We start from the raw sequence: 72089 nt of genomic DNA, 5'->3' as shown, positions 1-72089 counted from the left end.
CAATTCCCAAATTTAAAGAATACTTCTCTCGATATACCTAAGTCTTAGAATTAATCCTATTATTATATGTTCAATAAGGTCTATAATGTCCGTCATTTGTTTACCTGAGTAGAACCAACAGTTTAAGTGTGCACTCAAACTTAAGAAGTACCACAACAAAGGAAATTAATCCCTGTACACTACCTCATCAAGGTCAATCACGTGGTACATCGTATTGCTTACGTTTATATTTGGTAATAATAATCAAAACCAATGACTCAATTACATTTGACAATTCTTAAATTATCCTACAAAGTTTAAATATACCAATGTCCTGGACTCCTAATCCCATCATAGGTCAATAACTGAACACGTGATCATACACATATTTGACAATGATTTACCCAATGAAAGAGATACTATTCAATTTTAAGAACAATTACCAATTATTGGTATGACAATAAGAAATGTACCCCTCCCAAAATTTAAGATTGGTACACAAATACACCTGTGTCTTATGAAAAAGTAATAAATCCGGTAGTTATTCAAAAACAAAGCCGGTCAATGACCTTTAAATTTTGAATATTTGACCATAAGAGGAACACCAACATCTACAATGGTCCTAGAAAACGTTTACCGAATTTTATTTGATAATTCCCAAATTTAAAAGGAAACATAAACATATAAAGGTAATAAATCATATAGCGTGCTAAATACTTATAAAAGGGTCAATAACCTCCGAAATTTGATTTTTGGTAGTTCTCTACCCATGAAAGGAAACGATGTGGACCATCCAAATTTATAGTGATACATATTGAAGTCCTGTACTTTGATACCAAATGTTTATATTAAACAATTTCTAAAACCGAGTGGATGAGCCAAGATACCCCTCCCAAATTTTTAAAGGCTGCATCAATGTACCCATGTCTTATGACAGGAAATGAACCCATATATATGACCATGTAACCATATACGGTAATAAGACCGCATCAAAGGGGAGAAGTTGGGCCAAAAACCAAACACGTGGTACAACATACTGCTTATGTTTATATTTTGGCAATTTTTTTACACATGAAAGGGAACGATGTGGACCACCTAAATTTATCATGATACATATTGAGGTCATGTACTATGATAGCGAATGCTAAAATAGGAAAATTTCCAAAATTAAATGAATTTTCCATGGTACCCCTCCCGGGGTTTATCAATGTACCTATGTCTTATGACAGGAAATGGACCCCTATACATGACCATAGTAGAATTGGCCCCACCTGAGGACACTTTTTGGCCCCTGGGCCCCTGCCTCAGGACCCACGGTCCCTGGCGGGGTTCAGTGACCTGGGGTACATGGGACCACCCTCTCTAAAGTTTGGAAGGGGTACCATGGTCCACACCCTGAATTTTGGCAGGGGTACATAGGACCACCCGCTTCAAATTTTCGAAATTGCCAAAATCTAAAAACTTGGTATAATAGCCTAGGACAATAGTATGTATCTCTATTAGTATTGGGTGTCTGTGTTGTTCCCTTTTGTGGGTAAAAATTGCCAAAAATTTAAATTTCGGGGGTTTTTGACCTAATTTATCCCGTTTCATGAGGTATTTTTACCCTATATGGTTATATGGACGTATACAGGGGTCCATTATCTTTCATAAGACATGGGTATATTAATGCATTCCTTGAAATATTTGGGAGGGGTACCTTGGCTCACCCCTTAAATTTTGGAAATTGACCAATTTAGACATTCGGTGTTATAATACAGGACCCTAATATGTATTATGATAAATTTAGGTGGTCCACCTCATTCCCTTTTAGGGGTACAAAATTGTCAAAATATAAACGTATGCAATACGTTGTACCACCTGTTTGTTCTTTTGGCCCAATTTATCCTCTTGGATGAGGTCTTTTTACCTTATATGGTTATATGGTTATGTATACGGGTCTATTCCTTAACATAAGACATAGGTACATTTATGCACCCCTTTAAAAATTTCGGAGGGGTACCTTGGCCCACTCCTTAAATTTTAGAAATTGCTTAATTTAAACATTTTGTATTATAGTACAGGACCCTAACGTGTATTATGATAAATTTGGGTAGTCCACCTCGTTCTTTTTTAGGGGTACAAAATTGCCAAAATAGAAACGTAAGCAATACGTTGTACCACCTGTTTGTTCTTATGGCCCAATTTATTTCTTTGGATGAGGTCCTATTACCTTATATGGTTATATGGTTATGTATAGAGGTCTATTCCTTATCATAAAACATAGGTATATTTGTGCACCCCATTTAAAAATTTGGGAGGAGAACTTTGGCCCACCCTTTTAATTTTGGAAAATGCCCAATTTAAACATTTGGTATATTAGTATGAGACCCTAACATATATTATTATAAATTTGGGTGGTCCACCTCCTTCCCTTTCATGGGTACGAAATTGCCAAATTTTAGTACAACCATGTGTTTCGTTTTTGACCTAATTTATTCCCTTGGAGGAGGTCCTATTACCTTATATGGTTATATGGTCATGTATATATGTCCATTTCCTATCATAAGACATAGGTACGTTTGTGCACCCCGGGAGGGGTACTTTGGCCCACCCCTTAAATTTTGGAAATTACCCATTTCATATATTTGGTATTATAGTATAGAAGCCTAATATAGATTACTATAAATTTGGATGGTTCACCTCGTTCCCTTTCATGGGTACGAAATTGCCAAATTTAAGTACAACCACGTGTTTCGTTTTTGACCTAATTTATTCCCTTGGATGAGGTCCTATTACCTTATATGGTTATATGGTCATGTATATTGGTCCATTTCCTATTATAAAACAGCTACATTGAATTACCCCTTTAAATTTAGGGGAGGCCAATCTTTTAAATTTTTGAAATTTACCAGTTTAAGCATTCGGTATTATAGTAGAGGACATCATGTATCATGACAAATTTGGGTGGTCCACCTCATTCCTATTAGGGGTACAAAATTGCCAAAATATAAACATAAGCAATATGTTGTAACACGTGTTTGGTTTTTGGCCCAATTTCTTCCCTTTAATGATGTTCTATTACCGTATATTGTTATGTATATAGGTTCATTTCCTATCATAAGACATGGGTACATTGATGCTCCATTCAAAATTGCGAGGAGGTATCTTGGCTCATCCACTCGGTTTTAGAAATTGTTTAATATAAGCATTTAGTATCATAGTACACGTCTTCAATATGTACCACTATATTTTTGGATGGTCCACCTCATTCCCTTTCATTGGTAAAGAACTACCAAAAAACTACCAAAAATTTCGGAGGTTATTGACCCCGTTTGATAAAGATTTAACACGTTATATGGGTATGTACAGAGGTTTATTACTTCATATGTTTATGTTCACTTTTAAATTTGGGAATTATCAAATAAAATTCGGTAAACGTTTTCTAGGACCCGTTGTAGATGATGGTGTTCCTCTTATGGCCAAATATTCAAAATTTAAAGGTTATTGACCTACTTTTTGATACGGCTTTATTATCGAATAAGTACAGGATTTATTACTTTTTCATAAGACACAGGTGTATTTGTGTACCAATCTTAAATTTTGGGAGGGGTACATTTCTTATTGTCATATCAATAATTGGTAATTGTTCTTAAAATTGGATAGTATCTCATTCGTTGGGTAAATATTAGTATGATCACGTGTTCAGTTATTGACCTATGATGGGATTAGGAGTCCAGGACATTGGTATATTTACATTTTGTAGGATAATTTGAGAATTGTCAAATGTAATTGCGTCATTGGTTTTGATTATTATAACAAAATATAAACGTAAGCAATACCATGTACCACGTGATTGACCTTGATGAGGTAGTGTACAGGGATTCATTTCCTTTGTTGTGGTACTTCTTAAGTTTGAGTACCCACTTGTAGAAAACAGTTGGTTCTATTCAGTTAAACAATTGACGGACACTATTGACCTTATTGAGCATAATGATATGATTAATTCTAAGACTTAGGTATATCAAGAGAAGTATTCTTTAAATTTTGGAATTGTGATAAGCAGAATTTTAACGTAAGGCGCGAAATTTGAAACAATACTTTGAACTTTAGTCACAGCTCATAGTCTAAGATCATTTGTGGTGATTGATTTGACCTTGAGCTTTAGAATCTGATAGCTAACCTTATTGAATCTTATTACTCATAGTCTTAAGGGAATACATGCTACAACACTGAAATTTAGTCACAAGGTGATGTAATCTGACACTGGTAATGTTATTGTTGATGAAATTTGATTGGTTGATCACTATCTTTCGTGCAATCTGATTGGCTGATCAATGTCTTTCGTCCAGTCTGATTGGATGATGATTTTCAAATTTTTGCTGCATTTAGTTTTTTTTTGTTTAACAGAAATTTTTTGAAATTTTCGTTTGAAACTTCGGTTTGAAATTTTTTCGTTTGAAGTTTTTAGTTTCAAAATTTTTGTTTCGAAATTTGTTTCAAAATTTTTTGTTTGAAAATTTTTGTTTGAATCTTTGATCTGAATTTTTTTAGTTTGAAAATTTTGTTTCGAAATTTTTTTGAAATTTTTTTTTGATATTTTTGTTTCAAAATTTTTTGTTTGGAAAATGTTTAAAATTTTTCCATTCCAACTTCGTTTTTGTTTAAATTTTTTTTCAAAATTTTTTGTTTCAAGATTTTTGTTTGATACATTTTTTTGTTTCAAAATTTTTTTTGAAACATTTTTTTTTTCAAAATTTTGTTTGAATTTTTTTTCGTTTGAAATTTTTTGGTTGAAATTTTTCGTTTCCAAATTTTTTTAAATTTTTTTCTTTCAAATTTTTTTTCAAGATTTTTGAATTTTTTTTAAATTTTGTTTGAAAAATTTTTCGTTTCAAAATTTTGTTTAAATGTTTTTCGTTTGAAATTTTTTGTTTGAAAGTTTTCGTTTCCAATTTTTTTAAACAAAATTTTGGAAAAGAAAATTTGAATCAAACTTTTTGTTCGATTTTTTTTGTTTGTAAAGTTTTTGTTTGACATTTTTTTAAGATTGTGCACTCATTAGTAAAAAACCGGAACTGTTTGGAAGAAAAACCTATGGCAGCATTGCTTATCATGGTGCAATTGTACACGTCAGAACATCATAATGCAACGTCATCAGTTTTGCATCATATATAAGTATCGTTCGCGTTAGTATTCATGATAACATCATCATGGCTACTTGTCTGTAGTTTCTAAACACACATGATGTGTTGAAATCATTTACCAAGATTACTGATTTACAACAGGAAGTACCTTATAGAATTTTAGGTTGCCAAATAATCCCTACAAAATTTGGATTAAGAATCGTAGTGAAGCTTGAAAATGAGAAGAATATAATTTTACCAGCAAGATATTTACCCATGGAAGCATCAAAACAAGAAGAAATGTTACGTTTCTTAAATACTGGATCTGTATCTTTATGTTACAAAGGATTTTTTGGGCAAAGTCATCAATTTGAATTTAGTACACAGCAAGTTTCGTCAGCAATTGTGATGAAATCATGAATTCAAACGTCAGAACATTCCTTTGACATCAGACGTAGTTGTATGCTGAATGCGATTTATGAATTTGGTTTGTCAGCATGAGGTCAGCAACTGTGATGAAATCATGAATTCAAACGTCAGCACATTCCTTTCCAATGACGTCAGCCGTAGTTCTATAAATCAGTAAATACAGTGTCAGCCCATGAAATCATTTGAGCAAGTGCGTTTCAGTAGGAAAGATATGTACTTCTAACGATAAAGAATTACTCTTCGCAAGCTATTATCCAATAAATATATTTCAAACAAAACATGTGATGATTGGTATTAGTGCTAGAACATTTGTACCAGTGATTCGATTGAGCAAAGCAAAACAATTTGGTGTACAACTGAACTTTGAAGAATGGCAAATATTATGTTCACGAATCGACCAAATGAACGATTATTTTCATGATGAGCTAAATGTGACCATAGTCAAATCATTAGGCTCAAATCAAGAAGTGGTGCTACGTACAGTCCTTGAAGAGAAGATGGTGCTGTTACGTAAAAAGAGTACATTTCATGTTCCTCGCAATATGGTGTATCTAACACAAACGGAATGGAACAAATTCATTAACGTATTCCAGTGTGCAAAACATGCAGTGGAAGTGTGCAACAAAACAAGTATATTCCTGAAAAAGTACTATTTTGAAAAATGTGTCACGCATATTGTACAACATGTATCTAGATATAGTGATGGTTGTCAACATCGTTCGTGGGTGCATACCTGTATTGATAAACAGTGTATTTGTGATCAAATGGACATTGAGTTTCCACCAATTGATATTGCAATAGACCTTAAAAGACTTCAGCTTGAATTAAAATTATATGCTAAAGACAAACTAGTGCAAGAAGTTCAAAATACATTGTATCGACAATATCCAGATCCTTTATCTGGTATGGATGTATGTGATTAATCAGTGCAGTGTAATAAAATGATCCATTACAATGAATTGTGTTTTTTCGTTTCAAGTACAACCCCATGTTCTGACGTGTAGTATTGCACCATGATAAGCAATGTTGCCATAGGTTTTTGTTCTAAACAGTTCCGGTTCTTTACTAATGAGTGCACAATCTTAAAAAGATGTCAAACAAAAAGTTTACAAATAAAAAAACTTTCGAAAAACTTTCAAAATTTTTTCCAAAATTTTGTTTAAAAAAATTGAAAACGAAATCATTCAAACAAAAAATTTCAAACGAAAAATATTTAAACAAAATTTTGAAACGAAAAAATTTTTCAAACAAAATTAAAAAAAATTCAAAAATCTTGAACCAAAAAAATTTGGAAGAAAAACTTTTAAATAAAAAATTTGGAAACGAAAAATTTCAACCAAAAAATTTCAAACGAAAGAAAATTCAAACAAAATTTTGAAACGAAAAAATTTTTTTAAACAAAAATCTTGAAACAAATTTTGAAACAAAAAATTTTAAACAAAAAAAGAAAAGGAAACAATTCAAAGAAAAAAATTAAACAAACATTTTTCAAACAAAAAATTTTGAAAAAATTTCAAAAAAAAATTTCAAACAAAAATTTCGAAACAAAAATTTTCAAACTAAAAAAATTTTGAAACAACTTTCGAAACAAAAATTTTTAAACTAAAAATTTCAAACGAAAATTTTTCAAACCAAAGTTTCAAACGAAAATTTCAAAAAATTTTAAATGTTAAACAAAACAAAACAAAATGCAGCAAGGATTTGAAAAGCATCATCCAATCAGATTGCACGAAAGATAGTGATCAGCCAATCAGATTGCACGAAAGATAGTGATCAACCAATCAAATTGCATCAACAATAACATTGCCAGTGTCAGATTACATCACCTTGTGACTAAATTTCAGGGTTGTAGCATGTATTCCCTTAAGACAATGAGTCATATGATTCAATAAGGTTAGCTATCAGATTCTAAAGCTCAAGGTCAAATCAATCACCACAAATGATTTTAGACTATGAGCTGTGACTAAAGTTCAAAGTATTGTTTCAAATTTCGCGCCTTATGTTAAAATTCTGTTTATCATAATTCCAAAATTTAAAGAATACCTCTCTTGATATACCTAAGTCTTAGAATTAATCATATCATTATGCTCAATAAGGTCAATAATGTACGTCAATTGTTTACCTGAGTAGAACCAACTGTTTTCTACAAATGGGTACTCAAACTTAAGAAGTACCACAACAAAGGAAATGAATCCCTGTACACTACCTCATCAAGGTCAATCACGTGGTACATCGTATTGCTTACGTTTATATTTGGTCCATAGACTGGAATAATCAAAACTAATGACGCAATTTCATTTGACAATTCTCACATTATCCTACAAAGTGTAAATGTACCAATGTATTGGACTCCTAATCCCATCATAGGTCAATAACTGATCACGTGATCATACTAATATTTACCCAATGAATGAGATACTATCCAATTTTAAGAACAATTACCAATTATTGATATGACAATAAGAAACGTACCCCTCCCAAAATTTAAGATTGTTACACAAATACACCTGTGTCTTATGAAAAAGTAACAAATCCTGTACTTATTCGATAATAAAGCCGTATCAAAAAGTAGGTCAATAACCTTTAAATTTTCGAGTATTTGGCCATAAGAGGAACACCGTCATCTACAACGGGCCCTAGAAAACGTTTACCGAATTTTGTTATTTGATAATTCCCAAATTTAAAAGGGAACAAACATATGAAGTAATAAGCCTCTGTACGTACCCATATAACGTGTTAAATCCTTATCAAACGGGGTCAATAACCTCCGAAATTTGATTTTTGGTAGCTCTTTACCCATGAAAAAGAACGAGATGGACCATTCAAATTTATAGTGATACATATTGAAGACGTGTGCTATGATACTAAATGCTTATATTAAACAATTTCTAAGACCGAGTGGATGAGCCAAGATACCTCCTCCCAATTTTGAATGGAGCATCAATGTACCCATGTCTTATGATAGGAAATGAACCTATATACATAACAATATACGGTAATAGAACATCGTCAAAGGGGAGAAATTGGGCCAAAAACAAAACACGTGGTACAACATATTGCTTATGTTTATATTTTGGCATTTTTTTACTAATGAAAGGGAACAAGGTGGACCACCCAAATTTATCATGATACATGATGTCCTCTACTATAATACCGAATGCTTAAACTGGAAAATTTCAAAAAATTAAAATATTGGCCTCCCCAAAATTTAAAGAGGTGCATCAATGTAGCCATGTTTTATAATAGGAAATGGACCAATATACATGACCATATAACCATGTAAGGTGATAGGACCTCATCCAAGGGAATAAATTAGGTCAGAAACGAAACACGTAGTTGTACTAAAATTTGGCAAATGGTACCTATGAAAGGGAACGAGGTGAACCATCCAAATTTATAGTAATCTATATTAGGGTCCTATACTATAATACCAAATATATTAAATGGGTAATTTCCAAAATTTAAGGGGTGGGCCAAAGTACCCCTCCCAAATTTTAAAGGGGTGCACAAACGTACCTATGTCTTGTGATAGGAAATGGATACCTATACATGACCATATAATCATATAAGGTAATAGGACCTCATCCAAGAGAATAAATTATGTCAAAAACGAAACACATGGTTGTACTAAAATTTGGCAATTTCGTACCCATGAAAGGGAACGGGGTGAACCATCCAAATTTATAGTAATCTGTATTAGGGTCCTATACTATAATACCAAATATATGAAATGGGTAATTTCCAAAATTTAAGGGGTGGGCCAAAGTACCCCTCCCAAAATTTAAAGGGGTGCACAAAAGTACCTATGTCTTATGATAGGAAATGGACACCTATACATGACCATATAATCATATAAGGTAATAGGACCTCATCCAAGAGAATATATTATGTCAAAAACGATACACATGGTTGTACTAAAATTTGGCAATTTCGTACCCATGAAAGGGAACGAGGTGGACCACCCAAATTTATAGTAATATCTATTAGGGTCCTATACTATTATACCAAATGTGTAAAATTCGCAATTTCTATAATTAAAGGGGTGGGCCAAAGTACCCATCCCAAATTTTTAAATGGGGTGCACAAATGTACCTATGTCTTATGATAAGGAATAGACCCCTATTCATAACCATATAAGGTAATAGGACATCATCCAAGGAAATAAATTGGGCCTAAATACCAAACACGTGGTGCAACGTATTGCCTACTTTTCTATTTTGGCAATTTTGTACCCCTAAAAGGGAACGAGGTGGACCACCGAAATTTATAATACATGTTAGGGTCCAATACTATAATACCAAATGTTTAAATTGGGCAATTTCCTAAATTTAAGGGGTGGGCCAAGGTACCCCTCCCAAATTTTTAAAGGGTGCACAAATGTACCTATGTCATATGATAGGGAATAGACCCCTATACATAACCATATAACCATATAAGGTAATAGGACCTCATCCAAGGGGATAAATTGAGCTAAAAACCAAACACGTGATTGTATTAAAATTTGGCAATTTCTTATCCATGAAAGGGAACGAGGTGAACCACCCAAATTTATAGTAATCTCTATTAGGGTCCTATACTATAATACCAAATATATAAAATGGATTATTTCGAAAACTAAAGGGGTGGGCCAAGGTACCTCTCCCAAATTTTTAAAGGGGTGCAAAATTTACCCATACCTTATGAAAGGGAATGGACTCTTATACATGACCATATAACTATATAGGATAATAACACCTCATCAAAGGGGATAAAATCGACCAAAAACCAAACACGTGGTATAACGTATTTGTTACGTTTATATTTTTGCAATTTGGTACCCCTAAAAGGGAACGAGGTGGACCACCCAAATTTATCATAATACATGTTAGGGTCCAGTACTATAATACCAAATGTTTAAATTGGGCATTTCTAAAATTGAAGGGGTGGGCGAAGGTACCCCTCCCAAAATTTTCAAGGGGTGCACAAATATACCCATGTCTTGTGAAAGGTAATGGACCCCTGTATACGCCCATATAACTAAATAGGGTAATAACACCTCATAAAAGGGGATAAATTAGGTTAAAACCTCCGAAATTTGAATTTTTTGCAATTTTTTACCCATGAAAGGGAACGACATAGACACCCAATACTGATAGAGGTACATAGTGTGGTCTTAGGCTACCATACCAAATTTTTAGATTTTGCAATTACCAAAATTTAAGGGGTGGTGGTCCTATGTATCACTGCCAAAATTTTGGGGGTGGGCCAAGGTAGCCCTGTCAAATCTAAAAGGGGTTGGCCCTATGTACCCCTTGGTCATTGACCCCGGGCCACGTAACCCCAAAGTTCGCGCCGGGCGCCTGGGGCGCAAGAGTTTGGCGGCGGCTGCGTGCGCCACGCTCCAGGGGGTGGAAAATTGGCCTCAAGTCATGCGGTTACTACTAGGTGAATTACAAGGACCGCCTCTTCCAATCCATCTGTCACGAAAGGTTTGATTCAAATACTCTCAAGCACTAGTTGAAAATTGGGCTGGGGCGCCATCATGTTGAAACCACATCCTTTGAAGAACACCGAGAGGGGCATCCTCTAATAACTCTGGAAGTATGTCTTGCAGGAACTTCGTATACACTGGTGCAGTTAATCGTGGTGGTAGTAAATATGGACCTATTATCTGATCACTGACAATACCCATCCACATATTTATTGCGAATCAGTCTTGGTGGCCTCTTTCCACAATTGCATAAGGATTTTCGTCTGCCCATACATGACTATTGTGACTATTAAATATCTCGCCCTTCGTAAAACAATCTTCGTCGGTGAAAAGAACGTAGAAAGCAAATTGCGGATCAATTACAGAGCGTTGGAGAAACCACTCACAAAACCGAACGCGAGGTTGAAAGTCAGTTGGGCGTAAGGCCTGAACCCTCTGCGGAAGATAGGAGTGTAACTGTTCCTCGTGTACTACTTTTCAAACAGTATCTTGTGCTACTCCCCTTTCACGTGCTACTTTCCGGGTACTTACTGTTGGGTCTTAGGCGAAACGATCAAGCACTTATTCTTCAAAGTGCGGAGACCTTGTGGTTCTTCGTCTTCCTTGGTCGTAGTATTGAGGTTGTAAATTCCCCGTGTCTTGTAAGCGTTCCAAACGTCTGGCAAACATAGTATGGGCTGGATTTCTTCTTTGTGGATACTTCAGTCGAAATAACCTATCAGCTTCTCGACTGTTGCCATTTGCTTGACCGTGTACAAATATCATGTCCGCAAGTTCTCATATCGAATACTCCATTTGACCTCACATTCGAACAAGCAAAGCATAAACTGCACGAAGGAACTCGTACGCTACGAACAAAACACATAAAGAATGACCTTCCACCTTCCACAACGCCTTCTAGTAGGATTGTCTTATACTTTCCTTACCTTCGATTGTTTTCTACGACAGAAGGAAGAATCTGCAAACTGTGGCGTTCTTCACGTGATAGCACCGTCTGTGAAAACAAAATATCTTTAAAACGATAACAATATGACGACATGTTAAGCATTCTAGACAAAATATCGGAATCAGTCCTGCAAAACATCGGAAGCAGCGACTAAAACAAAAGTCCTGATAAATTGTTTTTCCTTTCTTTTTCAATGTTCGGGTAACGCACATTACGGCTAATGATAAACTTATATTTTACTGTTGTTCTCTGGCAGTAGTCACATTAACATGGGATGGCGGAAAAATCCCCCTTTCGCAAAAAGTACCCTCGGCTCGTATCATCAAATAAAATAAGATTTCTGACTGGAAGAAAGCACCCATATCCCCCGGTTTTCTCCTTAGTTTCACTTGCTTTCAACGACAAAACTACATGGAAGAAAACAATGTTAGTGTGATGCTTGTACAACATTTTAGTACGTTTCATGATTATTACCTTTTATTAAAAGCGTCTGTTTAATGATAGGACAGCGTAATATCATGTATTTGCCATTTGTACCAATTTATTCACATTTTCCTTTCATATTTTCCCACCTTTATTTAGTACGCGTTATGCAAACACAGAGCGCACATATAAAACTGATTGTCATTTTGTGCTTACGCAAGATATCGACTTAGTGGAGACGCATTATTGCTAGCATTCATCCGTGTTCTTTTCAACCCATCTTTCTTGACAGATTATCCGGGAATCCCTACGCAACTTTGGGGAATTCCTTGTGCACGAATTGCATGATCTCGACCTAAGCATTTTTGAATTCAGCAGCTTCGGTGTCTTTGATGTGACAATGCCGCATTAGCTCTATCATTCATAGTCGAGCTATAGAGTTTTGAATGTCATTTTCCCACGCTTTCGGCGACTTGTAGCTCCGAAATTATGTACGTTGGACAAAATTTTTTTGAACTCTTTTTCTTGTTTTCGTGTCAGGAATCATCCTTTAAATTTTGTAACATAGTCACGCGGTCACCCTATATATATATATATATATATATATATATATATATATATATATATATATATATATATATATGTATGTATGTGTGTGTGTGTGTGTGTATGTTGCGCGAGAAAAGGGGAAATTGGGATTAAATTGGGCATGTTTCCTCCAACAACAATCCAAGAGCAGAGTTGCTCCAGTAGCCCTGATATCGTTTTTTTTATCATAGATATAACTTGATAGAAATGTTTCCCATGTTCATCAATGACTGCTCCGCAATTTTCTAGGAAAATATCTATGTGGGATTGGAATATATGTATTTTTGGTGTTGCATTACACTCTATTGCTTGGTAGAATGTATTAGGTGCACCTCTACTTCTGGTTCTGAGACCGCTCGTTTTCCAAAACATTCGTCACCACTTTTAGGAAAGAATCTCATTCAATTCTCTCCTTATTTTCTAACACTGCATCACATTCAGGATCATTGAGGAGTTAGCGAATTTGAGTGTCAATAAGGATTCTTACTTGATTTTAGTTTTAGCAATTTGTGGAAGTTTACGCAGAATATATTTGAAGAATGTTTTGATGCGTCTAAGAATAGCCGCAATTCATCGAGATTATCGTCTATGTTCAGTTTACTCATAAGACCAGTTAGGCCTACATTGTTACAACGTAATATGTCACTTTCCACTGAAAATACTGTTTAGAGATTCTGACGTGTTCAAAACACGAACAATTTTAGAACTTCAGACTAAGCTCCCCATTTTTTGAGTTTGGATGCCAGCAGTACTGCGCCTCTTTTTGAGAACCCCAGGAAATTTAATTCAGATTGAGTATCATATGGTGAACAGATAATGATATTTTGGTTTTGTGAGGTTAGGATCGGTGGAAGACGATGAATCTGCAGCAGAATTTGACAATGTGGGTCGATATTGTTCGCCTTTTGCTCTTCATCGGGTGAAACATCGAGGTAAGGTACAGGAAGTTGTGTAACCTTTAGTTCTTCAGTGTGGCACAGTGACAAACGTTTCAAGGAAAATAGCAGTTTGAAGTATGGTCTGTCGGTTCTCTCCATATCATTGGAACTACAAATGGCACGCATGGCTTTTTTCCGTGTAGCCAGTCCCGCAAATTTGTAGAACAAGTATTACAACATATATATGTGGTGCTCACTTCTTGTCCACATCTCCCACTTTACAGCCAAAGTACAAGTGATAGGCTTTCTTTATGATAGCGAAATTCCACTTTTCGCTTCACTTCGTTAAAAACAACAATTAGTTCTGCACTGCAAACACATTTACGCGACATGTTTCTGCTTAATATAGTCATAGAAAGATTAATAATAATAATAATAATAATAATATGAACAGCACCCAATATCTCGCCAATACGTCCGAGATGGCAAATTGTAACTACAAAGGAACGTTACACTACATGTTTTTCTGGCAAACTCTTCAATACAAGCTAAACCGTGAAGTGGTTGATATTTCTTTGTTAGTGATGAAGTGCGAGTAATATGGATAGCCAGACACTACGCAGAAATTTATTTCGGGAGGGGCTCTAACCGTTTTGGGGGTCCAAATACATTTTGAAGCTAAATTATATTAAAATTTGTGAAATTTCACCTGAAATTAGATTAAATTTACAAACAAGTCGGGGTGTCAAGACCTTCAGGATCCACCCCTGCGTATGTCCCTGAGGATAGCAATGAAACTAATCGTCAAACAATGGAAGTTGATTGAAATAAGTAGACAGCTCGTGTTGCCACGAACCCTTAATTTGCCCAGCAGAGCACATCGGGTGATAATGCATTTCTTTGAAACTCGAACCAATCTTTAAAACCTAATTTCATATTCGCTATCAGCACCCTAAAATTAGTAAGAATTGGTTAGTTTTATCTCCGAAGCATTTTCACTGTTGACTAGTGTTCTCAGAGCAAGTTTCTCTTTATGTAGTTAATACGTTTAATGTGGATTAAATATGATCCAAGATTAGTTGATATAAAAGGAAAATTAGTATAATTGAGTTCACTTTTCATCTATTAGTAAATTAACATTAGTAACTAGTATTTGTAACTTGTATGCTTAGTGCATAAAATAATTTTGTGATCGTGATAACACTAGATTCCTAAAGTGAAAAATATTAACTGTTAATAATTGAATTGTACCTTTTGTTGCTTGATTTCTCTTAACACTGACATATATTTCCAAGAATGACACGCGTAGTCCTAACAGTCTTCCAATGACGAGACATATATCATTCCATTGACAATATTGAGGTAAACAAAATGTCATACGTGCGTGTAAAAACCCATGTAAACTTTTCTAGAACATATAGTAAAATATCCTATTCGTAGATATGAAAATTGATGCTTTGTTACAGCTACTTACTGATATAAAAGTGAAACTGAAGTATATCATCATTAACGATGCGCGCTGATCTTTGGGATTGGCCTCCCTGGATGTAGGTATCTTTATTCGAATTTGTGACAAGGAACTACACCATTGCATTTTGGGACCCAGTAGTGTTTTCAATTTACAAAATATACAAGTAAGAGTGATAACTCAGAAAAAACGTAAGTATTACCCAACAATACTTTTAACTACTTGAACAATCAGAATTCACACTCAATTCCCACTTAAACCACAGAACACTCAATTCTCATTTGAATATTTAGAAGTTCTATAGACAGGGCTGAACCTTCCCAAATGGTGTTGTACGGAAGTGTGTTGAATTTGTATTCACCATTTATATTTTTAATAATAATTACGTTACACCTGGGTCATTTTGCTTTAAAACGGAACATTTAGGCGTCCCGGTTGAGAATCAGAAAAAAACGGGACAGTGATTGAAGAAAAAGGACTGTCCCGGCTAAAACGGGACGTCTGGTCGCCTTGAACAACACATATTTCAATGCCTCCCCAAAGTTATACAGAAGTTGTCGTCGCTGTCATTAATATCTTTATTACACCAATTCTAAGACTACATTACTCAGTTAATGAGATATAGTCCAGAATGTTGATTGATTTTCTTCCTTTAAAAATAACATTGTCAAACACATTATATATGTATAAATCGATAAATCACATCGAACCAAATAAAATGAGATGCTCGAGCAGAAGTTTACATGTTTAGTTTATAAAAAATATGCCGCACTAACAGCTGAATCTTTCGTTGCCAATAATCAGTGACAGCTTTCATTCATTGTCCCGGCAGTAGCGAACTATCAGCTTGCTTGTCTTTTCGTAAGATGGCACACATACACTTTTTCGAACATGCTAGTTGTAATCGTAGGTAATAACAATCAAGTTAATTAAAAGGTCTTGGTAATAAATATTTTCAAATTGGTTAAAATGAATCCGAACCTGTTTTCGGGACGAGTAATTTGAATAGGGACATCAAAATATAAGCCGTCACTTTAGAATGTTTTTAAAGAAAATTACAAAAGTGTTTACTTAAAATATTATCTTTATTTATTATTTACAAGTCTATCAAAAAATATTTCTTCACATTCTTTCAAATATTACAACTTTCACAATTACAAATTAGAATTTCTCACTCAGTACAAGATCGTACAAAAAATAAATACTAAAATGTATAGTTGTAAAACAATTTCCTCTGTTATAACTTTCCGTTTTAAATTTCACTACTGTACATCAGATCAAGAGGACAAAAGTTACCTGTAATATGGGCAAAGTTCCTACAATCTAAGAACCCAACAAAGTTGACTCTCAGTGAACTATATGAAAAAAAAAAACTAAATATTCTAAACTTTCTAAATAGAGTACTCAAAAAAGATCTTAAGGTTCGTGTTTGTAAACAAGTCATGATTATACTAACTATTGCTTACTTATTAACGATGTTATTATTGCTATAATAATTGCGTTTCTTCTTACTTTCCTTATCAATTTTCTGTTAAACATTATAGCTTCTTATTGAAGACTTTTTATTATTAACTTACTACCAACTGCATTCTTCTACTTATAATAAGGAATACATATATTGGTTTATTTCGAAAATATAAAAAAGAAGCTGACATCCGCTTAATGAATTAGGTCAGTCATAGACAGGGCTGCTCGTAGATTTCATGGTGTTTCACACAAATTCTACGGGAGGTCCAGCCAAACATGTGAAATCTTTATACCCGTAAAGGTCGTCAGCACAGTTGTAAGTTCGTTTTTGTTGATATAGTAAAGTAACAATATTTATATGGTTCAAGTCCTTTCTTTATTATTTCTTCCACTACTTTTAAAGGGCCTGTGACACATAAGGTCTTTGCCACAACCCCCGATTTTGATAAAACTTGGTAGATTAATAGGACACTTTGCAAAACTAATCTAACTAGCAGGAATTTGTCGAAAAAGCTGTAGTTTTTGAGATTCGATTCAGAGCCATTCGATTCATTAAAAATGGCATTTGTCGTGATATCTCGGAAACGGCTCCACCGAGAACAAGCAAACTTTGCAAGCCATAGAGGATGCATGATAGCTTTCAAACGAAATTAAAACGAATTGTCTGCACCTGCGCAGAGCGTAAAGATACACTATCAAGTCTATGATCACGGTCTATTGGAACACATCAGTATGATGCACGCATCTATGCATCAAACAAATATTCGAAAATCATAGCCCATAGGGTTACCTATATACAGTTATTGTTGCCACGCTCGTCACGGCAACGAGCAAACATTTCCAGACGAGATACGCGACAGTGTTTTAAGGAGACGAGATGCAACAGCCCCAATATCTCATTTCGTCTCGTAGCAATACTACCCAGTTGTATAAAGCAAAGGCTAACGTAAGAGATCCACAACGGTAGCATATAGTCGGCTTTTCCTTCATTTTTATCACGAGTTTTCTCTTAATGTTCTACGAGACGACACGATACCAGGAACAGGCTTCGAGAAAAAGACACGAGACGACACTAGCATCTCATGTTTGCGACGAGATTGTTTCACGCGACGAGATGAGACAACACCAAAGGTTTCATCTCATGGCCACACTAACTACAGATGAATAAACCCTATGACCTGTGATTTTGGCACGTTTCTTTGAAGCACAGATGCCTGCATCATACAGATGTGTTCGAATAGACCGCGACTATAAGCCTAATAATGTTTCCTTAACCTCGTTTAATACTATGTTACTGTTGGGTAACATTGATGACTTACAGTACTTGATAGCACTACGCCCCGAATACGGCGGCTATTAACGTCAACTATATGACTTGTACACAGGTGTAATGGAAATGTATGACTGACAAGCCAGACAAAGTGCGTAACTAGAGGCGTGTGTCCGGGAGCAGACCACCCGAACATCATTTCACCTCAATTGTTTGAAAATGCTCACCTTTGAGTCTAGTTTTTTCCAGCATTATGTTATACTTGTAATGTAGTTCAAACTAAGCAAAAGAAAAATATATTACAGTCTTCACGTTTTCGAGATATGTGTATGCGCACAATCACTTGTGCATTATGCGCAGTTCTGGGCAGGGGCAGAAAATTCGTTTTAATTCATTTTAAAGCTATCGTGTATCTACTATGGCTTGCAAAGTTTGCTTGTTTTCCGTGGAGCCGTTCCCGAGATATCTTTAATGAATCGACTGTATCTCAGAAACTAGTTTTTTTCGACAAATTCCTGCTAGTTACATTAGTTTTGCAAAGTGTCCTATTAGTCTACCAAGTTTCATCAAAATCGATTGTTGTGGGCCAGACAACTTATGGATGTGTCACAGGCCCTTTGAAAACTGAAAGAGATTTTGTGTAAAGTGTATCCCTCTCATAGTTGGCTACTTACATGATTGTGCACCACAGGCACTTCGTCGGTAGCTTCAAATTTGAAATACTCATAACTGAATAAACAAAATAAATAAAGAAAGGAAATAAACTGCTTCTCCAAAGACAACAACAATATTCCAACATTATTTGCTACGGTTACTACCTTTGCGGTCATATTAGTAAAGAAACGCAGTTTGTCCTTTACAAGATAATATTACCTCGACATACATTTACATTCTTTTTAAGATTAAATAATATACAATAAGCTAATAAATTACTCACATATTTATCTTCATATTCTCTAGTATTTCTTTCATTATATTATATTCATGGGGTTCAGTTTGGTCTTTTGGTACAAATGTTATAACTTCAATAAAAGTATCACAAATTGCCTACTTATAATACAGCATATATAGAGTATATATATTCTCTTATTATTTGTGTAAGTGTTATTCTCTTACATACAATTTTCACTTTATGGTTTTCAATGAATAGGTTAGGTGTTCTAAAATAACGATGTGTATGGCATGTTCTTTTATCTGTACTTATAAATTTATTTATAAATGTATTTATAACTATAAATTTATTTACACAAAACTTAACATTTCGACTCATATTTCTTTGATTTACATAACTACTGTAGTTATATATTTTTCATTAGTCATTTCGATAACCTGAGAATAAAGTATAAATTTATAGAGTAAGTAGTCGTAACTTAGAAATCAACATGTATTCTTCTTCCATTTCTCATTCAGTCACCTTCTTTTAGATAAAAATGTACTTTTTTATACAATTGCAAACATAATATAGAGTCACAATAACACATTTAATGGCATGTATATTATAATGTCTTACGATTGTTCGTTAAAATGTCATACATTAAAGCTTATACATACCACGTTCTTGATAAAGTTATTAGAACCCATTACATGTCAATAGAGGCATCTTAGGAAGAAGGGCAATGCATTATACGACATTACATTAGTAGAATCGCTTTTGGTATTCTTTTAGGTACCTCATTGCAACCACAACATTGGTCTACACCACGAGATGTAGAAAGAGTAGAAACAACATTTTGATTTTTTTCCAGTGATTATGTAACAAATTTAAGAAAAAAGACGCTAAGGTGAAATGAAGAAAGTGGGAGGAGCCGGAAATAACTAGAAAAAACTACACGATCTTTTTCCACAAGGCGCACTTGGTGGGAGCTTGGATCATAGCAGGGTCGTGACAAGGTACAACACTTTCTAGTAAAAATACTGTATAAGAGGTAACGTTTCAATACTATAATAGTATCTTCATGAAGATCTTTTATAGTATTGAAACTTTACATCTTATTCAGTGTTTTTACTAAAAAGTGTTGTAACTTGTTGCGACTATTGAGTTAAATATAAAATATGTTTACAAGGTCTACAGGTGTTTATTTAACATTAGAAATATTCTTTGAATATATTGTCGTGTATGTTAAGGAGATGCAAAGAATTGTCAGCTATAAAATTAAACATTCACTTTCATTATTGCTTACAGTAACTGTCTACATATACTTAATTTTCAATTTAACCGGTGGTTTTCATTTGATAATCAGACAAAAATGTCTAGGATAAGCGCAAATTTACACATGAGACTGGATTTGAGACAGGTCTAGTGCCCAGGAGATATCTGTTACACAGGAGTCCCGGGATCGATTCCAAGTGGGAGAAGTTTTAAGTTTAAGCGCATTGCGGTGGTTCGGATCCCATCTCAAACTGTAGGGCCAAGTTGCATATAGCCTCGGTGCTGGAAAGAAACGCTGAACACTAATAATTAACTAATTAGATGGGTGCTTCTGGATCAAACATTTACAGAGGATTGTTGATAGGCGTTCAGCACCCATACAATTTTTCGCTGGAATTTATTTTGAAATTTATCCACTCTGATGCCGATTAATGCAGAGGAGAAAATGATTGTCACCTAAATTGAGCTTAATCAATATCACTATTTAATTGCACGATTCACTCTTAAAACGGTAGTTACAATCAATCCAACCCACTTTCACTCTACTGTTGGTATCAGGCGCATATGCAGAAATTTCTTTCTAGAGGGGGGTGTGCAATTTCAATTTGAGGATAAAGAATTTTAAAATTTGTAAATCGCCCCTAAAATTAGACTAAAGTTACAGAAAAGCAGTTTTTGGGGGGAGCTGAGTCCGGACCACCAGAACCAATTGCCTGTGTATGTCCCTGGTTTTTATTTTATTGGTTAAACAAGCTGAAATGCCCGTCTTTCGAACGGGGAGATCAGGTTTATAAAAATATTTGAACTCCCAACTACCCTAACAATATACATTTTAATAATTGATTACACGGTTCATCCCGACTATACATGTCATCACTCCAGTAGCGTAGTGTGCTATGAGACACTGAGACATTGTCTACCCTTTCAAATTAAAAGAACATAGTTTTAGAATTTCATAATTAATAAGAATCAATATACATTTCATGTTGTAGAAAAATATAGAAATAATAGGGTCCGTGATAGCTTGGTTAATAGCAATAGTGGTAGAATCAAATTTGTTAATAATTTTATTTTTCAAAACTGGGGAATTAAACTTCTGTCTCCATCAAACAGGCCACAGAGAGACATGAAGAAATCTGTCTCAACGCGGCGGAACAAGTCAGTGGAGCTTCTACTTGAAAGTTGCGCGCGCATGTGGCTGTGTTGGGTTCTCGCTCGCTGAAAGAACCTGGCAATGAGACATGTTTCAGCTACAGTGATACCATACTCAGCGTAATTGTACTATTGTAAATCCAACACAATTTTTCCTCTTCTTTTTAGATATTCAATCATATTTCAAAGAAAATTTCAAGAAATAGAAGAAAAAGAAACTAAATTAATAACTACCGGAACAATTGCTGAAAGTTTTATGAATACCAGTAATTCATATAAATCTTCCATGATCTACCTTCGGCTTCTTTTTAATCGCAATATCAGAGTGTGTCAACACTGCGAAAGGCAAAAGCGAGCGCAAGACGTTTTATAGTCTGCTGTTCTGTTGTTGCTTTTAAAATCGTTAGTCAACTTTGCGTGAATTTGGATACGTACATTAATTATGTATTATGTGAAAACTAAATGATTAGATATAGATTTATTGCACCAGTTGTTATTAAATGGCATGCTAAGTTGTCGTATGAAAATTAGTATCAGGTTTAAAACATAGCCAATTTCTGAACTTATTTTTTGAATCAGAGATCACACTTTACAAAGACTAAGCAAGTAAGAAGATTATACATAGGAAGTAAATTATTAATTCAATTTAACGTATCCAATGTACTGTATATACTGAGATTGTTCAGAATGAATTAATATCAGTATGCTTGTTTGATTTAATCGTTAAGGGCTTTGTTGATGAAAATTAAGCCTCCATGTTATATACGTAGTGCAACCTCGCAAAAATCAGTTTATAGCGAAATTTGGTCAGGAGTTTCATATTCCTTTCCAGCACCGAGGCTGTATAAGACATGGCCCTACCATTGCCCCCTAACTTTTTGACAAAAAAAAGCCACCTATAGCCTAACTCCACATTTATCTAGAAAGTGTTCCACAGGTCCGAGATTGACTAAAAGGTCTGCCCAGCAGACAATTCCTAACTGGAGGGGTCCAGGATTTGGGGGGATCCAAGCCACTACGTCTATGTAGTATTGAACGGATATTATTCTGTATTCGACAAGTAATTGTAAAGTACTTTCATCTATATTTTCAGAAAAAAATATGGAACTACATTGTTTTTATAAGAGAAATAGTACAGATGATATGTAAGATCAAATTTTTATGCTACATCAATAATTTCTTTACTAAACAAGTACAGTTTTATTAAGAAAGGGAATAAAAGTATATTGACTCAAGAAGTTTTGGGGATGTCGGAACCCGGTTGACTCCTCCCCCGTGGGTGCGCCTGTGCTGTCTACCCATAGCGAAAGTAAACGCTACGCTACTGCATCACTCATGTGACTCCGAAGAATTGATAGGGGTATCTTAGCCACATGTGGAGAGAAACGCCCTTGTTAATGGCATCATTCATCTTCACAACCCCGAAAACCATGGTTTCCAGAAATATCGCTCATTTTCGGTAATTTGCACGTCATTCTTCCTGTGATCCCCTAGGGATGGTAGGGGTATCTGGCCTCCACTGAGATTGAAACGCTATCTGGATTGTCACCATTTATCTCCGTGGCCCCGAATGCTAAGAATTCGACACTAATATCAGTCATTTCCGATTATATGTCATCCCCCTGTGACCCTCTTGGGGATGATAGGCGTATCTCACCCATACCGCATTTTTTCCTGGTTATAAGTAATATGTGTAACAAATTTCGTTAAAACTGCTCCGGCGTTCCAGAGTTATGCTAGACAATATATAGATACATACAGACACACCTACATACATTATTTTTTTTACATATCATCCTCCTGTGACCCTCCTAGGGATGAAAGGGTATATTTCTCGCATGCTGTTTGTTTCCTCGTTGTAAGTAATACTTGTACCAAGTTTGGTTGAAATTGCTCGAGGCATTCGAGAGTTATGGCATACATACTGTGGCGGTGCTGGGTTCAGTGCTAGCTCGTTCCTGTTTGCGAAAGCCATTTTGGAGCGGTATTTCGATTATTACACTTTGATGCATTCCGCTACTTTACTAATAAAATGTAGGAGGTTGTGTGAGTGATAATGCAGTGCTTTTGTTTTGGTAATTATTTTGACTTCAGTGGTTACGAACATAACCGGCATAATAGCCTTGCACTATTGCTTAATTTGCGGGTCCCCCCAGCTATTCCCCGCCGGATCCACCATGCAATAATACCGTCTTTATTGCGTACCGTACCCGTGCACAGATGCATCTAGTGGTACCCACAAAATTAACCTGTCTCAACCATTTAACCTACTTACGCAGAATTCGGAAACTAGAATGTGCTCGTGTAGCCCAGTGTAAGGGCACAATATTAAGCTGTAGTTACAAAGTTAACGCTAGATTTTAATTACACTTGTGAACGAAACATAGAGTTACTAGTTTACTTCAAACGCTTCATTTTTATGCATACAGGAGATCAAAGAAAACGCACGATATCATGCGTATCTAGAAATTTATATATATAATTCAACTAAACATTGTTAACACTTGTGTAATTATTTGTGTTTTATCGTAGTAGGCCCTGTTTTTCTTTTCCGCGATTCATGATTAAGTAATCTTCTTAGAGGGAAAAACCCTTTGTTTTACTTATCCGTCCTATTGTCCGTGTCCAACTTGTTTTCAGTTAAGAGATGTTGCACTGTTAGTAACCTTCATGGTATTCGATGAATTTCACTTTAAATTCATTATTCGTTAGAAATAATATTCTGAAGAACTTCTTTTATCGATACATTTACGAAGTTTTTTACCAACTTATTTCACCGTCGTTCGCCTTAGACTCCATTCACTGTTGCCAGTCCCTTCTTACTCCAATGCTCTCCGCCACCAACGCCACGTGATGGATAACGTAATAGTTAAAAAAAAGCCATGAAGCCCTCTGGTTAGGAATGCAGAGGGAGTAAATTTTATAACCATATTTGTAAAAGCGAAAGGAGTTTCTGCGTAGCAAAGACACACACACATATATACACTTTTGTCTGTTTGCAAACAGAAATTTCTCAGAGCTGCCTTTGTACGAGGTTTACTTAGAAAGTTATATATGTTTTAACTAATGATAAATGAGATATCCTTTAATGTTATAATACATACATACATCCTTTTTGTATATATAATGCCCTAACAAGTTTGATATTTTCAATTTGCGTACAGTACAACCTCGTTTATCCGGCTCTTGTTCACCCGTATCTCCGGATAATCCAAACCGGATTTGTAGAAACTTTTTAAAATTGAATGTTTCCATAGATAATAATTTTTAACTAGTAACAAGAACGTAACCAAAAGTACGACAAACATTTTCTTTTTGTTTTGATTAAATGTTCAGTTCGTGTATAGATTTCACAATAAATTATTGTAATACTGTACATAAAATGCTTCTTATCGAGTTTTAGAAAGCTTTACTCACAAGACGTTGAAGTGAATTAACTCAGGATTTATTTTTCTTATTATCCATATTATCAGGATTATTCGGATTTTCGATTTTCCAGATTGCCATTCGTTCCAGATAGTCTGGATAAATGTGGATATACTGCATATAAAAAAGACGTATATATAAGCGTATGTAGATCGTATGTGAATGGGTGTATATGTTCTAGCGTAACTCTGGAACGCCTTGAGCAATTTCAACCAAACTTGGTACACGTATTACTTACATCGAGGAAACAAACATTATGTACGAAAGATGTCCTTTTCATCCCTAGGAGGGTCACAGGAGAGTTATATGTAAAAAATAATGTATGTAGGTGTGTCTGTATGTATCTAGATATTGCCTAGCATAACTCTGGAACGTGCGGAGCAATTTTAACGAAACTTGGTGCACATATTACTTATAGCCAGGAAAAAAGTTGTAGTGGTGAGATACATCTATCATCCCCAAGAGGGTCACAGGGGGATGACATATGCAAATAATCGAAAATGACTGGTATTAGTGTCGAATTCTTAGATTTCGGGGTCACGGAGATGAATGGTGACTCCCAATGCCATTACCGTAAAATATAGCTCCCACCGGTATGGCAAGTGAAGGTGAGTTAAAAATGAAAAGTCACAGTGAGTATGACACGAACAAAGAATAGATTCAGTGGAGATAAACCGGGTAATCAATCGTTGAATTGAGCATTATATGGGGAGTTGGGGGATTCGAATATTTTTCACAAACTTCGTCATACTGTGCGAAGAATTTAGCATTTTAGCTCATATATATTCACTATACACACACACACACACACACACATATATATATATATATATATATAGATAGATAGATAGATAGATAGATAGATAAATAGATATAGATATATATAGTGAAACTTGTATAAAACGGAAGGCGATGGAAACGAATTTTACTCGAAGGAATAACAGCGATAAGGACTGTGAGGAGTTTCTGTTATAGACAGATTTCGGTTTTATTCAAGTTCCGGTTTCAACAAGTTTCACTGGATATATACATATATAATCATAGTCAACCATTGTCAGTACACTGCTGGATGAAGGTCTTTCCAACTCTTCCACAACAGCCTATCTTCCATTTCCACTTCCTCTTCCGAATGGTTTGTGGTAGGTGCATACACTTGAATCACTTGTAATGTATATCTCTGGGAGAGTTTGACTACAAGCCTTGCAACTCGAATAGATATACTATCTACCTCAAGGACCTTGTTTTTCAATTTTTCGTTGATAAGAAATCCTACTCTGCCGGTCTTACCACATTCTGATCCTCTCTTCTTCAGTTCGATTAATTCTTCCCCTTTCCTTCTTACTTCGCTCAATCCGACGATGTCCCAGTTGATTTTCTGTAGCTCTTCTTCCAGCTCCTGGAATCTTGCTTCTGAAGCCAGGTATTTTCATTGTATGTAGCCATGGTCAGTTTTAAGTGGCAACCTAGTCCGTATTTCCGGGAATTCTTAGCACCATCTGCCTGCATGTGATTTTGAACATTGCCTTGCCCAGACACAATTCGGCTTCCAGAAAATGAGGATCTTGGCTTATTGTGTCCTATCATGATTGTTAACAGGTTGGAGGTATTTGGCAAAAAATATCGTGTCGACCAGGCATATTGGTGATAGCCCTCCCTGTTGGCCATCCTATCGTTAGGGAAACCTGTAAGTTTCACCGTGGACGGGAAGTTACCAGTCTGCACCACTAGAAGGTACCGGTAGGACATAAATGGCTAGCCCGGCCGGTTCCATACGTCATCGACTAATTCCCAGCGTGCGGGTCTCCTTCTGCTTTACTACTAGACACCATTTCGCATATATATATATATATATATATATATATAGGGTGCTTCATTTATGTCCAACCGTGATGACAAAAACTAAAAGAGGGAGGGAAGCGAAACCTTGCATAAGGCAACTGTAAGAACGGTGACACCTAGCCACGTATTGGTTAATATCACCGATGAAAAGTGTTGCCAACTCAACACAAAGTTGTATTTTTTGAAAAGCAAGACCTTAAGTTACTACAAATTTTAACTCTACATACAAACCGAAAACAAACAATACAACTTTTATTGTTCAGTGTTGCAAAATAATTATGCTATAATATCACAAAAATCCAGAAACTTCCTAACACTGAAGGACTCTACAACAGTAATGACGCAAGTGAGTCGGATGATGCATCGCACATCGAAAGCACCTTAGTGTCGAATACTATAATCAGCATATGGTGTATTTCTATCAAACAGAAGAAAAAAGCTACAAGGAATTCAAAATTTGACTTCTTGCAAAGGGCTTTATTTCGAAAAAGAGCTGAGATAAGTATAATCTAATTACGTGGATTATTTTCAAAAATATTTAATGATCATAATGCCGTTTACAGCAATTTGATATTTTACACCGTTTAGGAGATATGATAATGAATGTTAAAGTTTGCAATACTGCTAAAAGTCGTGAAATTAGGAGAATATGTGGTAATCGCAACTATAAAAAACTGTTGGACAAGTGTCAAAAGTACGAAAACAAGCAACGATCGCTTTAAAAATTTCTCGCAACTACGTCATTTTAAGAAGTATTTTGCCAACTGTAACATGTATATATGGTAATGTCCAATAAGTCGGGCGCCCGCAAAATATAACCTCAGAGCAGAAAGGGTGCAATTACTTCAGCAAATAACATGAACATTTATTTTTAACAGTTATAAATTAATCAAAATAAACACATAATTACAAGCAAATTATCTCTCATTGCGTTAGAGCATGTACGATTTATTGAACTTTTATATCATATGTCTCTCCAGTCTTCACAAAATAACCAACTTTTTAACCATATAGGGGAAACCGGGGCTGATTGGCGAACTTTTCATTCTTTATTTTGTATGAGCAGATTGTGCACTGTATTGCAACGTAATGGATGTGTACGGACAGACCAATGTTTCCTCTAATAAATTCAATTTTTGTTTCTGTTTTGTTGCTTACAGTTTTCGAGAAATATTTTTTCTTTCTTTAAAACGGAGTATGCCAACCGATCCCTACTAAGGGGCTGGTTGGCTAATATTGTGAGAATAGTTGGCATACTTTTCAAATATAGCAAAACACACACAAAAATGGATTTATTAGAAATAACCGTTATTTTTCTAAATTCCATTATATATATATTGCAATGAAGTAGGCTCTTTGAAGTTTGAAATGACTTTTATTCACAAGATTTAAAAGAATCAGCATTATGAAATATGAAAACTTCTTTCTTTCATTCTAGCTTGGTTGTCATGACATTGAAAGCTACAAGATTATCAAATCACATTCGTTTTAATATTTGGTGTAGGTTAATTCTTCATATTATTTCAAAATGTAAATAAAATAACCGAACTATCAAAAAATGTAGTTTATTTCCCGCTGTTCACAAAGTAGCTAAGAGAAACTAAGATATGTTTTAGCTGAATTATCGAGAAATGCAGTTTATTTCCTACTTTCCATAAAGAAAGAAAAAGCAATAGCTAGGCTTTTATTTTTGTAACTAAAGAACACATACAAAATATTCTTGATCCTGAGAATTAGGCCTATCCAGAAAATTCAGGGTCCGGCATACAGTCGTATCTCGATTTCTAAATTCTGACAGTAATCCAATACGTGCATGCTATTCTATAACATCGAAGTAAAATATCAGTAGAACTGTAAACTACATAACAATAAAACAAACAATGTAACAATAAAAGTAAAATGAAACAAAATTTCACACGAGGTTGTTTGGCGCACTTGCAAACCAACCCCAAATGCTATACGCCAACTAACCCCAAGCCCATGTTGTGCAATAAAGTCGTAATTACTTAGCTTTGGTTTGGCATTTACGTTTTATTGATTAAATATCCATAAAAACAAAGTTCGGATCTAACTAATGCTATATTACTTATCTCTGTACTCCAAGTAGTGACGATTCTGTGATATGACGAACTGAAAAAATACTTCAGACTGGCAAAAACACTCTTTATCTAATAGACGACATAATCCGCAAGTTAGAAATTCCATATGAAGGTGGCATCTGCATCCATAGATCGCTCTTTTATGACAACAGCAACAACTCATTATGTTAACTAATGAAGAAGTTAAATGCAGTTCGTCAACCAGCCCCAGTCTCTCCCACTAAGTAAACGGTAATGTTATTGTAAATGGTTACCTCGTTCAAACTCTCAAATATGTGGGCGATGATTTGATTACTTTCTATTAATTACTCTTAGTTTCTTGCTTGATATTCGTAAATACTTTCTTTCTGTATGATTTTTACTAGATTATCCAGTTATTTGATGATAATACAAACAGAGTTGGGTTTTTTCCGTTTGGCAGATTTGGTAATTGGCTGATTTGTCCATTCTTATGATTGGCGCGGTAGTTTTCGCGTTTGGCAGATTTGGCAATTGGCAGATTTGGTAATTGGCAGGTTTGGTAATTGGCGGATTTGTCCATTCTCGCGGTTGGCGCATTTAGTCATTTTTGCGTTTGGCAGATTTGGTAATTGGCAGATTTGTCCATTGGCTGATTTGTCCATTTTCACAATTGGCACATTTGGCCATTTTCGCGTTTGGCGCATTTGGTAATTGGCAGGTTTGTCATTTGGTGGATTTGTCCGGGTCCCCCAGAGTATTTATGATTCAGGAACAACATTGAATAAAATACAGGACACAACTGTTAAGAAAGGACACAATCAGGTAAAAGGTCAAAATCAGGAAAAGTTCAAAATCGGAAAGGAAATCCAAACAGTGAATGAGAGCTGAAAGCGAAGTTGAACAGGGCAAAAACTTGAAGAGACGTGAGAAGTGTAAAATGAAAAAGGAAAGATTATAAAAGAGAAGGGGAATGATGTACTGTAAATGTAAAAGAAAGTGTAATTGTAGTGTAGGTGAAAAAGGAAATCCCACTCCTCTCTTCATTAAAGTGCACCACAACACATAAGTTACTCGCCGAAACGGACACTGTCGAACTCACTTGTTTATACTGCGAAACCACGGATACATTAGTTTTGCCAATACTTAACGAGAAAAAGTGATTGAAATCATAGCTAAAAATTGCTAGAAAAAAGCAAGCTTTCGAGCTGAGTCATGCTTAATTAATTTGATTCCTATAACAAAATAACAAAAAAAAAAAAAAAAAAAAAAAAACACAACAGAAATACAATAAATGTCATTACAAAAATCATTTTTAGGTTGAGGCAAAGATTCATTTGTGTCGATTCCTAGTACCCTGTTTCACTTGTTGCAACTAGCTGCGAGACTGGAGTTGAAATTTGGTATAGAAAATAATACTTTCGCACATATCAACCTAAATGTCTTAGTCATAAAACTGAAGAAATGGTTTTTGATTCCAACCTATCCTTGAGTGTTTTGTTTTTTAGTTTTCCTTTTTTACTTTTTACTATTTAAACTAGTTAAATACACGCTTCACTTCCGAGTTTGAGCCTGAGTATAGTAAGTTGTTTTATTTATTTTCTTTGAATATATAATCATGTATTTTAAAATCATAGATGTCTAATTTAAATCCTTGAAGAAAGAAATATTAGCTGAAGAGTAACGTTTCAAAACTCAGTCACATTTATTCGCCAAGTCCATCAAATACATAAGAAGACGTTAATATAAGGAAAGTTAACATTCTTGTAATGAGAACAGGTCTCGATTACCGGTAGAAGCTCATGTGGTTTGAATCTATGTTAATCAGGACGTATAGGTCTCATGTAGACAGGTTTCTCAAAGGGATAAACTGTAAATCAACTAAACTTATTAATAATTTTCGAGTTAAATACCAATTTGAAAGCACACTTAAATGAAAATTTTTCATGTTTTTCATATCTGCTCCAATATACAAGTGTATATATATATATATATATATATATATATATATATATATATATATAGAGAGAGAGAGAGAGAGAGAGAGAATAAACATTTTTTATTCTGGTGACTTAGTGATAGAACGATCGCATCTTGTACTTGGGCCCTTGATTCGATCCCAGATTCTACCAAGTGAGCTTTGTAGTAGACAAACACCATCAGCATAGGCTTTCTGGGAGTTCTCCCCTTTCCTCCCATTTTTTTCATTCATTCTTCATCATCACCGTATCCTTTAGCGCAGCCGACAGAATCGTCGGACGTAAAACTTTGTAACTCATGTTCTGCACTTTTATAAAGAAAATTGAACAATCATATTGAAGATGTGTACTTCCTAAAATTGAACTAAATCTTAATTACAGTAATCAGTAATATCTTAGGTTTCTCATTTATTTACATTGATTGTTTATATGTTTTCTTTGTTTTTGTAAATGTCTATACATTGCATTTAATTAAGAAATTAGTTTTGTTAGAAAAGGTAATAATGAATATGAAATGTATAATAATGGTTATATAGCTGCATTCCCTGCACGCTATGTTGAATTTGAGGTAAGCTGTATTTACGTAATAATCATGACGGAGCCGAAAATTCAAAAACAGTTTTTGGTCCCTTCGATTTAAATTTTTTTATTTAAATCAAGGAGGGATATAAGGTCTATGCAATCTCAGAACACGAGGACTTTGAAGTCTGGTGCATCTATCAACTACTCTAAACAAAGAAGACGACGACAAAGGAAGAACAGTGAACAACATATAAGAAGTCAGTATGTATAAGGATTACATAAAATAATTTAGTTTAAATGCTCTACAAGTTGATGAAATTTATGTTTATATAATAATAAAGGCATGTGTGAGGCTAAAGTGGGCTAGTCGACCACTAATTTTACGGTTAAAATGAGCGTATGCATGGTTTATCCAGGGAGAAATAGGGAAAGGTTCTAGAACACAGATCTTGCAATATAGATTAGTAGGTAGCTTGGTTCTTTTCTGATCCCTGACTTAAAACCATGCGATTTCTAGTTATGGGGAAGATAAACGTGCGTATTTACAATACGAAGTTTCGGGATAATTACCACCTAATGACCTATAATGGATGTGATATCATTTATTCCCCGTAAAATGTGTGCAGGTACTTCACATGAAACCGACGTTTGTATTTGTGTCTTAAAATTAGTGGTGAACAGGTTAAGACGACTTCAGTGCGCTTGCAAGTATTCAGAACTTATTGTAAGTATATTATATCACTGGCATTCTTCCCGGTATAGATGTATGTACAGATTAAATATTCTTTTTCGTCTCATTCAGTGCCATGAATTTGACTAACTTGCATAATTTTAAGATGTTGTTTTGAAATAAGAAATAATGATACTCAGGCCTGAAAACATATCACTTATCAAAATTTAAAACGAAATATTACCAGTATTGTATATACACGTACTAATATTCAATTTCTTATATATGACAAGCTAGAGACACAGAGTCACTTTCACACGACGCGCATTACGGAACATGAAATTGGAAGACATCCCATTTGGCACTCTTTTGCACGTGACGTGTTTCATTGGTGTGTATCAAGCCGTTAGAAAAAGCTGACGTTTTTCATAAGTCCCCTTCCACGTATGTGTCAAAATATGCATTTCCAATTGTGTTTTATTAGCATATTTTCTACCACAAACTTTGCATGTTTGATTTTTTTCAGAGTGTGATAACACGTGCCTTTTCAAAAGAGAGGTTCTAGGAAATCTCTTTTTACACACTTGGCATGTGTGTGACTTTTCATCTGTGTGTGTCAACACGTGCGTTTGTAAGTAAGACCTTTTCGTAAATCTCTTAGCACACAATTGGCAAGTGTGAAGCTTTACACGTGTGTGTGTTAAATTGTGCCTTTCCAAGGAAGACTTGTGCGTAAATCTCTTATCACACAATTGGCAAGTGTGAAGCGTTACACCTGTGTGTGTTAACATGTGCCTCTTCAAGTAATTTTTCTTAGTAAATTCTCTACCACATACTTGGCACGTGAAAGGTCTGTCACCAGTGTGTATTAAGGTGTGTGATGCCAATTCTGATTTCCTTCTAAATCCTTTTGAACATACTGCACACTCATGGGGGTATTCACCTGTATGTTTCAACATGTGTCCGGCCAATTCACAATTAAAAATATAACCTTTACCACAAACTCTGCATGTGTGAGGTTTTTCAGTACTGTGAATAAACACGTGTCTTGCCAAATAAGAACGCAGTCTAAATTTCTGTCCGCAAACATTGCATTTGTAAGGTGTTTCACCTGTATGTATTCGCACGTGTGATGCTAAACGTGATTTCTCTTCAAATCCCTTTGAACAGTGTTTACACTTGTAAGGTTTTTCACCTGTGTGCATTAACGTATGTATTTTCAAATAACGATAGTTGTATTCCTTTCCACAGACCGTGCACTTATGACGATTTTCACCCGTATGTGTTTGCGTGTGTGTTGCCAAATTCGACTTCGTAGTGAATACCTTTCCGCAAAATTGACATTGGTGAGGTAATCCCTTTATAAAGCTCTTCCAAGTATGAGATTTCTCATCTGGAATTGTTTTCTCATCACTGATAGCTTCTTTTCGTTTAATAAGGGCTCTGGCTTTTCTGGAAAGAATATGTTTATGAAACTTGTGAGGAATTGAGTAAACAAGAAAAAGAAATCAATGCAGATAAGGAACAACAAAGAAATGGAAAATGCTTCCATGAAAGATACAGCAATAATGGGAACATACTTGTATTGCATTCGACATTATTTGCATCATAAATATGAGGAACTGCCAGGTAATCATATTAATTCCTCTTAGGATGAAGTATGGTACTAATATGCTGTTTTGTGAATTCTTATAGAAATATGGAACACAGAACTATATTCTATTTTCCAAAATGCCCTTCCTTTTTCTATCTCAAAATGTACATATATGTACATATACGATACCGGACTTAAGTTAGTTCCAAAGTACAGTCGTCAGAAAAAAAAAAAAAAAAGAGTACGTATATTTTGTAAATTTCACATTTTTATTACAAACTCGTTTTTCTTCTTATATTTACTCTTTCTTTGGGATTTATAAATAAAGTAGTGTAGTAAAGAAATGTTATTTTCACTTTTTAAATAAAAGGAAGCAAAATAAGAAAATCATAAGCGAAAAGCTTTTACTGTTATGAAAATGTAGTCTGTTAGATAATTACTTGAAGAATATGCCGGGGGAAGTTTGAGGGAAAATGACTCGCCACAGGTATTAGGAAAGCTCACAAATACGTAAAATTGAAAGTGTAGAAAATGATATATTTTGGGATGAACATTCAATTCGCACTTCAACGACACTTCTAATATCGGAAATCAATCAGCATTTTTTGTTGAAATTACAGAAGACCGAGAACGATTCTATTAGCAACATCACAACGGTTTTCGTACAAGTTGCCTCTGTGGTCAAACGTGTTTAGTAATGCTTTCCAACAACTAGAAAAAAAGTGCGGCAGTTTGAGCCTGAGTATAGTAAGTTGTTTTATTTATTTTCTTTGAATATATATACATGTATTTTAAAATCATAGATGTCTAATTTAAATCCTTGAAGAAAGAAATATTAGCTGAAGAGTAACGTTTCAAAACTCAGTCACATTTATTCACCAAGTCCATCAAATACATAAGAAGACGTTAATATAAGGAAAGTTAACATTCTTGTAATGAGAACAGGTCTCGATTACCGGCAGGAGCCCATGTAGTTTGAATCTATGTTAATCAGTATGTATAGGTCTCATATAGACAGGTTCCTCAAAGAGACAAACTGTAAATCAACTAGTCTTATTAACAATTTTTGAGTTAAATACCAATTTGAAAGCACACTTAAATGAAAATTTTTCATGTTTTTTATATCTGCTTCAATATACAAGTATATATATACATACATATATATATATATATATATATATAGTGAGAGAGAGAGAGAGAGAGAGAGAATAAACATTTTTTTTTAAAAAAAGCCCGCGGTGACTTAGTGATAGAACGATCGTATCTGGAGCATGGGCCCTTGATTCGATCCCAGATTCCACCAAGTGAGCTTTGTAGTAAACAAACACCGTGATCGTAGGCTTTCTGGGAGTTCTCCCCTTTTGTTCATTCTACCATTTTCATTCATTCTTCATCACCGTATTCTTTAGCGTAGCCGACAGAATCGTGGGACGTAAAATTTTGTAACTCATGTTCTGCACTTTTATAAAGAAAATTGAACAATCATATTGAAGATGTGTACTTCCTAAAATTTAACTAAATCTTAATTACAGTAATCTGTAATATCTTAGGTTTCTCATTTATTTACATTGATTGTTTATGTTTTCTTTGTTTTTGTAAATGTCTATATATTGCATTTAATTAGGAAATTAGTTTTGTTACAAAAGGTAATTATGAATATGAAATGTATAATAATGGTTATATATGAAAGAGAGTTTCCTCCAAGAGTCTCGCAATAGAGAGCAGTTGAAACCTTCAATCTCATAATTCTACTTATTTCACTTCAATGTTCATGTTCATGTACTAAATTGGTGCCTGAAATACGTTGATATATGGTACGAAAACAAGCAAATGGAGGGAGTTCATACAGTAAAGTCATGGACTGCTAAAGACGGGGCTCGTGTTCCAATCCTGTTACGGCAATTTACTATAATTTTTGATGGTACTCGGTATCAATTGCTACGTAGCATATTTCCACTTCTTGTGAAGCATCTGAATCTTTTCTATTCCTCTCAGTATATGCGGTTCGTTGCTCCAACATTTTATAAAATAGTACTGGTTTTCGTCAACAGCCAGGAAACTCTCCTTATTTAGATATATGTTTTTTTAACTTAAAGCTAGTATTTCACAACTATTTACTGAGCCGCAAGATCTAATGTGGTATACTGTTCAACTTGTCTTCAGACAATTTTAAACGTACCAAACAATATTTCTACGGACCCTGTATGTGCCTCTACAGACAAGACAAAATCAATCGAAATGTTTCTTACAAAACATACTGTTCAGTGTCTTTTGGCTTAGGCCCGGTTTCAATTTTTCTTTATTTCGTATATTTTTCTCCCATGTCTCCTCTCATTAGAAATGAGATTTTTGGCGCGAATAAACAAATTAATTCGTTCCATTGTCGTTTTTTTGCAAATTTCGATGTTTTTGATAAAATAACACCTTCCAGTAAAGCTAAGGAATCATGTGGATCAGAGGAAGAACAACGTGCAAATTCTAGTTTTCGGTTTAGAATTAAATATCCGTTTCGAATGCTATATGTGTTTTACAGCGATAAATTCGTAGATGAGAAGAGGAAGCTATGTAATAGCTTCTTTCTCAAGGTTGTAAGACTAGTTTCCAACCCTTTATGAACCTACAAATTCTCACGGGCATTCTCAGGCAATATTGCTTCCAGAAATACAACAACTATCGTTTGCATCTCATGTAATATATGAAAAAATAATAATATTTCAGTATCAGAGCTTAAAGAACTTTTGTATGATATATGTATTCATGAAAATAGTCACTACTTCTTACGTACTCAGTTGCTCTTCCCCCTCTACAAGATTTCCAGTAAAACATCTTCCTCTAGAATAAACCATATACGCTTTCATATTAAAAAAACGGATTTGCTCTCAGATTCAAATTTAGATCTCTCGCACAAAAGACGCGAGAGAAAATGATTTTTTTTTTTTAAATAATCATTGGACATATTTTCTCCTTGACGTGATACTTGTTTTGAAACCTCTACTTACTGTTACTTTACACATTAGAAAAACATATTTTTAAAGACCCACTTCTAAAGACCGAATCAAACCAATGACAAATATAGCGTGAGTTCTTTAATCTGAAATCTTGTATTGGTATGGCTATATCAGGATACTGCTAATAGGTAAATATTCCTAATAAATGAACCAATTAGCTAAACTGATTATTATTAATTTTAAGTATCCTGATTTAAGTTCCTACTGGAGAGAAGGTAGGAATTTTGTATTTGGAAACGGAATTTGATTAGGATTTGAATACATTTTATAAAATTCTACGATTATGAATTATACTTGCAACTTTTATTGTAATGAACAACCATTACATATGAAGTGGTAAACAGACGCGAAAGAGGAGCTAATGGAGTAGAGACTAAAACCCCTATACAATGGTGGAACCGCCCATGTAAGTTTATTTCGAATATAGACGGTTGGTTTCAGGTTGCTGTTCATCTCGGAAATCCATCATCCCTCTAATAGTGCTAGCGTTCGTCATGGCACCACCCTTACTCACTTATTCCTTTGAAAGCAGATGAAATATTTATTTCTACCACTACGCAAACACAACCAACAGTTTCATACACTTCTTTTGATCGCAAGATTAATAGAGTTATTTCCTAATGAAATTGAATTTATAGATAATAGTAGTACTTTAAACATCAGATAATAAACATGGTATGTATATGTAAATATTCTAAAAATGAAATAAAATAAATAGTTAATACAACTGTTTAGGATTTCGATTTAATGTCATATTAAACGGTATTTTTATATGATTGCTCGTATTGTTTTAAGAAAACTATATTATGAATTACAATAGCTATTATTAATCCGAAACAAAATAATAACTATACATGTAAAGCAGAAACTTCAATCCTTATTAAGTACGTGTGGTTTCAATTTGATATTAACTTAGAAATCTGTTTCCTCTTTAGGACTACTAGTATCTCCCTCATTATCATCCCCAATATACACAAAAATGATGAATAAAAGTGAAAGAGATTTGAAAAGCTCAGTTTATCTCATTTTGTTTTTATAACTACTTCACACGTTCAGAATATATCTCTATCCTTATATTGAAATAAATTACGGAGAGGGCACCGAACAGTCGCACACTACGTGATAGCGAAACCTTGTTATAATAGTTCTACGAAAAATGCTGGAGGCATAGTTATGCACTGGCAATACAGTTAGTGATTTATTCGAGAGATACAAAGCACTTTACATCGAACAATTTTTCTAGTTTCTTTTTTAATTTTTTCCTACAATGCATGAAAAAAGAAATTAATTTTTCTCTATGGCATTGAGAAATACTGTTTCAACTAACCGCAAAACAGGAATATCACTTTTGTGTGATATGCGATAAGGTGTGGTAATTTATTTTCATACTATTACTGTTAGCAAAGAGCAGACGATACTACCTTGCGAGAAACAAGCATTTATTTCTTTGACACATAATACAAAGTATCGGATAATTTGCGACATTAATTACAAAACATTGACGAAAAGAAGCTTTATGAACATTAAGTTTAATAAAGATAATATTCAGGTATGTAGGGCCTGGTACTTGTCTTTCTTCTTTAATTTTTGGAGCATGGTCCATTAGTGGTAAAGCTCTTACCTCTGATGCGCAAGAGTCTGTGAGTCTATCCCGGTCAAGTAAACTTGTGCTGGACAATATTGTTTCCGTAGGTTTTCTCGGAGTATTCCTGTTTCTCTCAACTTCCTGTTTCCGCCCATTCTTCCATCATCGTTCTTGATTAAATCACCATCTCCTTTAGCCTAAAGGAGCAGGGTTCTAGAACACTGGTCCGCATACTAATTGAATCGTGATAAAGAAAGCAATGGATCAATCCGCCTTCACTCAATGTCGCTCGCTTGGCATTACTATATGAATATTTTATTGAGCTTTAATAGAAAAAAAACAGCCTACGAACTAACACATCTTCAGACATACGTTGGGAATATTGTTCTAAAACCTTACCGCTTAATAAGAATGAACACGGTATTGGAACGTTAAAATGAAACATTTATTTCTTTACTTAATATAGCTTTTGGCTATAAAATTTAGTTAATAAAATAAAACACTATCAAGAGCTCGCAATATACGCAATGGTATTGCAAAGAGATCCTTCATTCTCCTACAATTTTTTTTTTCATATTAAAAGAATACCTTGTTTACTGTATCAAGGAACTTTCTTTACACCCTTCAAATCTACTTGTACACCATCAAATCTCATGGGTTACGAAAATAAGGAATTAGTGTAGTGATTTAAGTATCAAACTTATAAGTGAATGTTCCCAAGGTCAAATCTGGAAAGTGAAAAAAAAAGTTTTGTATAATTTTGTAAGTAAAAAAAAGTTTTATTTATATTTTCATCCATAACAATGCAAGAAAAAATAGTTTCTGACTTCGTAGGAAAGTAAGGACTTTCGTCATTTTAGGAGTGAAGTAGCAGCAGCCGAGCTACTAATGGTAAACGAAGATTGGATTAATAATAAGCACGCCATTAGCTTAAAGTCTACAATCTGTGTCACTATTATGATTAGAATATTATTATTGTCACCATGTTATCTATCTATGTTTTTTTCTGATACGCATAACTATTCTTTCTGAACAACACTCCATTAGAAATAGGGCCTACCAGCGGCCTATTACCGGGTGAACACTGTATCGAAAGTATATAATTTTCAGCCACTCGACGCAATCAATCGTACTCGGTTTGTTTGCCACTATATTTCTTCTCTGTCTGTCACAGTCTCTACTGTTTACCATCCTTTTGTTTCCTTTGTCTCTTCACATATCCTATCCCTTTTCGAGTTAGTTACAAAGCACCATATCATTTAGTTTGATATATTCTGTTCGATGAATTACAAATTCCACAATCTCTCATAATATGTCAAAACTGCCCAGAGAGCTGTCTTGCTTCTTTCTAATAATGATGTGTAAGATTTCAGCATAGTAAGTTACACACACACACACACACACACACACATATATATATATATATATATATATATATATATATATGGTAGTGCTTTCCATAAAGGATCCAATATTTCAGTTGGAGAAAGTGAGCTTTTACATGTTAATCATAATAAATATTTAAGTCAAAATTTAAGATAATGGCATTATAAAAACGGCAACTGGATAACAAAGCAGTTGAAGACAATATTATTACTTCAATCTGTATCATAGATTACAATCATCATGAAAAGAAATCGAATATTCGTACTCTCAAAGGATTTTGTTGAGGAAGAATTGACATGAAGAGACAAAAAAAAAAAAAAAAAAAAAAAGAATTTAACAACAAAATATACTTATTCGCTGAGATTTTTTACATGGGATTATTAAAATATTAAGTTTCAAAAAATTAATAGTTTCAAAGAGGGAGTCAAGAATCGAAATTGGGATGTTAAATTCCTAAATAGTGGGGAAAAAAATGCCAAGCTAATAGTAACTTCAGAGGTTAACGTCGCTGAGCATTGAGACTATATGAGATGTTGAATTACATTCAAAAAGAATTCCAGACCTTTCGTAATGCGTTCAAAGCTGTTCCGTAGGTAAACGAGTTCGGAATCTAGTGATTTACAGTCACGACTTTCAACGTAATTAAGGATGGGCCCAAGTCAAGTGCAAGATAATTTTCTTGAGTCGAGTTTCGAGCCAATTTTGTTTTTCAGGTAGAGTTTGACAAATGGATCGCTAGTTAAACTCAACTCGTTTTGAGATGATGGCCTGATTATACTGGAAAGCGAAAGCCGTAAGAAATATAAGCAGCAATGTCCTCTACTTTTGTGTTGCTCACGAGAGGGGACACTACTCCAGTGCTCAGAATTCGTCTCGTTTCGATAACAATATGACAAGAAAGTTTTATAACAAGGCAGCATCTAATATCGTGAGTACCAGTATAAGTATATAGTGACGTTGTCGCCAACAAGGCTGAGACCTGCGAAGTCGATTTTCGGGTCCAAACAGAAGAACAATCCTAGTAGTGATGTCAATCGTTTCGGTTCAATTCAACAGTGTGAACAGCTCGAGCCGGTTTGGTTGGAAGGTAGAAGTAGAGAGATTTTATTGTGCCAACAACATGGTCTCTTTGCATCCGTCTGTTGACATAACTTAATCAGAAAAACAAACCAAAAACGAAAGACAATAATAACAAAACTAGGAATAATTTAATTAAAATACAAGAAAAACATCCACACACGGGTTAGAATTAAACTGCATGTAAAGCCTAAAGCTCACCTAAAAATAGCAGGATTTTATGAAGGAAACAAATGTGGTCACCAAGTGGCAAGGGCACGTCTTCTGGAAGCTTGTAACGTTGTCGATGTCGAGCCAGAGCGCAACAATTGACAAGATGACGAATAGATAAAAGATCTCCACTAAACACATATTGTGGAACAGGCTCGCCACGAAAAATATATACATAATTCAAATGAATGTGTCCAATACGCAGTCGAATTTAAAGTATTTCATCTCAACGAGATTGTTGGAAAATAAAGGTCCAGACTCCTAATCGTGGTTTAATGGCATGCAATTTGCTGTAATGTGCGAGGTCCCGTTCCGACTGCCTTTGGTGTAAAAGAGAGAGGTGAACAACGGGTAAAAATCTGTGCTAGGGAGCCGCGTCGCCAGTGCTCCTTGAAGAGCTGCATCCTTTGCCACACAGTCCGCCTGCTCATTACCGCCTAGACTTACTAAACCACACCAACGGAAATGATATAGGAGGACAGTGAAGCTTCCAGGGTGGAACGGGAAGAAACGGATAAGTATCCGGCACAGCATGAGCTAAGTCATCTAACAGTTATAATGCACGAATCACAAAAGCCTGTCCGACACGAGGCCATGCCGTATAGAAACGATAGTGATCACCCGCTTCAAGAACGAAAGAAGGGTGACCAGGAGTGCTTTAAGGTGTGGTGGAAGTGGTGACCAGGAAGGCTTAAAATAACAGAGAATCAAACATCTGCGATGATGGAGAGAAGATTAATCCGCATCAACATTCAGGCTAGGTATAGAGGTTGTTCAGTCTACATTTTGCCAATTTCGATTTACCTAAAAATTTAGAAGAATCCATGGCGCCAGGTCCGTAAGTGCTCCATGTGTTCCCCGTGGTTCCTAACAATAGCCAGACAGCATAATTTCCACAATAGGCTTCTCTGAAGAACTGAAAGGGAAATCTTGTGCTATTCCCTTTGCACAGCTTTCCAAAGCCCTTCCACAGTTGTCTCACGCCGTTTTCGTAAAGCCCGCTTCAGCAATGCATATTCACAATAGTCCATACGACTTGCATCTGGAGATTTAACAGTATCATGTTTCTATGAACATGAGGAAGGAAAAAGAATTAATTAAATACTCACGTGAATTTTGAGACGGTTCATCTCTGAACACACTTTCAAAACTGACCCAAGAACAAAAACAGGAAACTAATCTAAAATCAAAAACAAGTTCTATGACCAACACGTAAATGGAATTTCCAATAACAATCAAAATATGTTATATAAACAACTTCAAGGTGATTATTTTATCGGAAAAGGAAAACATTTTCCTCTTTATTGAAAACAAGTGTAAAGCAGGAACTTTGCAAAAAAAATCCCCGTAACAGTATAAAAGCTTGCATTCGGAACGATAAATCATAATTCGTTCATGTTTCGTCAATAAAGCAATTTGTGAATATACGATCCACCTCATTTGGTAACTACAGTCTTCCATTGCCTACAGGATGTCTCAGCTGAAGCCGCCGACCATTAAGGGACTCTTCAACTTGTGAGTATGTTCAGTGCTTACAACAAAAACATGACGAATCTATAGTGTAAAAGGGACTTCATAAACGCATGAGAACGCACGAGAGTTATCATGGACAGACTATTTGATGATGACCCCGACCATTGTACTACTCGATTTAATGTTGTAAATTTGTAAATATCATTTACATTTTCTCTATTGTTCAATTTTAGGTGATGGATGTGTTCATTCAATAAACGCTATTTTTGTGTAGTTGCTGCTTTGCTTCTTGAAAGGTGATGTATCTTCCGTAATACTTTATTTCTCAAACCATATTACGTGGCAAATAAGCAACCTTCAGCAACAGTTTAACAGGTACCTTATTGGAAGGTATCACCTGTATACACTTACCTTCTCTATCTCCTTGTAGAATACGAGGAACGATCGTGAGATATGTGATGAGGCCTTGTCCATGTGAATGCGTACCAGATTGGCGTAATTTCCGTACATTGATGGAATCTCATGTTCGTTGATCGGCCGCATGATCTGCTCCTGAAAATCCTGTGAATTCATTTTGCAGTTCTTTGTCACCCTCCGAATCTTCAGTTTACCTCGGTAAAATTAGCCAGTAACGTCCATGAACACTTTTGGGAAGTATTCTCTACACACACGGACCCACCTTCTGAAGTTCTTGATGCATTCCTCTCGGTTTTGCCGCACCCGGAAATGTAAATCGATGCTTCATCGAGCGTTCCGACGTACAAACACCTTTGTTTTGCCAGATGCCATTCGTATGGCTTCCGGGCGTTACACTTTCGTTCCTTTTGGAGGGCATCTGTGAGAAGATGTCCGCGAGCTTTCGTGATTTTTTCCAGCGTGAAATGATGGTGTAAGGTTTGGCTCACAGCCCCTACAGACACGTCAAGACGATTAGCCATACACCGTTGTGTTGGTGGATTTTCTTGCACTGCCATTTTGCGAAGTTTCCTTTGCATGGTGCAGGTGGCCCTGGTGCATTCCCGCTTCCTCGGCAACTTTCTTGGTGATCCAAATGGTGGAGCTTCATTGCCCTTGTACTTTTCAATAACATTTTTTATTCCACTTAAACTGATGTTACAACCATTTTTCTTGCACCGTTTTCTGATTACAGAAACACTAAGTGGGTGTCATAAGAGCCGAAACATATCCTTCCCGAAACCGGCTTAGTTTGGGCGGCATTTTGCTCACACAGCGGAAACCCACACACTTGGAAAAAATTTAACACAATATTCACAACAATGGTCCTGTTTTGTGCGTTAGTCATCCGCACGGAAAAACAACTCCGTTCCTAGGAAGCCACTACACAACACTGCAGGACGCCACGAGCTAGGTCGGGTAAGTCTAATCTGCCAGGGAGGGGAGGGACGAAATCGGCCAAACGTAGGCTGAACAACCTCTGTAGGGCTAGTACGGAAAGCTTCTATATACAAGCGAATATCAAGATGGTGAACTTTCCAGCTGACGAAGAAGATATTACGTAGCGAAGGGATTAGCCCTGTAACCATAATTCATTTTAGAACGCATAAGGGTACTGTAGAGACGTAGAAGTACTGTACGAACAGCTCCCCAAGAACGATGGGAGACGACTCAAAAATTGTTGATCGCTTGCAAGCAAGTATATATTAGATCACGCACATGTTCACACCAAGTTAGTTCACGGTCGAATCGTATGCCAAGAAACGGAACACTGTTAGCAAACGAAAAGCGTGTTCCACGAAAATAAAAATAAGGATCTAAAACACATGTACGTAACCGACCAAAATAATCGCACTTGGTTTTCCCAAGAGAGAAACGAAACCCTGTCTACGTTGTACAGGTGTAAAACGATTCAGCGTAAGTTGAAGCAGTCCTATACGTGCACGGTCACGGGAGCGACAATAAATGGACAGGTCATAAACATAAGGAAGGCCACGAACAGATGTAGTAACATGAGACATAATTGATGGCCACAGCGAATAACGTCACTGTCAGAACACTAACTGAGGGACACCATTTACTTGGATGAAGCGATCATGAGAGTGAAGCCAAACGCGTACCCTGAAATATCACTAGCTTAAAGACTGTTCTTAAAAAAAGGCCATAGAGCCGCACAGCATTCAGGAGTGAACTTGTTGCAGAACTCCGAAGCGCCAGTAGTGTCATGCCCTTTTTCGACTTCAGAAAGACAGCCACTAAATGTTCTCCATCAAGAAAAGCATCTTGAGCAGCAGTTTCTAGATGGGCAAGATAGCCGGTCGTCTAACGATATTGACAGAATCCACATTGAAAGTTTGAGAGGAAGAAATTCTGCTTCAAGAAATACACTAACCAAAGATTTACCAGTATGGGCAATAGGCTATTATCTGGAACTGCAAGTTGATGTTTCATCTGGTTTTGATCACCAAAGGATACGAGCTTCTCGCGAAACTAGCGGAAAGTAAGCAGCAGCCCAGATATGATTAAATAAAATCAGTACAGACGCCAACGCATGCGCAGGTAAATGGCAGAACATAGCACTATGAATGTTATCAGAACTGGAGCAGTATCATTGGTGATGTTTCCAAAGTCAAGTTCTAGAGTAGTAAAACAGGAATTATAAAGTTAAACGTGATAAACGATAAACGTGTACGCTCAACGTGTTGTTTATGGTGATTGAAGTCCACAAGTAGTGAGTAGGGCTAGCGATGGAGGCAAACTTACTATAGAATTCATTCGCTCTTTGCGGTTCGGTTGGGATGAGAAATAGAGTCGGCTCGATTGAGCCGATGGTTCGACCCAACTCGTTGGGAAGAGCCATCAGCTCGGTTCGTTGGGCTCGGTGAGCCATCAGCTCGAGCCGCCTCAGTTGGGTGAACTATTGGGTCGGCTCACTTCTCAGTTCAGCTCGATAGTAAATAAGGTGTGAGCCGGGCCGGTTGAGACATTGTCAATCCTAAACCAGGACCCAGCAATTTCGAATGTTTGTCCGGTGTCCTATAAATTTTAAAAATTCTTTCTTTCATGTTCACACATGACGTTATAATAATAATAATAATAATAATAATATAAGTTGTAGTAATAGGTACCATAGATGATAATTATATTGTTTATGTAGGATACTTGAACAGAGCATTAAAAACTACGCACAAGATTTGGCTTAATTTGGCTCGAAACTCTATCTGAATTCTAGTCGAGTTGGAGGAAATTTTTCGAATCCAGATCTCGAGTAGAGATAAAAATATCTATTTCGAGTCGAATTTCAAACAAATCTCGCATGAACTTGCTCTTACCCATTCCTAAATGAAATCTTACAAAATGTTAACATTAAATTCTCATTAGTGCTAGATCAGTTTTTCCACGTTCCGAATTTTATACTAAATTCCATTAACACTGAAGCGAAATAAGGAAAATGATGAGGTTGACTGTTTGAACTGTCCACTATTGAAGAGCTTGCAGGGGAAATAATTACACTATTACGCAAAATCTACTTCCAATCCAACCTCGAATTTGAAATACACTTTAATTTCACTTCACACACTTAATTTTCGAAACCTTGTTTTTATAACAACTATTCCTTCTTTCTAATTAAATTCAATGTTTACTGGCTAGATAATTACGTCTTACGTAGCAGCTAATACTCATACTATAAAGTATAAAGCTAGTAAACTTTTAGTGTAAATAAATAAAAAATATTACAGATTACTGGCATAGTGATATAATTGGATTTTTTTTCACGCAGGTCCCGTCTCATATAGCCTCGCTGCCGAAAGGAACGTTAAACTCAAAATCAACTCGATTTTTAGTAGCATGAATGTTTCATATGATTGTTCAAACCACTTTATATAAATGTAGATTATGAAGTACACTAACATTTTAAATATAAAATACAAGCATATATATTTTCTGTATATATAACTAATTAACTAACTCTATGGCCTATGGAAACCGGAGGTTCCACGCTATCAGAAGCTCTCCGCTGACTTCTATCCTTAATCAACCGTATCGGTTTCTACTTTTTATTAATATTTCTCCGAGATCTATCTTAATATTTTCCTGCAATATGCATCTAAATATTCCTAATGATTGTTTTCCGATTGGTCTCCAGCAAAAGCTTCTTACCTTCTACCATCCAGGCTATACCACCTACGCAGCTGAGCCTCCTAGCATTGATGACCCAAACAATGTTTGGTAAACTGTATAGATTATGTAGTTCCTCGTTATGAAGTTTCCACCATTCCCCATTCCCGTTCGTCTTGGGTCCGAATATTCATCACAGGACCTTGTTCTCAAATACTTTCAGTCTACGTTCTTCCGTCAGAGTAAGAGTCCATGTTTCGCAACCTTACAGAACAACAGCCATCATTATCGTTTTATATATTTTATACTTCAAATTCCTCGACAGAATTCCCGACAATAAATTTTAAACGGAATAATAAAATGAATTTCCTACTTTTAGCTAAAATTTCATTTTTTTCATGAATATGGTTTCCGTCTGTTAGTACTGATCCTACATATTTGAAAGTATTACTGGAAGTACTATTTGATATTCCAACGCATCAATAATTTGATGTACTACAATCCCGACGAACTGCCATGCATTTAATTTTCTCTGCATTTACTTCTAACCTCAAGTCCCTGCAAGCGATTAATAAGACCTCTGCATTTCTTTGGTACGCTTATCATCCCCTATTAAATTTACATCATCAGCACATCGTGAATAACATCATAACGGCTCATAATATGGTGAATATCATTCTACTCTAGGCTCTGATTGCTATCTTTGATTTTCCTTATTGTACATTCAGGGACAAATTTCAATAATAATGGTGACAACGCATCTCCTAGTTTTACGTCATTCTCGACGTAAAACTTCGTGGCAAATATTTTCCTACCTGGACTTTACTTTGAGATTCAATTAAACATAACTTAATTAACCTAATTAGCTTTCAAATTCTGTAAGAATGATGTACAATGGTTCTCTTCTAACCGAGTCATAAGACTTTCTAAAATGAGTAAATAATTGGTGTACCGGGATATTGTATTCCCACTTCTTTTCGAGTATTTGTCGAATGGTAAATATTCGGTCGATAGTTGATAGATTTTGTCTAAAATTGTGCTGATAATCTCCAATAATTTCATTTGCATATGGGGTCAATCTTCCGACAGTATGAAGCACGACCGAAAACAGTTAATATTTCATTTGAAATTTTGATAATAATTTACGATGTGTAATATTACCATGATTAATAAACATTGAAGAAAATAGAATATATACTTGAGGTTAAACATTAGTAGAGATTCGGTTATATAGGAAACTGATTCAATTTGTGAATAACGGAACCAGAAGGCTCATAGCCATGGGAATAAAGCTTCTCTACTGGATATCGTTCTGGACTAATCCAAGCCATCCTGGAGTTCTATCAAACATTTTAATAACATCCTGATTTATAATATTATCTTACGGTTTTTTGACCTACTAAACCGATCATAAAGATTTTTCTTCAACCAGGATTTTACGATATCCATGCGTACTACAAAAGCAAGCGACATGACTCCCAATCTTGAACATTTCGGTTACATTATTTGTGTAAAAATGTGATGTGTTAATATTGTAAAGATACCTATAGTAACGTATATTTTCTCTAGTTCACCTCACGCTCGGTAACAGAGTTTGTTTTCAAAATTGATCAGTCTTCTTTCTTGTCTGTTAGTGTCAAATCTATAAAATAAGACATCCTGGACCTGTTGCAATGTTTCGTTATCCAGTTTGATTGAAAGCAATATAGGGGGGGGGGGAGGAGGAATCATTCTTTTCTCAACGTGGTCTCGAAAGTTGAGATTATATCTTATGAATCTTTTCTACAAGCACTTACTCCTTCGTATTGGATTGCAAGTAATGTTACCAAGTCATACGTTAGAAGATACAACTGTAGTTGTGTGATAGGCCTATTCCAATATCTACATTTATTCAAATGATTACAGCAACAACTATCACTTACATATATTATTATACATCCACAACAATTCTCTCCCACAATGTGACATCGTTGGTACTGAGCTCTAGAATAATACAAACCAGTAAACTCTGCTGACACACATAGGATTAAAAGAGCTTTGAACGGGACAAAAGTTAATTGATACAATAATCCATGCACTAAGCAATATATCATTACATATCAAAAAGTATGACAAAAATGGGAATCGACCCGAAACAACCTTGAGCTTGAAAGCCAGGCTGTCTAACACAGAATATTTTTAGCTTCTTTTATAAGCTAGTTAGTAAGGAAATAGCAAAGTGTTTAAAAATACATCACCGACACATTTTCTTTACAGTAGGACAACCAAAAAGATATGAGTTAAAAAATATGATGTGAACAAGTGAAAAGATATTAGCGGAATGTGTGTGATACGCAAGGTAATGTCGGAATAGTAACAATGTGTCGTGGTTAAACATAGATCATTATCTGAATGACAAACCAAATAGCATTTGCTTTAGAACTACGAAACCAATTAAAATTAGAACAAAGAATTAAAATGGCTGCACTGAATGACAAAGGGGTGAAGATATTTGGGTTAACGACTCACATTATTTCTGCCAAATATCTGTTACATTGCTACAATTTTCTAATCTATGACTAAAAGTATCAACCTCGTGGCATGACTTACACGAGTTATTAGTATCAATATCCAAGTTACACAAGCGAATATCGTTTCACGGTGTGGAACGAAGGTTTTTAAACCATGCTAATTACAATTCAAGTTGTAAATATGTAACTACTGGTTGGAATAAAGTAACAAGATCAACGATACAACCTGTTTCTTGGACACAAAATCCATGTCAAAAAACATTATTGGCTATGCCTTATTCTTTTCTTCTATGGATTACAAAACTTGAAAAAGCATCGTTAATATGAAGTATTTCCAATCTGAATAAATATTAAGGCAGGAGACAGAACCCGTCTTCGTACGCTCAATTGAAGGCAAAAAACTTCCCGAGATCTACTACAAGTTTTTTCTAAGAAAATCCCATGTCAGAAGTTCTAATAAATTTAATAACTTCCGGTTTCGATGCAGCTTACAATATATATATATATATATATATATATATATATATATATATATATCGAGTAATGTCCCACGTGATATTGTGTACAAAGAACTTTTCACGCTTATGTTTATAAACATCGTCAGATCGTATTAGGAGAGGATTCTACACACGAAGTGGATCCACTACGACCTGCAGACGACGACAACGGAGCAGCAGCGCAACCGCCGTCTGGAGACCCTATAAATTTGATGTCCGACAGCGGACTTTTACCAGTTCTCTGGTATTTCTTCTACTTTTTGCTTCGGAACATTAGGTGTAACCTAACCCTAGGCTTCTAGTCTGCTTCGGGATTCTTGGCTTTTTCTTTCTTCTTGCTTAGCCTGTTTCGGGGCTCTGCTGGTAATTCTAACGTCAATCGTTTAGCCTACTTCGGGGCTTTGTGGTCACCTAACTAACCCACTGCTTACACGTTGCATTGGGATCTCTATCGCCACTGTGCCTAGCCTGTTTCTGGGCTTTGTGGTGATCCAGTCTGCGTCCTCACGATCAAAGACTACCTATATCTAACCTTACAAACTTAATGAAATTATCTTTGTAGTATTTTTGTAAATCACTGTTATAGTGGAATTTTATAATAAAAGCCGCTAGTAGGAGTCGATCCCGGACACACTTTTTATTTAACGTTCTACCTACAACCTATATGGGATAGAATTTTACATGGTCAAGGCTTTGGCCGCTCAGTTTTGATCTGAATACTCCCTTACCGGACCGTATTTTTATTATTAACCGGAAGTGAACTTTTTTCATACGTATGTGGTTTTCTAATCTCTGAGTTCAGTGACTCAGACGTGACTCTATTTTAGTATATGCCCAATACAAGATCACAGAAAAACACTTTTCCAGAGGATAGTGCAAACAGCAAACAGAATTCCCAACCTTCTTTTAATATGCCCCACCTTACTAAATACTCTGGACACGTTTCTGAAGACCCTGATAGTTTTTTATGCCATTTGACCACCTTACGCTATGGCATTTTTGGTTAGCTGAGGAAAAGAAGGAACTATTACCTATATATTTTCTGGAGGAGACTCTTGTTTTAGTGTTGCAATTAAAGCACAAAATCAATTGGACTCACTCAATTATGAAGAATTAAAGACCAAACTAATAGATTTAAGCAGATAAATATTACAAGGATATAGGGCGTAATTTGAAATTTTTCAGATTCAACGAAGAGAAAACAAACCAACTGAAGCATATTTTTTAAATAAAATTAAGAGTTGTTCGTCAAGTTATGCCTCAGGCTACCGAGGAACAGAAAATAAATGATTTATATTTAGGTTTGGAGATTTTTTTTTTTTTTTTTTTACAAAAGTTACATTGGAATCATTTACTGCGGTTCAAGCTTTGCACTCACACTTACATAATTTAGAGAAGGCACGCGATCTTATGAAGAAGCGTGATTATATAGAATTACAACAAGCAACCTATTCATTTGGTGACCATAATCCACCAGCCAGTAATTACATTCTTCGGCAATCGCTAGCGCGTCCTTTCCCACACATCACCAACAACCAACTTATCAGTTATGCAATCAGACACCTAACTGGCATCACTACCAACAACCTGCTCCACTATTTCCTGCACCTTTAGCACCAGAACTACAGGGTGCCTCTTAAAATAATTACCCTCAAACCCTCCCTCCCAAGTTAGTACTACGAACCCACCACCCCACCCCCTGCGCCTAGCGCATCTAATCCTACTAACGCCAATAGATCATTAGAATTTATTAAACTTGCTAATCCCATGGCCGAATTCTCTCTTTTAGTAACTCAGAATGCTATGAGTAATTCTCAGTTCGGAAAGGGGGGTCGTAATAATTACAAGTTACGAAAAATAATGGTAACAATAACCAGCATAGGAATGGGAAGAAAAATATAATAATAAAAATAATGGTAGATCCAAACCAGAAAAAGTTACAGTTTGCGGTATGTGTTATAGGCAAGGATATTCTTCAAGCATGTTATAAATAAAACGAATAGGGAAATGCATAGCCGGCCCAGGACAATTTTTCTCAAGAACATGTTCTGAGGGCCGTAACAGACGAAGTAAATGAACAAGAAGTCACAAGTACTGACCCTAACAAACATACTTTGACAACACTTTACACTGTGGCTCCAATGACTGACATTAGAGATAACATAAAATTATTAAATAAGGAGCATAATTTGATAATTGTTGTAATAATTAATAAAGAAACATACACTGTAATAATTGATACAGGAAGCTCGTTGAGTCTGTGGCCGAAATATATGAATCCTCCAAACACGCAATTAATTCCTTTTAACACCAAACTTAGAGGAATTGAGAATTCCATCGAAAATTTGCGTTATATTGCTGTAATTAATTTAAAATTGGATCAATAATATTATCACACTACTTCCGAAGTTTAGAACATGGAGAATTCTTACCTTTATTCCGGAAAGATATTCTGAATCGTTTAAATGCTAAAATTAACTTACAAAGTAATACATTGGCTGTATACAAGAAACCACGGTCACTGCCGTATCCAATCGAGTCTAATGCTCAGGAAGAACAATTGGCAAGTTCGATTTATTCAATAATACAGCATACATCAGCTGTTGCATTTACCACTCTTAAAGTTACCATCCCAGCTAGGGCACATTTCGTTCTTCTTATTAATATCAAGAATCGGAAAAAAGATACGGAGTATTTCATTGTTTCCACACTAGAAAATTTATTAGATAAATACGGATTGCAGACTTTACCTACAAAAACACCACGAAGCTGTTTCACACTGTTTAATATCTAATCAAACTAACAGGTCACTAACATTAGCGAAAAATACACCGATCGCATATGTTGAGGACTTGTACGAAGTCGATATAGAAGGAGATCAACATTAGACGAACAAAATGATGAAACATTTATGGATTTGAACAGGAAACATAGGATAGACTTAACAAATCTAAATCACTTTTTGATATTAAACTATTTGACATAAACCCGCACCTATCAGATGAACAGAAAAAAGGCTGTACATAATTTACTTTTTAAATACAAAGGAATCTTTTCATATTCATCAACAGACATAGGATACTTTCGTGGTTGCTCATAAAATAAGGATAGACAAACGAGCTTCTTTTCATCAGAGGTCACCTCCTATTCCTTTGGCGGTGAGACCGCAAATTGATCTGCACATCAAGCAGCTGTTAGAAGCTAATATTATTAAAGAAACAGCGATAGCTCGTTTTCATCGCCACTTTTCATAGTGCGCAAACCAAACACCTCAGAGTTTTGCTTAGTTTTGATTTACAGGCATGTAGTAAATTTATAAAATATCTTAGCAAACCATTTCAGTCCACAGAAGACATTTTATATGTGCTTAAGGGTAAATCTTGCATTTTGACTATTGACATAAAATCTAGCTATTTCAATTTATTATTGCACCCTAAAAGCCAAAAATATATGACCTTCGATGTCAATCATAGGGGGAAATCCTACCAATTTTAACGCTGCGTTATGGGTCACACCACTTCAGCAGGAGATCCGACTATAACAGTACGCATGCTTTCAGGGGGTTTACATCTTGTATTACTGCATTTCCGGGTGACCTCATATAGAGAGAAAAATTAGAAAATGCAATTATCGGATTTGGAATTACTCTTCAACAGACTAAGAAAACATGATTTTAGAGCTAGCCCAAGCAAGACCTACTGGTTATAGTCAGAATCAGAGGTACTAGGATTTACAGTTATTGGCAAGGGAATCGGAATTTCTTCCAAAATTGTCAACAAAATACGGAATTTTAAGAAGCCAACTTCTAAGCGGGCTTTAATGGGTTTTCTTAGACTCTGCTTTTATTTAAGAGCACACATCAAAAATTTTACGGAGAAAGTGGAGCGATTTCAAGTTCTTTTGGAAAAAGATTCAAAATTTAAATGGACAGCTCAACATGACGAGCTATTTGAGAAACTAAAAACATATACAGTATTCAGGCCCCATCCTTATTTCATTTCGATCCATCGTTGGTAATTCGTTTATATTCAGAAGCATCATCACTTTCAGCCGGGGGATTTTTGGCATGTTATAACCCTAAACCAGGAACGTGTTGCTTCCTATTGCAGTAGGCGTTTTACCAAGAGCGAATGGAAGGTCTCAACATGGCAGAAAGAATTATATGCCTTAATATACGTCCTTAGAAAATCTCGACATTTTCTACTAAATAGAAAATTCAAGTTACTCATTGACGCTACGTGCCTGGTTTCTTTAAACACTCAGCCCGACAAAGTACGGAAATTCACTCGTTATAAGATATTGTTAGCAGACTATAATTTTAAAATACTCTACATTAAATGTTTACAACATAAAGCAGACGTACTAATCGGAGTTGAGAAATTATTATTTCCCTAATACGAAAGCATATATAGCAAAGAAAATAAGGGCGTCAAAACTTAAAAAAATACTAAGCAAGTCACCTCTCCAATTATGCCATCATACTCCTTTACTTATTGCTATTGCATGGCAATATGATTCAATTGGGAATGTGCCGGTCGGGCAAAAAACTTTTAAACACATACTGGTAGCAATTTAGATGTCCACTTGTTTCTGTGTGGCGAAAGTTGTAGATAACGATACAGCCAAAGAAATTGAAAAATATTTTTATATATGAAATCATTCTCAAATATGGAGCTTCTTTGTACCTGTATTTAGATACACATCCTCTACTAACGCAAAAAGACTACAATCCCTAGCAAAGTTCTACAACTTTGAATTTAAATTTTTTCTACTATACGATCATAAAACTTTAAGTGTAGTGGAAAGATTCCACGGAATTATACAGAATGCTATTAAATTTTTTGGGCAGGAAAATCGAAATCAATGACACAAGCTTATTCCATATATAACTTTTGTGATGTCCTTTAGCCTAAGCGGCATAACTGTGGGACGTAAAACTTAAAGATTTCATTTAAAGATCTTATAACTTTTGCGATTAACACATTCGTCCAGGCTAGAACCAAGTACTCAAGTTTTTTTCTTACTGTACTTTTACGAACCTAAGACCATTCCTGATATCGCGCTTGCATCAACCTCAACATCATGTATCGATAGGGAACACTTGAACAAGATAGAAGAATAGTGAAGGGCAATTTAGCTGCAAGCTATAAGAAGCAGAAGTAATATTATGAGAAAAAGCAGAAACAAATTAGCTTTGAGAATGGACACAAAGTACTTGTATTCTATCCGAACCGTCAGATTCTAGTATCACAAGTATTCTCCTTTAAATTTGTCGGTCCAGTCACGATACTTGAAAGAATCAATCATAACCTATATAGGTTCGAATTTCCTGATTTATATCGTCAATACATACGGGAAATTTCTCTAGACAGAATTAAGCTGTATTAAGAAAAGAGACGAAACTCAGCAAGAGGATAATTAGCTATTTTTTTACTATACGAGTGAAGAAATTCAAAAAATACTGACGGAAGAACGCAAGAAATGTATCGAGAGGATCCAGCATATACAGTCCATTTTTTAAATATTTCTCTTCTTTTAGTTCGCAGCACGAAAAGAACATGACAGAAAAGAAACCAATATAAATTATTTAACTCAATTGGCTAGGAATATTGTACAGCATAAACCATTTTAATCATTCTGACTTCTTAGGAAAAAAAAAAAAAAACAATACTCACCATTCGAAAGAAGGAACACGAAGATTAGCATTCAGGTGCACAGTAACTTCTCTTTGCGATACAAACACTTCTTATTCTCTGATTTTACAAAAAGCTGATTCATTATTCCTCGCTGAATGAAAGAATACTGAGTTTGCACTTCCATATTTAAAAGGCAAATAAACCATAGAAGAATAGCTAACCTATAATTCATTTCCTCGATATTTTTCCTTTCTTCACTGTGGACTACATATTGCCACCGGCACTATACAACATAAACACTATACAGGATGTTCCAAAAATCATGGTCACTTATTTCATACAGGATAACCATGAATTCAAGTTCATCATTATTATTATCATTTGCATTCCAATATTGGATTATTCTATTTAAATATTTATGTTAGTGGAAACATTTTAGAAACTTTACATTTTTTACAGGGTGGAAAAGAAAACACGCAGTTTGCATCGCGAACTTTGCAATATAAATTGTCTTTTTATTCCTGTGTGCCTTTATATTCCTTTTTAGTATTCGCAACTCATCCTATACCTACTATATCGCAGTCTTTGCTCGGAACCAAAAACTTCCAAACTACCCCGTCTAGATATACCTCCACCAATTTCAATCGACTCATTTAATAGTATTCATACACACACCGGACAAACCATTTCACAGGCTTCAACACCTATCACTGTGAGCCAATATACACATATTAGGAATGCAACGCAAAGCTTAAAACAGCCCTTCCTCGAGGGAAATAAAGTAACATGTAATATTTACCGATCCTGCTTGTGTTTAGGGAATAAAAATATAATGGTTTGTTCCACTATCATAATAGTGCTTCGAAAAGTGAATTTTTTAATGTTATCAGTGCTTTTAGTGATTTTTTGTGGGGTCCCTTATTTTTTGCTCTTCCCACAAGAAAAATAATCCTTCCGATTATTTTTTAAACAAGACAGGGGTGTTATGTCCCACGTGGTATTGTGTACAAATAACTCTTCACGCTTATGTTTATAAACATCACGATATCGTATTACGAGAGGATACTTACTACACACCATGTGGATTCACTACGACCTACTGACGAGGATTTTGGCTCCTCTCACGTAGCAGACAACGACAACGGAGCAGCAGCGCCACCGTTGTCTGGGGACCCTATAAATTTGATGGCCGACAACGAACCTGTACCAGTTCTCTGCTGGCTCTCCTACTGTTTGCTTCGGAGCCTAACCCAAGCCTCTAGTCTGCTTCGGGACTCTTGGCTTTTCCTTTCTCCGGGCTTAGCTTGTTTCGGGGCTCTGTGGTCAACTAACCAACTCATTGCTTGCCACGGAGCATTTGGTTCCCTACCGCCACTCTGCCTAGCCTGCTTCGGTGCTTTCTGGTGATCCTGTCTGCGACCTCAAAGTCAGAGATTATCTATATTTAACGTTACAAAATTACAGAAACTATCTTTGTAGTTTTTTTGTATATATATTGTAAAACTGTCCCATATAGGTTGTACGATTGTAGGTAGGGCGTTACAAAATAGTGCCCGGAATCGACTATATATATATATATATATATATATATATATATATATATATATATATATATATATATATACGATTGAGAAGTTCTATCGATTCCGAGTATCATCTGTCCTTATGTTATTTTTCTTCTCAATTAAAAAACTGATTTCAGTTACTGCAATACAGAAGTAAGTATTAAAACTGGGAATGCATATAATATTTCCTCTTTTGGTAGAGTTTTGTCGATAGTCATGCTATCTTGCCTTGAGACGCAAAAGCGGTTGTACAAAAAGATCTTACTATTCGTTACTATTTTCCTTCTATGTTAATAAACATTGAAACCGCAAACGTGTAGTTTAACTACTTCTGGCCTGAATAGAGCTTTAATGGGAAAGCAGGAGTTTCTTGCCAATCTGACTCAATTGCAGAAGACCTCATGTTTATACACCTTGCCATTTTCGCACTACGGAAATCAGTATTGAAACCTGAATAGTAAACCACTTCCGGTTTTCGTATAGTCGTCTGAATAGTCACGATATGTTGTCATGAGACGCTGCGTTTGGAGAAAACACTTCTTGCTATCAACTACCGTGTTTCTTCTGTGGTGATAAACGTTGAAACAAGAAATGTTTGATTCTAAAAACTTTCAATTTGAATTGAATTTCAAGGTACAAGAAGGGCATTTTCTTCGGATGCCGAATCGATTGCAAGAAACCGTACATTGATAGTTTTAGCTGTTTTGCTCTAGGAAGATCAGTATTTAAGTAGGACTTAATAAAAAATTTGAACTATTTCTGATTTCGAGAAAGTGTTGTGGATATTCATTATATATTGTATTGTGACGCTGAATTGTTTCCAGAAAACTACTTTTCCTCATATGTTACCGTTTTTCTACTATGGCAATAAAAGTTTAGGAATATATTGAAACCGGAAATAATAGTAAATTTGAAACATGTCCGGTTCTAGTAGAACGTTGTGGATCATCAGGATATGGTGTATTTAAAGTCTGATTTGTCTACAAAAACTCACTTTTCTCTATTTATTACCGTTTCCGTTTCGTAATGATAAATGTTGAAACCGGAAATTGATTACTTGAAAACCTTAAGGTTTCAATAGGAGTTAACCAGAGGAGATGGAATCTATTCTTAGGATGTTGAGTCAAGTGTAGAAACCGCAACTCGAAATTTCTTACTATCCTTACTCCATGAAAATGAGCATTGAAACCGGCTGTAATAGCATATTTCAACGACTCCTGAATTTGGTAAAATATTGGTTGTGATATATTTCCTTTAGACCCTCAGTCGATTGCTGGAAAATGTCGCAAGCTGTTGGTATTTCCCTTCCGGATATGGCGACTAACATCAAAACCCAAATGGCTAATTTCACTCACTCTGGTCTGAATTAAGGCTAGCGGAAAATGTGCAATCTTTTCTTAGAACACTGAGTTGATTAGAAAAACTGCACAACGCTTTAATCGTTCTTGTCCTGTAGAAATAAGTATTGAAATCGGAAATAATATTTCATTTGAACCACTTTCTTTCTGGTAAAATGTTGCGAATAGACATGCTCTCTTTGACAATGAATCGTTTGCTAAAAAACATCTTCTATCTGTTTCCATTCTATTGCCATAGAACTTAAAACTGGAAATGGCTAGCTTGAGTCACTAATTGTTTGAATAAAATTTAAATGCAGAAGATGGAACCTATGGTTTAAATTCTTCATCGACTGCAAAAAACCGCTTCCTGATATATTTTGATGTTTCTGTTCTGCAGAATATTGAAACCTGAACTAGTAGTAAATTTAAAACATTTCCGGCATCAACATATTACTGCGGATACTATCGGTATGTTGTTTTGAGACGCTGAACTATCGGCAACAATCCGTTTCTCGTTATGTGATACTGTTTTTTTTCTACAGCGATAAACGTTGAAACCGTTACTGAAAGGGGCAGTAATAATATTTGAAGTACACCGGGTGTAGCAGTGTTGTACATAGTTATAATTTGTTGTCTATAGATACTGAGTCATTTGCAGACAATAGCTTCTCGTAAACTGTTACCGTTTAGTTCTATATGAATGAAGGTGGAAACAGAAATGACTAACTTGAACAAATTCCGCCTTAGTACATGGTTAACGGAGGAAATGGACTTGTTCTTAGGACGCTGAAATAATTATCAGAGACTGCATTTTGAAACCATTTATGTACATCCGCTACGGAAATCAGTTTTGAAACAACATAATAGTAAATTTGAACTACTTTGATAGAATATTCTTGAAAGTCGTGAATGTTGCCTTAAGACGCTGATTCATTTGCAAAGCACAGCCTCTCACTATAGTATCGTTTCCACTCTATGGCCATAAACGTTGAAATTAGAAATGGAAAACTTGGACCATATGAGGTTTGAATAGAGAGGACGTAGAGCCTCTTTGAATTCTGTGCTAATTACAAAAAAGCAATTTTCGACATTTTAAACCATTTTCTTCTTATATCTGTTGATAGAAGAACAAAGTTGTTCTACAAGACTCCCGCGCTTATGCACAGGTTAGCTTAAGAATCGAGAATATTTTCTTTGGTCTTATGCACATTGTCAACAACAACATAAAGGAACTTATACGTGTAGCTCAAAAATTAACCATGACATTATGCCAGACTTGAAACGAGTTGCGGTATGCCCGCACAAACGTTACACGCAAAGATTTGTAGGTGATTTGTTAAAACCAATAAACATTTCTTTTAAATCGGGATACTAATCATACGTCATTTCAAACAGCATATGACACACTATGAGTGGCTGAACACGTGAATTGACAGTGTTTACAAGAAGGCTGATGCTTCTAGTACTAGCAGTGGGTAAAATTTATAGGAAGTGGCAGCACTCCCAGTAACTTTCTGCGCTAAAGAAATAACTGCGTATTGCTGTGTAAATAACGTGTTATGTCGTTGTTCTATTTGTTGTGCAAACCTTATCTAGCAACAAATAACCCATAGGAACTAAAAGCGCAAGAAATAAATTATTATTAATAAATTCAACATATAGAAAAATATTCTGAATAAAAGAAAATGTTGACGCAATCATAACCGGACGTGACTTCACGTAGCATAGTCTAACATATCCGAAAACTGCAAGAAAGCAATTAAAATAATATATGTAAACAGAAATATGTTTTGAAAGCAACAAAATTTGCTCCTGTCGTAACTCAATCCCATGTACCTTTATATAAGACGCCAACGCGTCAACTATTAGGCCACCGAGTCAACCGTGCCGATATTCTATTTGGAGAGACCATTATATTTACAGTGCAAAAGCTCCAAATTGGAGCAAAATAAGGTCTGAGCTGGTTGTGACCGTCAGCCCGGCCACAAAACTACGTTTCTGGACGAACAGTGTATTCCTTCTTTAACTTTTATTCATGCAACAAAATTATTATTTTACTCATAGAAAAGAAAAGCTATTTTTGCTTTTGGTGAGAACTTCAATTCTTTCTCCGTCTGCAGGTGTTCTTCAGTCGTCCTTATCGTTTCTCACAGTGGAACAAAGAACTTGTTGTTTTTCAATGCAACGCTTATCGTCTACACAAAGTGCTTCTTGGCAGCCAACTCATTTTTTTTTCCTAAAAAATAGTTACCAACTGATAGTTTTCATTACCATGACTGTTCCATATGTATTTCCTTCAGAGCAACATATATTAAAATTGGGAATATTTTTGGACACGAAGTTGATATTGTGTGTGAACGAATTTTCGTCTGTCGTGTTCCCATATACTCATATTACGTCATCCTTCTTACCGTGAGAACAGTGTTCATAGCTCGCAGGAGTCCTAGGTGAAATGACTCATTCACACAATTACCAACGTCCGCTCCTTTCCACTGAACTGTTTTACGTATAACAGTAGTGTATAAAAATCTAATAGCCACGGAAGGGAACTAGTAGTTCGGACTGCAACACTTTTTTTAACTATTACTTCTAAATTTCGTTCCCACGAGACCGAAAGAAATGTTGCCAGTGTTCTCCATTATACCGTCGTTGTATTGATATTGTGTATTTATGCAAAAATCTATGGCATTTCATTATTTATTTATTTTTTTTTTGTACAACGCACTACCCACCCGTAGAATAGCGAACGGGTTGTTCCCAAGCCTCAGTAGAAGTAAGGAGTCAACGGGAGCCTTCATAGCGAGGAAGAACGAAAAAATACATCGTTTCTTCGGAGTCAAAGAGTCTAATAATGGACTAGTGCTTCGAGTATCTCCCCATTCCCCTTGTCCTAATTACGCAGTGAAAGTCTCATCTCAGTGCGAATAGTAAATTTAGAGTGCAAGTGATATCAATACGAGGGCTATGTTTCTAGTGTTCTTATATAGTGTGCGCATATCTATCATGCAGTATTAAGTGTTTTATTTTCATTATTTCGTGTATTTGATTGCATGAGTGCAACTAATTCTTTTCGAGCATTTAGCTCTGTAAAGTGAAAATTTTGTGTGCTGTTGATACATATATTTCTTATTCCATTCCGTACACACATATATTCATGTTTAATAAATAGGAATGCACCTAAGGAAGTATTATCGCATTCATTCATGTGTGTATGAATTCCTGCGAGCAGTCGGCTTGCCAGTTTCGTATATGTATACGTATGTATACGCAAAAGTATGTATAATACAACCTGAGTGTCAAAAGCAAAAACGTTGCTCATGCCAAATCACTTGTTATATTTCAACATTGTCAATCTGCGCCTGAACAAGGTATGAGCCAGAATTGTTATCAGCTGTTTTCTTAGGGAGTTCTTCGGAAACCAGCACCCAAGGGAAACGGTACGTAGCACGGTCAATTAGTTTCCAAAATAAACTGTATGCTATGCACAGCATAATCTCCTCAGGACCACTTAATGGTCGAAGGAATAATCCGCACTGTCCAAACAAAGAAGCAAAAGCGTCAAGATACCTGACCAACTTAATCTTCACTAAACCATGATCAATACTTTTAGGTTAATCTACCACAAATGCAAGAAAGCAATTATAATAACAAATATGAACATCTATATATTAAAAAAAGTAACACGTTACAGATTACATTTGAATCCGGATTGTTTCATTCAACAGGCCAACATCTTACTGACTTTTCCACGTCTGAGCTTCCAAATGGTGTTTTGGAAGTTTATACTATACGTGTATTAAGTAGCAACGTTAGTAGATCTCATTTGCTCGTGGACTACAGGTACGAGCAGCTTCTTCAAGAGCTAGGATTTGTTTCGAACGTTTACGAAATCACTCTTAATCCTCGATTAATTTGAGACATATCTTTAAAAAAGAGTAAGTTCTCAAGTTTTAACTGATTTTGAATTAGAGATCAAATGCTTTTTCTGAAACCCGGAGAGGATTACTCACATGCGGCTAAAGACCGTAAATAAAACTGAAACCTCAAATGGAACCGAGGGAAAACTTGCTGACAGTTGAGAGAGTAATGATCGATTCAACAAACGGCTGCTATAGTCTGTGTAACTAAGTGTACAATGTGTGAGACTCTCATTCTAAAGGTTGTGGGATCATTCCTTTGCCTGAAGTTCTTTTTAAGGAATTAAGCATTGACATTTCTGTTCATGTATGCTCCTGAAACAGACTTATCAGGTAAACAAGAAAAATCCAAGATAAAGAGAGGGGAAAGAGGGTTAAGACAGACTCTTTTTCCTTAAAAGCGTTAAAATTTCATTTATTCCCATGTTTTCATCTTTCTGCTTTCCCTGTCTTTTTTTCTCCATTCATTTCGCTTTTTCCACGATTTCTCTGTCTGCACGATACATATTATCATTTTCCTTTTCTTTGTATTAACTCTTGTTTCTTTGAATCAAGATGAATGGAATTTTATATTGTGGTTGTCTAAGACCTGCTGAACTATTCATTCTTTCCTGCTGCAAATGCAGGAATATTCAGGCATGTCTCTGCTGTGATGTTGGATGCCCAAGTATCAGGCATACATTGAAATAATTATACTGGACGAAAGAGCTATTATTTGTGAAACATTAAAATAAAGAAACATAAGTCGTTAGCTATACTAAATCAAGTAACTAAAAACTGGATAAGAAACAATAATTAGAGAAGATTGAGGCATAATTGCAAAAATTTCGATGAATAAAGTGCAGCTCGACGCAGGCAAATAGAATGGGATAATTCAACGAAAGTATTTAAGATGAAATAATACTATTACAATAACGAGAGACGTAACAGAATTAAACAAACAAAGAAATGAAGTTGTTACAGGTCATATCGCCGTCGTTTTGAACGCTATAGCAGATTAAATATAGAAAACAATCAAACATGTTACTCCTTGCTAGAGCAAACGTCGGAACAAATAAGAACATTATTGATACTACTGTAGAAATACGCTGAAACTTGAGGCACTCGATATCAGAATAGAAAATATAAAATTGAATACCAAAATATGTCAAGAAGAATAAAACAAATAGGGGAAACGTGTCCAACATAAATTTAGCACGAACTATAAAACATTATAGATGAAGACGTGGAAATCCGTTATGAACAAAATAAAATTTCGTGGAAATAATATGGAACACTTAAGCCTCAATTTATTTCCCTGCTACTACTCGTTATAAGATACGTGTGTGATCAAATATATGCACGTGTTTAGTGTGGCAACAAATCAAACGAAAAAGGGGACAATATATAACTAAATGATGTTTTAAAGAACAAACACACAAAAACAACGAATAACATCTTACAAGATATTCCAGTTAATATCCAGCATTATCTTTTTCTTTTAATTCTATTTCACTCACAGTGTATCTTATTAATTTTAAGACAACAGGGACCGGAACGAATCGCGAAGGATTCTTACAAACATTATTACTTTAACTGAAGAGAAAGAAAAAAAAAAGTTAATTCTTTATATTCACTCCGCAATATTTTAGAATGTTCATGTTTGTGATGTATATCCCTTTGAACTATTATTTTGAATTCAAAAAATATCTTAAAATTAGAATAAAATGGCGGAGAAAAGTCACGAATTTAAGTTTAATACCATGCAAAGCCTAAAATGCATAACCTTAATCTGCTGACTTAGAGAGGAAACGAGATAATAGCATTAAAGAAATATTAGAGAGAAGAAAAACGGCATGAGGCAAGTTGACAGAGGTAAGACCGTAAGAAATCGTTTAAAAGAGAGGTAAAAATGAAATGAAATTTTTGAGTTTTACGTCCCACGATTATGCCGTTAGGCTACAGGAGACGGTGATTATGAGAAATGAATGAAATGGTGGAACGAAGAAAGTGGGAGGAAACGGGATAACCCCGAGAAATCCAATGCACACGGTGCTTGTCCACTACAAAGATCACTTGGTGCAAGAAGGGTTTGAACCTGGGAACCCATGTATCACAGGTGAAGAGTCTACCCCGGAGCCACCGCGGCCCATCAAAAGAGAGGTAATTGAAAGTTGTAATCTAAAAAGGAAATTATTCAGAAACTAAAAAAAATAAAAGTAAAAATAAAAAAAATAAAAAAGTTTAGCATTGTTTCGCGATAGGTTATACTGCGTCGCGAACAAGAGGCTCAAATTCGAACATTTCAAATTGAACATCTGGAACCTTCTCTTTGGCTTGTGGCTAGGGAGATTGTTACATTTTCTAAGCTCTAGAAAGCTAAAAACTGAAATCTGTTACACTTATCTGATAAAAATGGAAAGAGAGAGAGAGAGAGAGGAGTAAATTCTGAATCACTTCAATTTTGGCTCATTCTTCACTTAAGGTAAACGAAAATATTATTTAGAGCCTACGATTTTTCCAAAGTATGACATCTTAAATAATACTATGAAATGCACAAATACACTAACTATACGGTGTGAATTTTTATACCAGATTAACCAACATGCAGACATTAGTTGGTTCAAATATATATTGTAAAATATACATAAAAGCTATAATAATATTTTAATAGCCCACTTAGTAAATATTCTAAATCTTATTTTCTTGCCTGTACGATGCCCAACTACGTAAAAATAAAATAATGTATGTTGCCACTGTCACCACTTTTACGTTCGGATTGGAACACAGTGTACCAAATAACCATTATAAATAAAAATAAGTGAAGTACCGGAAGTAAATATGCCAATTCATGACCCTGAGCTATTGTAATATCAGGGAGTTACATCTTTTACGTTTGTAATGTGCTATTTTGGAACGCAAATATTCAAAAAAATGAAAGCATATGGAAACGTTTTCAGTAGCGTACAAAAAAAAAGAGAAAAAAAAGAAAAGAAATAAAGACGTAAATTAGTACTGTATTACTATACAGTGTCTAGTGCTATTTTCGTTAATATGTTTACTCACCTTCTCTGACGCGGTTGTTCCCAAGAGGTGTATCTCCTCACTTACCCATGGGAAAACATGCTGTGATCCTGCCCTAACTCGGTTAGAAGGAATTTGTGCTTTTGTGTCCACAAAACACAAATTGGATAGTTTACCTTGGACAGTGGTTCTTACCGTATACGAAGACTGGAAACCATCTAGAGTAAGTATATACGGAGGAAGGCCGCCCCTTAAAAATGAATGTTGAAAATATAAAAAGCGAACTTCCTTAGAAAGTAGTAAATCTAAAATCAGATTAAGTATGGATCCTTGTAATAAATCTGCACCCTGTTTTGCATAGTTATCTCGTTTTCTGCGAATGTCTTTGGAAGCCATCCGGAAAAAATGTGGCTGGGAGCATTGAATACAAATCGTGGGTAAAATCGCAAACGTAGGGCCTACATAAGTTTTTCCCACGTATAACACAGCTCAGTTTAAAAATTTGGAAATTTTCAGATACGCTCCAGACACGTTACTTGTTTTTTTTTTACATGGGAGAATAATTGGTAAGAAATGTGTAATTATTCTTAATCGAAATAAGCTACATAAGGTTTGTGCGTGTGGTGTCGATTACTTGTGTTTTAGTGTTCAACTAGTCTATGTGTGCCTGCCACTTCCTAACTATAGACTACTAATGTACGTTCGAGGTATCTCCCATATCTAACTATTTCTCGCAAAGTATTGCATTTTATCTCTAAAATAACCGAACGCATGTAACCATATTGTCAATCTGAAACCAATTACTACATTAAAAAAAACTAACATTACCTTTCTGGCTCAACTGAGTTAAAACTTTCTGGTGTTAATTGTTTGTAGTCATTAAAGTACGACGCGTAATCTTGTTCAACCTCTATTTTCCTTAGCGTTTCAATATTGCTTTCAAATGCAGAATCTTCTGCAAATTCTGATTTCACCGTGTCAACGTTTAATTTCACATCGGAAGAATACATAGCTATATCCTTCCCCATCGCTTGCTCTTCTTCGTTTCTTAGCGTTTCTATATTACTTTTAAATGAAGGTTCTTCTGAAAATCCTGATTTTACCATATGAATGTTTAACTTCACATCCGTAGAATACATAGCTTCATCCTTCTTCATTGTTTGCTGTCCTTCCGTTGTAGATAACATTAACTCCTTGTTGTTAGTCATGAGTTCGTATGTCCACCCTTTCCCTTCGAGTGGATCATCTTGAGGAAACCCGTACAAGATTTCTTCTTTGCATCTCAATTCCAACTTAACAGACGCCTCATCAGCCATTATGACTTCACAATTTGAACGAGTTTTACACTGTACTTGATACTTCCATTTTATTTTATGCTGCCAGTGTTAATGAAATGACTTACCATAACGTTCATAGAAGCTACATTTTACTTACAATCAAACATCTAAGCAGATTTTACACAAATACAGAAAAATTGCTGTTTGGAAACAAGACGTCTATACGCTTTCGTTGGTTTTTCTAGACAAGGATTGTCGTGAGAGCATTATCGGTCAGACAGGTCGGTGCACCAGCATTATTATCTATGTGCTACAATTACAGATAATTCTTATGTGTCATCACCCAGAGTAGGGTCTAGGACAAATCTGCTAATTACCAAATGCGCCAATCGTGAAAATCGGCAAATCTGCCAATGGACGAATCCGCCAATGGACAAATCTGCCAATTACCAAATGTGCCAAACGCGAAAATGACCAAATGCGCCAAATTCTAAAAATGATCAAATCTGTCAATTACCAAATCTGCCAAATGCCAAATGCGTCAAACGCGAAAGTGACCAAATGCGCCAATTGCGAAAATGGACAAATCTGCCATTTGACAAATCTGCCAACTACCAAATCTGCCAATTACCATATCTGCTAATTACCAAATCTGCCAACTACCAAATCTGCCAATTACCAAATCTGCCAATTACCAAATGCGCCAAACGCGAAAATGATCAAATGCGCCAATCGTAAAAATGGACAAATCTGCCAATTGACAAATCCGCCAAAAACCAAATCTGTCAATGGATAAGTCACCAAACTATCATTTTATTTTAGATGTGAGGATGCTGAATCGAAAATAAAAATTATAATGACGAATTGGTTCGAGTTAAGTGTAATCGATAGAAATGTGTGTTATGTAGTGCTGACACTTAGATTCTTGAATTTTCTATTGGTTTTTCACTTAAGTAGGTATTGCTTCATTTCTGTTCATCCGATTATCTTGGTTCATATGCCATTAACTTCAGAATAAATCAAGCTCGCAAATGGTACTATACGCATGTGTGCAAGATGTATAAGAAAAAGGAAATTAAAGGAAATATTGGGAATTTACCGTCCAAAAGTATTTTTTTTTCAAATGTAGCACGCCGTGGTACGGCTCCGACTAAAGACACCCAAATATAATATACCTTTAAAAACTACTGTAGTTTATAAGTAATACATAAGCCAAGTTTCATTGTAATACCTACAATAGTTGTGACGAAGAAAATATTTCTCAGTTGTGCTAGAAAATACCAAATTTTATATAGGAAGAAAGTGAGATATTTAACTACAAAATCAAATGAATCCGAACAGTATTATTTATTTGAAATGAAATGAAATCTTTGGGTTTTACGTCCCACGATTATGCCGGTAAGGCTAAAGGAGACGGTGATGATGAGTAATGAATGAAATGGTGGAATGAAGAAAGTGGGAGGAAACGGGAGAACCCCGAGGAAACCCACGCACGTCGTGGTCGCCCACGACAAAGTTCACTTGGAGGGGCCAGGATCAAACCCGGGACCCCAAGCACCAGAGGTGAACGCTTTACCACTAAACCACCGCGGCCCTACTCTATTTATTTGAGTTCATTACTTAAACATCATTCTCTTCTGAATAAAACAGGCTTTCAAATGGTATCATGATTATATATATATATATATATATATATACAGGGTGACCGCGTAACTATCTTACAAAATTTAAGGGGTGATTCCTGACACGGAAACAAGAAAAAAGTTCAAATAACCTTTTGTCCAACGTACATAATTTCGGAGCTACAAGGTGCCGAAAGCGCGGGAAAATGACATTCAAAGCTCTATAGCTCGACTATGGTGAATGATAGAGCTAATGCGGCATGGTCACAACAAAGACACCGAAGCTGCTGTATTCAAAAATGCTTAGGTCAAGATCGTGCAATTCGTGCACAAGGGATTCCCCATAGGAGCGTAGGGATTCCCGGATAATCTGTCAAGAAAGATGGGTTGAAAAGGACACGGATGAATAGCTGTCCCAACTGCTAGCAATAATGCGTCTCCACTAAGTCAATATCTCGCACAAGCACAAAATGGCAAACAGTTTTATACGTGCCATATGTGGTTGCTTAACCCGCACTAAATAAGGGTGGGAAACATAAAAGGAAAATGTGAATAATTTGGTACAAAAGGTAAATACATGATATTACGCTATCATTGAACAGACGCTTTTAATAAATGGTAATACTCATAAAACATACTAAAATGTTGTAAAAGGATCACACTATTAAAGTCTTTCTTCCATGTATTGTTGTCATTGAAAATAAATAAACAAAAGTGTGCGAAACAACCATAATGCAAAAGACGTTGTTTCCTAAAAACAAAAGTCACAAAAATGGGAATAATGTTTTCAATCAACATTTTACAGCAGGATTGAATGCAGCCAAGAACATCATCAATTACCTGTAAACGAGACATATCTCCCAATTATCCTACAATAGGTGATGAACATGGCGTCCCTCTACTTCAACACAGGCGTTACAGCGCCGCAGTGAGTTCTGACGCATCTGCTGTAACAACGCAGGAGCTGTTCTTATAGTATCACAGGCAGCGAGTATTCGTGCTAATAGTTCTTCTGCGCTGTCTATAGACGTTTCATGGACAAGTGTTTTGACATGACCCAAAAAGAAAAAAAACAAGTGGAGGCAAATCTGGGAAACGTGCAGGCCAATTACAAGGACCGCCTCTTCCAATCCATGTCACGAAACGTTTGATTGAAATACTCTCAAGCACTAGCTGAATAGTGGGCTGGGGCGCCATCATGCTGAAACCACATCAATTGAAGAACACCGAGAGGGGCATCCTCTAATAACTCTGGAGGTATGTCTCGCAGGAACCTCGTATACACTGGTGCAGTTAATCGTGGTGGTAGTAAATATGGACCTATTATCTGATCACTAACAATACCCATCCACATATTTATGGTGAATCAGTCTTGGTGGCCCCTTTCCACAATTGCATAAGGATTTTCGTCTGCCCATGCATTACTATTGTGACTATTAAATATCCCGTCCTTCGTAAAACAAGCTTCGCCGGTGAAAAGCACGTAGGAAGCAAACTGCTGATCATTTACAGAGCGTTGGAGAAACCATTCACAAAACCGAACGCGAGGTTGAAAGTCAGTTGGACGTAAGGCCGGAACCCTCTGCGGATGATAGGAGTGTAACTGTTCCTCGTGTACTACTTTCCAAACAGTATCTTGTGCTTCTCCCTTTTCACATGCTATTTTCCGGGTACTTACTGTTGGGTCTTGGGTGAAACGATCAAGCACTTGTTCTTCAAAGTCCGGAGTCCTTGTGGTTCTTCGTCTTCCTTGGTCGTAGTATTGAGGTTGTAAGTTCCCCGTGTCTCGTAAGCGTTGAAAAAGTCTGGCAAACATAGTATGGGCTGGTTGTCTTCTTTGTGGATACTTCAGTCGAAATAACCTATCAGCTACTCGACTGTTGCCATTTGTTTGACCGTATACAAATATCATGTCCGAAAGTTCTCATATCGAATACTCCATTTGATCTCACATTCGAACAAGCAAAGCACAAACTGCACTAAGGAACTCGCACGCTACGAACAAAACACATAAAGAATGACCTTCCACCTTCCACAACGCCTTCTAGTAGGGTTGTCTTATACTTTCCTTACCTTCGATTGTTTTCTACGACAGAAGGAAGAATCTGCAAACTGTGGCGTACTTCACATTATAGCACAGTCTGTGAAAACAAAATATCTTTAAAACGATAACAATATGACGACATGTTAAGCATTCTAGACAAAATATCGGAATCAGTCCTGCAAAACATCGGAAGCAGCGACTAAAACAAAAGTCCTGATAAATTGTTTTTCCTTTCTTTTTCAATGTTCGGGTAACGCACATTACGGTTAATGATAAGAAACTTACATTTTACTGTTGTTCTTTGGCAGTAGTCACATTAACATGGGATGGCGGAAAAATCCCCCTCTCGCAAAAAGTATCCTCGGCCCGTATCATCAAATAAAATAAGATTTCTGCCTGGAAGAAAGCACCCATATCCCCCGGTTTTCTCCATAGTTTCACTTGCTTTCAACGAAAAAACTACATGGAAGAAAACAATGTTACGTGTGATGCTTGTACAACATTTTAGTACGTTTCATGACTATTACCTTTTTATTAAAAGCGTCTCTTCAATGATAGGACAGCGTAATATCATGTATTTACCATTTGTACCAATTTATTCACATTTTCCTTTCATATTTTCCCACTATTATTTAGTGCGCGTTAGGCAACCACACATGGCACGTATAAAACTGTTTGTCATTTTGTGCTTGTGCGAGATATCGACTTAGTGGAGACGCATTATTGCTAGCAGTTGGGACAGCTATTCATCCGTGTCCTTTTCAACCCATCTTTCTTGACAGATTATCCGGGAATCCCTACGCTCCTATGGGGAATCCCTTGTGCACGAATTGCACGATCTCGACCTAAGCATTTTTGAATACAGCAGCTTCGGTGTCTTTGTTGTGACCATGCCGCATTAGCTCTATCATTCACCATAGTCGAGCTATAGAGCTTTGAATGTCATTTTCCCACGCTTTCGGCGACTTGCAGCTCCGAAATTATGTACGTTGGACAAAAGTTTATTTGAACTCTTTTTCTTGTTTCCGTGTCAGGAATCATCCCTTAAATTTTGTAACATAGTGAGACGGGCACCCAGTATATATATATATATATATATATATATATATATATATATATATATATATATATATATATATATATATATATATATACGTGTGTGTGTGTGTGTGTGTGTGTGTGGTGTGTGTTGTACGAGAAAAGGGGAAATTGGGGTAAAATTGGGCATTTTCCCTCCAACAACAATCCAAGAGGAGAGTTGCCCCAGTAGCCCTGATATCGTTTCTCCATCATAGGTATAACTTTTTAGAAATGTTTCCCATGTTCATCAATGACTGCTCCGCAATTTTCTAGGAAAATATCTATGTGGGATTGAAATATATGTATTTTTGGTGTTGCATTACACCCTATTGCTTAGTAGAAGGTAGTAGGTGCACCTCTACTTCCTTATAGGTCTGAGACCGCTCGTTTTCCAAAACATCCGCCACCACTTTTAGGAAAGAATCTCATTCAATTCTCTCCTCATTTTCTAACATTGCATCACATTCAGGATCATTGAGGAGTTAGCGAATTTGAGTGCCAATAAGTATTCTTACTTAATTTTAGTTTTAGCAATTTGTGGAAGTTTACGCAGAATATATTTGAAGAATGTTTTGATGCGTCTATGAATAGCCGCCATTCATCGAGGTTATCGTCTATGTTGAGTTTACTCATAAGACCAGTTAGGCCTACATTGTTACAACGTAATACGTCACTTTCCACTGAAAATACTGTTTAGGGATTCTGACGTGTTCAAAACACGAACAATTTTAGAACTTCAGAGTAAGCTCCCCATTTTTTGAGTTTGGATGCCAGCAGTACTGCGCCACTTTTTGAGAACCCCAGGAAATTTAATTCAGATTGAGTATCATATGGTGAACTGATAATGATATTTTGGTTTCGTGAGGTTAGGATCGGTGGAAGACGATGAATCTGCAGCAGAATTTGACAATGTGGGTCGACATTTCTCGCCTTTTGCTCTTCATCGGGTGAAACACCGGGGTAAGGTACAGGAAGTTGTGGAACCTTTAGTTCTTCAGTGTGGCAAAGTGACGAACGTTTCAAGGAATATATGAATAAGTAGCAGTTCACTTTTCCTTTTTTGGATAGACCTTTAATTGGAAGAACTATCCAAAAATAGCAGTTTGAAATATGATCTGTCTGTTCTCTCCATATCATTGAAACTACAAATGGCACGCATGGCTTTTTTCCGTGTAGCCAGTCCCGCAAATTTGTAGAACAAGTATTACAACATATATGTGGTGCCCGCTTCTTGTCCACATCTCCCACTTTACAGCCAAAGTACAATTGATAGGCTTTCTTTATGATAGGAGCGAAATTCTACTTTTCTCTTCACTCAGTTAAAAACAAAAATTTGTTCTGTACTGCAAACACATTTACGCGACATGATTCTGC

General features: G+C 35.7%; 1 protein-coding gene across 1 annotated transcript; it reads right to left on the bottom strand.

Annotated features, from left to right (window-relative positions):
- Nucleotides 1–32020: 32020 nt before the first annotated feature.
- On the bottom strand, nucleotides 32021–66213 carry LOC145684301 (uncharacterized). Its single transcript, XM_081756476.1, has 2 exons — nucleotides 65521–66213; nucleotides 32021–33269 (listed from the first exon to the last, which is right to left on the bottom strand). The coding sequence occupies exons 1-2, from the start codon at nucleotides 66006–66008 to the stop codon at nucleotides 32216–32218; spliced, it is 1542 nt and encodes a 513-aa protein (XP_081612602.1). The 5' UTR covers nucleotides 66009–66213; the 3' UTR covers nucleotides 32021–32215.
- Between the last annotated feature and the right edge of the window lie 5876 nt (nucleotides 66214–72089).

This window comes from Thermobia domestica, chromosome 4 (genome assembly GCF_964235325.1).
Source record: "Thermobia domestica chromosome 4, izTheDome1.hap1.1, whole genome shotgun sequence".
Lineage (NCBI taxonomy): Eukaryota > Metazoa > Arthropoda > Insecta > Zygentoma > Lepismatidae > Thermobia > Thermobia domestica.
This window is presented reverse-complemented; position numbering and strand designations above follow the sequence as displayed.

Excerpts from the sequence above, each read along its gene's own strand:
- LOC145684301 (XM_081756476.1), bottom strand. The coding sequence starts at position 66,008 with ATGGCTGATGAGGCGTCTGTTAAGTTGGAATTGAGATGCAAAGAAGAA. Across the intron at positions 33,270-65,520 it reads AACTCAGTTGAGCCAGAAAG|AAAAGCCAGAGCCCTTATTA; the intron begins GTAATGTTAGTT and ends TATTCTTTCCAG.